The following is a 57,218-nucleotide window of genomic DNA, read 5'->3' as shown; positions in this document are numbered from 1 at the left end:
ATTTATATGTCATTTTGGTTGTAATGATTTTGAATGTGTCACTGTGTGATATCTTGAAGTCCAAAGCATGCAAACATGCAATGTGGCTGTTGTGGAGTATTTAAGCTGTAATGTTGTGTACTTGTATGCCATTGAATTGGCTGGACTGTTGCTCAATTGAGACTGGATCACTGGAGGATTTATGTATTGTACGATGGATGGATGTATTTTGGAGTGGACAGCATGCTTGCTATTAAACTTAATGGGTTATATTATATCACTGTTCCAATTATCACTTGATTTGCTGATTGTGCAATGTGGCTGCATGGTTTGTTTATGTGCTTTTCAATCCTAATTTGTAAAAATCTCTGGCTGCTATGTTGCTGCCCTGCTGTCTGACTGGATGCATTGGTGTGCTCAATTTGATACTCTAATGGGTATGGGTACCCAATGGGTACCCGTCACCCATGCGGGTGTGGGTATGGGGGAATTTTTCACCCGTGAGCGGGTGTGGGTATTGGAGCGGGCGTATTTCATTTCAATGGGTGTGGGTATGGGGTGGGTGAACCCAATGGGTACGCACCCGTTGCCATCCCTACCCTCGACCCGTGCCCTCGCAAACGGCCGTTTGCCTCCCATCCCCTTTTCAGCGTGAGTCGTCTCCCAGGCTAGGAACGTGGCGCCAAGCAGAGGAACGCGGGTCTTTGCAAGGAGCGACCACTTTTCGCAGAGACACAACCCTCGTCCCTGGGAGGAGACCCACTGCAGGCTCCTGTCTCCTCGCCGCTCCCCCCAAATCCCCCTCCTACCCTTGCCTCTCTCCCACGGCGCCGCCCGCTCGTCGATCCGCTCCACCAGCCGCCATCGTGACGGCGAGGAGGAGCTCGGCGGCCTTGAAGAGGAGAAGGGCGAGCCAGACATCGGCGAGGCGACCCGCGAGGCGGCGCTGGGCGGGGGTGCCGAGGGCGGCGGAGTCATCGGCGAGGTGACCTGTGAGGCGGCACGGGGCGGCGGAGTCTGGGGTTGGCGACGGCGACGGCTGGAGGGAGAGAGGGGAGCGGGAGGAGGGCGACCGGGCGCTGACCTCGCCAGCAAGCCACCGCCGTTGCTGCCCGAGGCTAGATCCGGAAAGCCCATGCCGGATCTGGCCACCCCGCCGCCACTCCGATGGCGATGACCCTCGACGGCGACGGCCCCGCGGCAGAGGGAAGGGGATCTGGCAACCGACGTCGTCGGCCACTCCGCGCACCCGTCGTCGTCGGCCACCCTGTAGGATCGAGATGTCGACTAGAGGGGGGGTGAATAGGCGATTTAAAACTAAATGACACCTAATCAAAACTAACCTAAGTTGCTAGGCTTGGTGAGGGTCAACTCTAACTAAGCAACTAAGTTATGTTTTGCAAACCTAGGGTGATTGTGGCTCAACTATATCTCTAGGAAAGTAAATCACACTCCTATGTCAATGTTTAGCAATCCTAGGGTGATATGATCTCTAGTTTGTTTCTAGAAAAGTAAATTTGCACAAATGTAAATGCGACAATCAAATGAGACAAGGAGACAAGAGATTTTTCACCGAGGTTCGGAAACTCGCCGGTTTCCTACTCCTCGTTGAGGCGAGCCCAACTCCACCGCTCAACCACGAAGCCACCGCACGCCCCCTTCATCAAGGGGTGGGCAAGGCGGGAGCCGGCCCACGGAGAGGACTACCCAAGCCTCGATCACTAGGGTAGTTCTTTCTTCACTCCGAAGGTGGTGAACTCCAAACCACTCACAAACCGGCGCCGGGCCTCCTCCACAATTTTCTCGGAGAGGTCACCGGACAACTCCTCCACAAGCCGTCTAGGAGGCGGCAACCTCCAAGAGTAACAAGCAATGACCCGGCGTGGAGATGATCAATCAAGTGCCACACTAGCTCTACAAATGGAAGCAATGCACTTGACTCTTGGCTAATCAACCCTTTAACACACTAGATGGATGAACACAAAGCTCAAGTGGGTGTGAGAGAGGTGCAAGGGATGTATGCAATTGAATTGGGTGCCAAGAGAGTCCCCTTGCTGCTGGTGGGGGAGTATTTATACTCCCACCCGCCAAAACTAGCTGTTGGGGGCGAAATCCCCCAACTTTGTGCTCTGCCTGTTTGACCGGAGGTATGTGGCCGGTCAGACCGTGCTACTCTGCAATGGCTAGAAAACTAGCCGTTGAAGTGCTGTCAGAGGGCCCCATCGGCCTGGCCGGTCAGACCGGAGTTGAGTGGGCAGTCAGACCGGCCTCGGCTCGGTCAGACCGACTACGGCTCCGTCGGCTCTGTTTCGGCCATCCCGAGCAGCATCATCTCGGCCTCCAGGGGGCCGGTCTGATCGGGCAAGTGCCGCCGGTCAGACCGGCCTTATGCGCCGGTCAGACCGCCCGCTTGGGGTCGGTCAGACCGGCCAGGGCACGCCGGTCAGACCGGCCAAGTGGCCCAAGTGGCCGGTCTGACCGCCCCCTGGTCAGGCCGAACCCAGTGAATTTGCAAGTGAATGTGCGTGTGATGAAAAAGAGAGCACAAATGAAAATGCAATGACCTAATGTGGTAATTCAATCATCTCTTTGCTAGGTAATTACCCCTCTTAATAGTACGGCGAAACTAGAAAATAAACTAGCAATTTTGATCGCCCTACACCTCGATCAATTCTAAATTAAAGCACTAGTTTTACCGTCTTCTTTCTCTTTGCTTTGCGCCGTCAATTTTAATCCATCGATAATCATCCATGCGCACATATAACGTGGACCTGACTTAAAATGTATAGCTCAAAGACAACGGTTAGTCCACAATTAGCGCTTGTCATTAATTACCAAAATTAACACCGGGGGCCTAGATGCTTCAATCTCCCCCTTTTTGGTAATTGATGACGAACACCACAAATATATATAATCAAACATAGAGCACATGGACATATATTGCATTGACAAGCAAAAGCTCCCCCTAAACATATGGATAACAAACACAAATAGCAAATATGGAGCCAATGCACATTTCAATTTCACAATTCAACATAGCACAACACATATGCAAATTATAATGTGAACTTCACATATGAATCAACCGAATGCATAAGATGGTCACAAGTATATCAATGTCACACCAACCATCCATCATAGCACAAGTTCACATCAAGACCACATAAAGTGCTCACAAATAAATGTAGGCTATTACAAGACCATGAAGGGTCCAAATGACATAGAGAGTTTAACAAAACGACAAAGAACACACAATATAGAGTAATAGCCCATACCCATACAAAATATAGTCCAAACCTCCTTAACCTATTAAATATGAGGTGACTAACCTCACTACTACTAGTCCCAACCCACAAAACATAAAACACACTTTTCTCCCCCTTTTGGCATCAAGCACCAAAAAGGTCTTCACTCTTGCGGAGGAGAAGGAGGACGCGCCGAAGTGGAAGGATGAGAAGCATCACGGCGACGATGATAGCCAAAAGCTTGGGTACTCTCCAAGGTTTGGACTCAAGAATCCAATACACCCACCCTAGTATGCAATCTTCCCACCGAAGTATTCAAGTTGCCAACATCGGTGCGCAAGCCACGAACATCTTCATGCAATGCTTCATGCCCGGTGGATAAGCGTTGAATGCTTTCACTTAGGGTATTAATAGCCCCAAGGACCGGGTTGAAGAATTCATTGGGTTGCATTCCAAAGTAGGCATATTGTGGATGGAAAAAAGCACTTGGATCAGACCCATGAGGAGGAGGGGGGGCTGCACTTGAGCTTGCACCTTGATCAAATGTTGGTTGGCGCACACGAGGAGCTTTAGGGGAGGAGAGTTGGAGACGAGGCTTGTACTCCTTATGTTCTTTTAAATTGTGACCAATTTGTCCCAACTTGCTTTGAATCAACCTCATTATGTAGGGAGCATAATAGATTCCTTGTCCAATAGTCCCCTTTGAGATGGCAATCTCCTTCATCATAAGGTTGATAACATCAAACCGACGACCATCCAAAATGGCATCAATGACATGCCAAGCAACTCCGCGTATGTCATCATTGTTGCCGCATCTTGGGAGGATGGTGGCCCTTACTATGTGGTTGATCACACTTGGGAGAGCCCTCTAACCCGCCACCTTTCCATATGTGTGCCTTCCCCCGTCTTCATAAATCTGAGAAAAGTGATCAATGGGGAAGGGGTTGTGGGTGTGCTCATCATGAAGGTCATCCCCATTGTTGAAGCGAATGTGCAAGAGCTCCTTGAATTCACGGCGGTTGATAGAGCATTGAAGGGTCCCCGACATCCACTTCATTGCATCACAATCGCCGGACACCCATACGGTGGCATAGAATTGCCGGATGAGATCTTCATCAAAAGATTGCTTCATGGTGACAATTCTATCAATCCCAACGGTCCAGAACATCTCTTGCAAATCTTCAAACTCCGGTGTCTCACCAATGTGCCTCCAAGAAATCCACTTGTGTTCGGCGAAGGCTTTGTTGGCATACACTTGTTCATACACGGACTTTTGGAACTGGGTATGAAATCTTGGATCATTACAATCGTTAGGCCTCCGGAATTGATCATGATGACGGAGGATAGTGTATTGTTGAGCATTCCTCAAATTAAACACAAATTGGATGGTGGAATCGAGAGGACTCCCATCATCACTTGCCTCATCATCTTCACCATTGCCACTCCCATTGTCATCACCATCATCACTTACTTCCATCTCATCACCCTCAACATTTTCCATATTGTCATCATCACTTTGAACATACTCATCTCCGCTTGATTCCTCATTCTCATTGACGGGATTGGGCATGGGCTCACGACGACCATGGCGAGTGCGGGGAGGCATAGCTGAAAAACAAGGAGCAAAGGATGGATAAGCAACAATTTTAGAAGCCACATAGTGAAGAGGAAGGAATGGGGGTGCTGCCTGTCAGGGGCGGTCAGACCGGGGGCCAGGGACTGTCAGACCGCCGGCGTCAAGTCAGTCAAACCGACGGCCCCTAGCCGGTCAGACCGCCTGCCCTAGGCCGGTCAGACCGCCGCTTTGGTGCCGGTCAGACCGCCTGCCGATCAGACCGCCACTGACAGGAGCACAACCAAATCCTTCCAACAATCACACAAATGAGTCTAAAATATTGCTAGAACAATATTGCACAAGTTTGGAACTTGAACATCAAAGGGTATGGCCTATTTCATCAAGATTGGAATAATGGGGGAAACTACCCAAAACCCTAGAGATTGAAATAGACCGATTTGAGATAATGCGCAAGAGGGAGAGTGATTTACCGGTTGAAGGAGTTGAATCACACCAAGAAACTACCCACTATTGGTGCAAATCGAAGAACACCTCGTGCTTCACCTAGGGTTCCATGCCATGGATCAAAAACTTCAACAAAAACACAAACCAATCCATGGAATAGAGAGAGGAAGCGGAGGAGAATCACTTACGGTGTAACCGGAGAGAAATCCACGGTCAGACCGAGGGAATTTGGTAGAGGGAGGTGACTAGGGTTTGGGAAAAGAGAGAGGAGGTGTTTTTTCGAGTTGGGGAAGAAGAAAGCTGAATGGGAGGAGATGGAGTCAGGTAGGGGAAGAAGAGAGAAGAAAAAGAAAGATTCCTGGGCCCACTATCCCTGGCCGGTCAGACCGGCTATTATCGGCCGGTCAGACCTCAAGGGTGCGGCCGGTCAGACCGGGCCCAAGTGGCCGGTCAGACCGCCGCCATCAGGCCGATCAGACCGTGCATATAGCACCGGTCAGACCGCCTGGCCCCCAGCCGACTGTGCATAGCCCTTGCACAGTTCGGCTACCCCCACACAATAAAATTCAATAAAAAAATTGATTTTTGGAGCAATTTTGAAATGTGTGAGTTAAAATATTGCCAACCATTCATAACATTTGAAAATTATGAAGATTTGCAACAAAACTCACTTGAGCGCTAGGAGGTGACCTTTTATGGTCTATAGGGGTTTTTGGGCGAATTTGATTTTCAAATAACTTTTGAATGATTTGGTTTTTGAAATAGGTTTGAACACCAAAAACATTTCAAAACTTCTCCTCTACCAACTTTGTTTTGAAACTTTCCTCAAATTCCTTCTCAATCTCATTTTGGGGATAAATCTCATTTTATCCAAAACTAAGAATCTAGTTTCTTCAAAAGAGGGCCAAAATGGCATTTTCATTCAAAAATCATTTTTCTTGCAATGTGAGGCTTGGAAAACATATAGGGAACCTTTTAAAACATTTTCCAAGAGATAGTTTTCAAAATGCATCGATTTTGCAGAAGTTTTGACTTATGTTGACTTGGTCATTTTGAAAACACTACTAGCACTTTTAGTTGATTTGCTCACATATAAAAGGAAGTGGAACACATGCAAGAGTGCAAGACTCCTCCTTAATGTGACATGCTCCATTTTCGCAATGAAGAACCAAATGACAATAAATCCAAAGCATAAGAACAAATAGGAGCAAATATACAATATGCAAAAGAAGCAACCATGGTGCACCATCTCAAGCCATATTAGAGAAGTCTATGACATTTAACTCATTCCTCAACTTGCAAAAGCGGGTTTCATCAAGAGGCTTGGTAAAAATGTCGGCTAGTTGATCCTCGGTTCTTATGTGGCTAATGACTATGTCACACTTGGCAACATGATCTCTTAAGAAGTGATGGCGTATGTCAATATGCTTGGTTCTAGAATGTTAGACTGGGTTATTGGCTATCTTTATGGCACTATCATTGTCACATAGGAGTGAGGTTTTGGTGAAAGATATGCCATAGTCCAACAAGGTTTGTTTCATCCAAAGCAATTGGGCACAACAACTACCTGCCGAAACATATTCCGCCTCGGCGGTGGAGAGGGCTACGGAGTTTTGTTTCTTGGATGACCATGACACAAGGGATCTACCAAGCATTTGGCAACTACCGGATGTGCTCTTTCTATCCACTTTGCAACCGGCATAATCCGAATCGGAATAGCCAGCAAGCTTAAATTTAGCACCTTTTGGGTACCACAAGCCAATAGTAGAGGAATACTTTAAATATCTTAGAATCCTTTTCACGGCCACTAAGTGACACTCCTTAGGAGCGGCTTGAAACCGTGCACACGTGCAAACACTAAACATGATATCCGGCCTAGATGCGGTAAGGTAAAGCAAGCTACCAATCATAGAACGATAAAGCTTTAAATCTACCGGTTTACCTCCCTCATCAAGGTCGAGATGCCCGTTGGTTGCCATAGGTGTCTTGATGGGCTTCGCATCCTCCAAGCCAAACCTCTTGAGTAGATCCTTGATGTACTTGGTTTGGCTCACGAACGTCCCATCCTTGAGTTGCTTGATTTGAAGTCCAAGGAAGAAGCTCAACTCTCCAATCATGGACATCTCAAATTCCCTCGACATCATATCACCAAATTTCTTGCAAAATACCTCATTAGTAGAACCGAATATGATGTCATCAACATAAATTTGGCACACAAAGAAATCATCATCAATGATTTTTGTAAAAAGGGTGGTGTCAACTTTTCCAATTTTGAAATCCTTTGACAAAAGAAAATATCTCAATCTTTCATACCAAGCCCTAGGAGCTTGTTTTAAACCATAAAGAGCTTTTGAGAGTTTGTAAACATGGTTAGGATATTTAGAATCTTCAAAACCGGGAGGTTGTTCAACAAAGACAAGTTCAGCAATTTCACCATTTAGAAAAGCACTTTTCACATCCATTTGAAATAGTTTTATATCAAAGCATGATGCAAATGCAAGAAGGATGCGAATAGCCTCAAGTCTTGCCACGGGGGCAAAAGTTTCACCAAAGTCCAAACCTTCAACTTTTGTGAAACCTTGTGCCACCAACCTTGCCTTGTTTCTCACCACCAACCCGTTCTCATCTTGTTTGTTCCTAAATACCCACTTTGTCCCTATGACATTGTGGTCTCTAGGTCTTTCAACCAAAGTCCACACCTTGTTTCTTGCAAAGTTGTTGAGCTCTTCATGCATAGCATTCATCCAATCCGGATCACAAAGAGCTTCATCTACATGTTTTGGCTCAAGACAAGAAACAAACGAGTAATGTTCACAAATCGAAGCGACACGAGATCGAGTTTGAACACCCTTACTAATGTCACCCAACACTTGGTCAATTGGGTGATCCTTGGAAAGAGCGGTGTGTATCCTTGGTGGCATAGGTGGATCTTGTACCTTCTCCTCCTCCACTTCAACTTGAGCTTGACTTGGCATAGCGGAAGTAGATGGCTCATCTTGAGTGGAGGTGGATGGCTTGTCTTCCACTTCAATAGGCTTGACATCTCCAATTGACATATTCTTCATGGTTCTCATCAAGCCTTCATCACCTACATCATCCAAATTCTCGTGCCCCTCTTGGGAGCCATTAGTCTCATCAAATTGAACATCGGCGGTTTCTTCCACAATACCTTTGTTCTTGTTGTAGACCCGGTATGCCTTGCTATTTGAGGCATAACCTAGAAGAAACCCTTCATCACACCGACTTTCAAATTTGGTTAGTCTAACACCCTTTCGGTAAATATAACACTTGCAACCAAAAACTTGAAAATAGGCAACATTTGGCTTCCTTCCAACAATTAGCTCATAGAAAGTCTTTTTCAAGAGAATATGCAAATAAAGCCTATTGGTTGCATGGCAAGCGGTGTTTATGGCTTCCGCCCCAAAAGAATCGGAAACACCATATTCATCAAGCATAGTCCTTGCCATCTCAATCAATGTACGATTTTTCCTCTCCACTACACCATTTTGTTGAGGTGAGTAGGTAGCGGAAAGTTCGTGTTTAATGCCAAGATCATCACAATAGTCCTCGATATTGGTATTCTTAAACTCGGAACCATTGTCACTTCTAATTTTCACAAGAGTGCAACTAAATTCATTTTGGGCCCTTTTTGCAAACTTTTTGAAAAGCTCGGCAACAATAGACTTATCATACAAAAAGAACACCCAAGTATAGCGAGAATAATCATCAACAATCACAAGACAATGATTATTACCACCAATGCTCTTATAGGTTGTTGGGCCAAACAAATCCATATGCACGAGCTCCAATGGTCTAGATGTGGACATGATACTCTTAGTAGCAACTTGCTTGCCGACTTGACAAGCACTACAAAGCTTATCTTTCTCAAACTTCACATCTTTCAAGCCCACAACTAGATCACGTTTTGAAAGTTTGCTCAATTGATTCATGCCAACATGGGCTAGCCTTCTATGCCAAAGGCAACCCAAAGAAGTTTTTGCAACTAAACAAGTTTTCAAATTTGCTTCACTAGAATTGAAATCAACCAAATAAAGATTTCCATATCTAAAACCTTTGAACACACAAGACTTGTCAAGAAGGCTAGAAACAATAACTTCTTGCGGGAAGAAAGCACATGACAAGCCAAGATCACAAATTTGAGCAACCGAAAGCAAATTAAAATTTAGAGATTTACAAAGAGAGACATTGTCAATTGACAAATCATTGGAGATAGCAATTTTACCTAACCTAATTACCTTTCCTTTGCTATTGTCTCCAAATGTCACTTTCTCTTGTTCATTCCCTCCTACTTCAAATGTGGTGAACATAGCCCTATCACCAGTCATGTGTTGAGTGCATCCACTATCAAGCACCCAATGGCTCCCACCGGTGTGGTAGTTCACCTACAAAAGAAGATCAAGCTCTTTTAGGTACCCAAACTTGTTTGGGTCCTTGAAGGTTAGAGACCAAAGCTTTGGGCACCCAAATGGCATTCTTTTTACCACCGAGTATAGGGGAACCCACATATCTAGCAACAATGCTACCATCATGAGCCTTCCTAATCATATAATGAGAATCAAACATGCATGTCTTAGGAGGCTTACCACCGGGGCAATCATTCACCAAATGCCCAACCTCACGACACTTGGAGCAATACTTACCATTGCTCTTGACAAAACGAGTGGCACGGTTAGAAGGTTTCTTACCCTTCTTTGGAATGAATCCAAGTCCCTCCTTGTTAAGGATGCACCGTTGCTCACTCAAAATCTTGTCAAGAGTGTTCTTACCCTTGAAGCACCTCTCCAAGCTCTTGTTGAGCTTAGCCACTTGCTCCTTAAGCTCATTGTTCTCAACAACAAGTGAGGCATCACAGATAGAAATACAAGAGCTAGAGCTAGACATATCCACAAGATCATCACAAGAGATAGAAATGCTAGATGATGCAACATGAGCAATATGGCAAGTAGCACTATCATCAAGCAAATCACAAGATATGCCAACATCAATGAGAGCTCCATGTTGAGTAGTGGAAAGGAGGTTGTCATGAGCTTCCTTAAGCTTCTCATGAGAAATGGTGAGTCTCTCATGAGAAGTCTTTAGCTCCTCATACAAGACCTCCAAAGAAGCATGATCCTTCTTTAGGGCCTTGAACTTGACAATCTCCTTCTCACTATAAGCATGGAGCTCCTCAAACATACTCACAAGCTCATCATAGGAAACATCATCACAATCATCATCACTCTCATTATCACTAAGAGATGTTACCTTAGAGGAGCCCTTTGCCATGAGACAAAGTGGAGCGAAGAGTGATAGAGCCTCCTTGATGGCAACAACGGCCATCTTCTTCTTTTTGGAGCTTGCATCATCACCACCTTCTTCCTCGGACCCGGATGAGGCGGAGCTCTCCTCATTTGAGTCCCATTCCCCGATGAAGGCCTCAATCTTCTTGCCTTCCTTCTTGAGCTTCTTCATGAGCTTGTAGCCTCCACTCTTCTTCTTGCATGACTTGTCTCCATCATCATCCTTGGAAGGGCACTTGGAAGCAAAGTGTCCCTTCTCACCACACTCAAAGCACCTCAAGTTGGAGAGAGTCTTGTTGGGTCTTCTATTTCTTCTCCTATTGGAGTTGGAGCCCCTTCCTCTCTCCTTTCTCCTTCCCAAGAGATCATTGAACCTTCTAGCAAGAAGGGCAATCTCTTCCTCCAAGTCCTCATTGGCTTCATTCACCTTGCCCTTGCCCTTATCTTCAACTTCGGCTTGGAGAGCAATGCACTTCTTGGAAGGTGAGGCTTCCTCCATCTCCTTCTTCTTCAACTTGTACATGTCATTGGTGTTGATCTTCCCCAAGAGGCTTGCGGGTGTCATCATTGACATGTCGGAGTTGATGAGCATGGTGACAAGGGTCTCATACTTCTCCGGTAGAGCCCTAAGCATCTTTTGGGCAACCTCAAGATCGGTGTAGTTTGTCCCAAGCCCCTTGAGATCATTCACAATGACATTGAGCCTTCCATACATGTCATTCACACTCTCATGAGGCAACATGGAGAATGTCTCATATTGGATCTTGAGGAAATGAAGCTTGGCATCCTTATACTCACTCGTGCCCTCATGGATCTCCGCCAACTTGTTCCAAATCTCATATGCGGTCTCAAGGTTGCTCACTCTATCAAACTCCTCTTGGCTCAAAGAGTTGAACAAAGCATTCATGGCTTGGGCATTGAGTTGGAGGTTGCGGTGATCAATCTCCGTCAAGGGCTTGCCGGTGATAGCAAAACCTACATCAACAATACTCCAAATATGGAAGCTCATAGCTTTGAGGTGAGTAGACATTTTAATTTTCCAAGTGGAATAGTTTGTGCCATTAAACATGGGAGCCTTCCCTACATGGTTCACCTCGTTCGACATCTTCTCTCTAGGCGGTGAAGCCCAATCAAGAGAGACCAAGCTCTGATACAACTTGTAGGATCGAGATGTCGACTAGAGTGTGGTGAATAGGCGATTTAAAACTAAATGACACCTAATCAAAACTAACCTAAGTCGCTAGGCTTGGTGAGGGTCAACTCTAACTAAGCAACTAAGTTATGTTTTGCAAACCTAGGGTGATTGTGGCTCAACTATATCTCTAAGAAAGTAAATCACACTCCTATGTCAATGTTTAGCAATCCTAGGGTGATATGATATCTAGTTTGTTTCTAGAAAAGTAAATTTGCACAAATGTAAATGCGACGATCAAATGAGACAAGGAGACGAGATTTTTCACCGAGGTTCGGAAACTCGCCGGTTTCCTACTCCCCGTTGAGGCGAGCTCAACTCCACCGCTCAACCACGAAGCCACCGCACACCCCCTTCATCAAGGGGTGGGCAAGGCGGGAGCTGGCCCACGGAGAGGACTACCCAAGCCTCGATCACTAGGGTAGTTCTTCCTTCACTCCGAAGGTGGTGAATTCCAAACCACTCACAAACCGGCGCCGGGCTTCCTCTACAATCTTCTCGGAAAGGTCACAGGGCAACTCCTCCACAAGCCGTATAGGAGGCGGCAACCTCCAAGAGTAACAAGCAATGACCCGGCGTGGAGATGATCAATCAAGTGCCACACTAGCTCTACAAATGGAAGCAATGCACTTGACTCTTGGCTAATCAACCCTCTAACACACTAGATGGATGAACACAAAGCTCAAGTGGGTGTGAGAGAGGTGCAAGGGATGTATGCAATTGAATTGGGTGCCAAGAGAGTCCCCTTGCTGCTGGTGGGGGAGTATTTATACTCCCACCCACCAAAACTAGCCGTTGGGGGCGAAATCTCCCAACTTTGTGCTTTGCTGGTCTGACCGGAGGTATGTGGCCGGTCAGACCGTGCTACTCTGCAACGGCTAGAAAACTAGCCGTTGAAGTGCTGTCAGAGGGCCCCATCGGCCTGGCCGGTCAGACCAGAGTTGAGTGGGCGGTCAGACCGGCCTCGGCTCAGTCAGACCGCCATCGGCTCGGTCTGACCGACTACGGCTCCATCGGCTCTGTATCGGCCATCCCGAGCAGCATCATCTCGGCATCCAGAGGGCCGGTCTGACCGGACAAGTGCCGCCGGTCAGACCGCCTGCTTGGGGCCAGTCAGACCGGCCAGGGCACGCCGGTCAGACCGCCACTATGTGGCCGGTCTGACCGCCCCCTGGTCAGGCCGAACCCAGTGAATTTGCAAGTGAATGTGCGTGTGATGAAAAATAGAGCACAAATGAAAATGCAATGACCTAATGTGGTAATTCAATCATCTCTTTGCTAGGTCATTACCCCTCTTAATAGTACGGCGAAACTAGAAAATAAACTAGCAATTTTGATCGCCCTACACCTCGATCAATTCTAAATTAAAGCACTAGTTTTACCGTCTTCTTTCTCTTTGCTTTGCGCCGTCAATGTTAATCCATTGATAATCATCCATGCGCACATATGACGTGGACCTAACTTAAAATGTATAGCTCAAAGACAACGGTTAGTCCACAATTAGCGCTTGTCATTAATTACCAAAATTAACACCGGGGGTCTAGATGCTTCACACCCCGCACGCCCATCGCCGTCGGCCACCGCACACGCCCGTCGCCGTCTTCCACCTCGCGCGGCGCTCGCCGTTCGCCACCGCCGTTCGCGCCTCGTTCGACCAAGAGAGAGAGAGGGAGAGATCGGAAGAGGAGGAGACGGTGGGCGGAGGAGACGAGAAAATGCTAGAAAGAGGAGAGGAAGAGGTTGCTGGGCTAGTGGGCTGATGAGGGGTATGGGTGAAATTTTTGTACTGGGCTACCTTGGGCCAGGACACCCACTGTGGGATGTAGTACCCTCACCGGGTTGCTTCAGATTTTAAGGAGTTCATCCAGGGGCACCCTCCATTGCGAACCAAGTTTCTCTACGAGTGTCCTCAGTTAGTGAGGACACTCTAGGAGTGTCTCACATTGTGGATGCCCTGACTGATCCCATCTGAAAGTTCTCTTATTTTGTGAAAGGAAAACCAATTCCCATGTACCATGTTCGAGGCATTTCAAACCGTGTAATTTTACGAGGATTTGTGTCAAAAATGAAGGGTTCTAGGAAAACCATTCACATGAGAATATGATACTGTGGTTGCACAAACGAATTTCCTACTTTTTCCTAGCTTTTGACGCAAATATGCTTCAAATCGTTGTCGATATGTCATGCAGTCATTTTTCCTATTGTCAAACCAACACGATTCGTTCAAAAACTTTTTGTCAAATCAACACATACCAGTCCAAACACAAGCTTTGAATTCGCCGTGGCTCTTTGTCGTTCGTGCCGTAACAACCACGGTGAATTTGACATGTTTTAACTTGTAATTTGTGCGAATGTCTACATTGGGAAAATACTATATACCAATACCGAAGATTGAGAGCAAGTATAATCTTTGCATTCCTTTCAGAAAAGTATAATCTTTGCAATTTGTGAAGAAAAAGAAAACAGTACTCTATGACGGTCAATATTTTTCCCCAAAAGCTAGCATGCATCATGAAAGACAGAAAGGGACAATGGAATGATATGGACAAAGGGTTAATTTATGAAGAAAAAGAAAAACGGTACCGTGCAAGTTCTAATATCATGCTGGCCACTATGGGTTCAAAATTCAAACGCAGTAATTTTTTTAAAAAAATCAAATGCAGTTGATTTTTTTTCCATGTCCTGAAAAACAAAACCAAAAAAGTTAGAGCGGTACCCAAATTCTGAAGGAATCCCGATAGTACAATATGGGCTTCATCCCATTATTTGGGCCTAAAATTCTCCGTAACTTCTATCTGTATTGGGCTTCAGTTGAGATTTGAGAATTTCATTCCTTTTTGGGCCGAAACCTTGCAAAATTGCAATTTCGGAAGCGTACGGCGATGTGGAGGAATAAGTTCACTTTAGATCCCTTAACTTGACAGCGAATTCGATTGTCACCCTTTAACCGCAATACCAGATACAACAAATCCCTCAACTGTTAAAACCGGTGCAATATAGATCCCACGATGGTTTGGATGGTGGTTTTAGCTTACGTGGTGTCTACGTGACTAATTTGACTCGGTACATGCACATGACGTGGCATAGACTCGGTCTTCAGAGTTCAGACTATGTCTTGTACTCGCAGGCTTGCCCATTCTGCCGCCGCCACCCAATGTCATCGACCATCCTCTCGTCGACAAGATGGCCCAAGACCCTCACCACCGACCACCTCCACCGCCTGGTCCGCGCAGAGTGTGACCCACGTTGGACCCTGGCGCTCTTCGACGCGGACATCGCCAGGCCCTCGTCTGTGTCCCTGCCCGATGATTCCACGACCACCGTTGCCGCCGCCGCGCTTGTCCTCCAGTCGTGCGACACCTAGGTCTTCAAGAGAGATGAAGAGAAGATGGGGACAGATGAGAGAGAAGAGGAGGGGAGTGAGAATGACATGTGAGATTCACCTAGGTCTCACCATTATTTATTTATTTTTTTTGTGTAGCTGATATGTGGGCTCACGAATTTTATTATTTTCCAAATCAAATTGCCACATAAGCGCCACGTCAATCCCACGTGGGACGAAGACTAGTCAAATTAGCCACGTATGTGCTACGTTAGCCAAAAACCGGGGACAATACTACCGAGGGACCTTGTTTGTACTGCTTTTGTAAGTTGGGAACCTATTGTATTTGGTTTTTCGGTTTAAGGACGAAAATAAGATTTAGTGTCAAATTAACGCCTGGTTTAGTTTCCCCAAATTTTTTTTCTAAAGACATCACATCGAATCTTTAAACACATGTATGGAGCATTAAATATAGATTAAAAAAACTAGTTGCACAGTTGGGGAGAAAATCACGAGACGAGTCTTTTGTACCTAATTAGTCATAAGTGCTACAGTAACCCACTCTGCTAATGACGGATTAATTAGGCACAAAAGATTCGTCTCGCGGTTTCCAGGCGAGTTATAAAATTAAAATTTTCATTCGTGTCTAAAAACCCTTTTCGATATCTTCTCAAACATCTGATGTGACACGCAGAAATTTTCTTTTCACGAACTAAACAATGACCTTATTCCCCACGTGGATCATGGCGTGACAGCGTGAGAGGGTACTTCTCATCTCTACCTCTAATACTCGCCGTTGGATGTAATCCCCGAAACCATCCAACGGATCAGATCCACGTATCCGCCATCAGAACGAAATTCGAGACGATCCGACGGCCCTCATCATCCGAGAGGAGGACGAGAGGCCAACGCGGATGACGTCACCACCATTCCCTTCTCCCTCTTCCGCCGCCGCCTCCTCCTCCTCCGCATCGCCCATGGCGGGGGAAACCCTCTCCTCGTCGCCGCGGAAACCCTAAACCCTAGCTCGATTCCAGCGCCGCCGCCGCCGCCATGGGGACGCGCCGAGACGTGCGCTTCGTCTCCTCCGGTGTGAAGCTCCCCTGCGCCGACGCGGCTCCGGCGCCAGCGCCAGCGCCGACGCTGCTCTCCGCGGCGCTCCCGTTCGCGCGCATCGGCCGCGCCATCGATGGCGTGGTGCGCCACGTGGCCAGGTCGCTGCCCAGGCTACCCGTGGCGAGGGCCGAGACGGGGGCGGGGGCGGCGGCGGCGCCCATCGCGCTGCCGCGGAGGCAGAAGGACGGCGGAGGGGGTGGAGGGGGAGAGGAGCGGGTGCTGATCAGCGAGGTGGCGGTGAGGGGGAAGGACGGGGAGCCCCTGGAGCGGCCCGAGCTGGAGGCGGCCGCGGCGGCGGCGCTCCGGGCGTGCCGCCCCAACGCGGCGCTCACGGTGCGGGAGGTGCAGGAGGACGTGCACCGCGTCGTCGAGAGCGGCCTCTTCCGCTCCTGCATGCCCGTCGCCGTCGACACCCGTGACGGCATTCGTCTCGTCTTTGAGGTCAGGATTATTATTATTATTATTATTATTATTTGCTCGTTCCCCATTTTCTCTTCGTCAGCTAACCTTGGAACTGATTATTGCACATTTTGGGCTTGGTTTAGGTGGAGCCGAACCAGGACTTCCATGGGTTGGTCTGTGAGGGTGCCAACATGCTGCCATCTAAGTTCCTAGAGGACGCATTTCATGATCGCCATGGTAAGAACTTGTCCACCTTCATTCTCGGTAGCCTGCTGTGGTGGATGAAGTGAAATGTGGTATAGATTATCATAATTGAGGATATGTGCCTGTCAGGGTAAAAAGCTACATTTGTTTCATTTACTCATACATCATATCAAAAGCTTAAAGCAATGCAAATCGTTGTTCTCCTATTGTAAAATCTGGGTAAAGAGCCATCAAAGTATAGCGGTGGTCAGTATCCTATATCTTTGACATAGCGTATGCATTTGTCTAGAATGAATTTGGGTATTGAATTCCAGAACTCCACTGGATTAAAATGTGCTGCTTTGCAGCTCTTATTGTTGGTTCATTTTGACCCTATAGACAAAAATGCTTTTCTACATCCTACGAAATCTCATAGTTGTACCATTTCTCTATGGAGAAAGAATGCGCAATTCATTTCCTCTTTGTAATCCTAATGTACCTTTTCTAGCTTGTCGCATTTTCTTTTGAGACCTACTTGAGTTTTCATATTACACTATGCAGGGAAAATAATCAATATAAGACATTTGGATCAAGTGATCAAGTCTGTTAATGGATGGTATCAGGAACGTGGTCTAACTGGCTTGGTAAGTGGCAAATCAGTGAATATAAAACTCATCTTCTACTTTTGTATGCTATTTGGTTCTATATCACATTTTGTTTAAGAGGTTTGAGCATTGCTGTAATCAGGCTTCTGGTGCCCATTTGATTTACAGTACATTCTTTGTAACTACAAACTTTTAGATGCATACAACAACAGCAGTCGATTTGTTGCTATCCAGATTGTCTAACCTGCACTATTTGCATATATATTGCTGATGTCAAATAGGTGGGCATACACCATGGTAATCCTCTGTTATTTGTTAAATTCTTAGTCCTAACAGGATTAGAAATATGATGTGTGGTTAATGCTGAAGTTAGCAACCTATCGATAAGTTGAGCTCTGGCATTCATTATTGTAGGGCAAAACACATCAGACTTTTACAGTTTTAACAAGAAAAACAAGGTATTTTGTTTACTACTGATAAATCAATAAAGCCCCTTGATTTGGTATCAGGTTTCATATGCTGAGATTCTTTCTGGAGGAATTCTGAGGCTACAAGTTTCTGAAGCTGAGGTTAATAATATCAATATTCGCTTTCTGGATAGAAGAACGTGAGAACCATAGCCTGATTTATTGAGATTCGCTTCACTTGTTACTGTTTTATTTCTATGCGATATTCTGATCTTTCTTATCTTCCACCTCTTTCTATTTCTCTCCATCACCAGTGGTGAACCAACTGTTGGGAAGACGCAACCAGAGACAATACTCCGTCACCTTACCACCAAGAAGGGTCAGGTCAGATCATTGAAATCACTTTTCTCCATTTGTGTTTACCTACTTTAGGAACACTATTCCACTACAATGATATTTACAAATTTCACATCAGTTGTGTTCTCAATGTAGAAGTTTTCTTGTGATATGATTTTAAGAACTAGTTCCATTTCATACCTACTTTAAAAGCACTATGTCACTGTTGATGATATTCACAAATATTCATATCAGTTATATCTAGAACATACGAGTTTTCATGAGATATGACTTCAAGAACCATTTCCATTTCATACTGAACTGTGCACTAGGCATTGAAGCATTGCTTTGGTGTGCTTCTGAAATTGCAATGCAAATGCCATAATTACAAAACTTAATTTTTATACCGATGTTAGAGTGTACTCATTAAATTCTTTGAACATTTATGTATAATATTTGCCTATACATATAATTTTGCACAAATTCTGTATTCTGCAAAAAAAAGGAAAGAAAGAAAGAAAGGGGTAGTCATGCAATCTGAAGCAGAAGTATTTTGCTAATGAAAATACAGACTAATTCTCTGATAAGAGTGATACTGTATTATCTGTCTAAACTTGTGATGATGAAAATAGGCTTACAATAGAGCACAAGTGAAAAGGGATGTTGAAACAATCCTTACTATGGGAATCATGGAGGATGTTACTATAATTCCACAGCCAGTTGGAGGTAATGTTAATTTGTTAGTTCAGTCTGTTTCGGAAAGCTGGTATTTGCACTTATTAGCACATGTTTTCTTACTTATGATCTTCTGCAGATTCTAATAAAGTTGATCTTGTCATGAATCTTGTTGAACGACCTTCGGGTGGTTTTTCTGCTGGTGGTGGCATTTCAAGTGGGTGAGTACAAGGCTTGCTGAGCGAACTTAATTGAATGAAATATCAAATCTTTGCTTTCATAAAAATAATTTCCTTATCCATAAGGTTCTGATAATGTTAAACTTACTGTACCTCAAAGACCATATGCAAAATATATGCAAATTTGCATCCAAATGTTGTTTTAACATCTATTTTATCATGATGGCATGCTGTGTTTTCTGCAGGATAACAAATGGACCACTTTCTGGGCTTATTGGCAGGTTGGTAGATTCTTCCACTCTTTTTATTTTTATGCCTTCGGCTATTCTGATTTTGTTTATCGTACTGTTCTTACCACATGCCAATATGATCTTGTTTCTGCTGGAAGACCAGAATATAGCTGTTTTTTCTATGCAACAATGTTGGGATTGTTGTTTGTTAGAAACCAGACTTCTTAAACTTCTAGGAAGCATCCTGGATTATCAGCTGTGAAGAATTAGATATTGCTTCAAATGTATCAGTTAATATCCTTACAGAAGTTGTCCTCAAACTGGAGTTGCACATCTAATTCTTGTCTCGCACTGGAATAAACAGTTTTGCATATTCTCATCGAAATGTTTTTGGGAGGAACAAGAAGCTGAATCTCTCACTGGAGAGGGGGCAAATAGATTCTATATTTCGATTAAACTATACTGATCCTTGGATTGATGGTGACAATAAGAGGACCTCCAGAACTATCATGGTTCAGGTAATTATGATTAAGACAATTCCGTCTTCAACGCTCCATAGTTACTTATGGCTGACAATCATCGTTATGTTCTTATAATTATTTTCTTTGCCAGAACTCTAGGACTCCCGGAACACTTATCCATGGTGGGGACCATCCTGACCATGGGCCCATTACAATTGGACGAGTTACTGCTGGCATTGAATACAGTCGACCATTCAGACCTAAATGGAGTGGCACACTTGGATTAATATTTCAGGTACAACTAGTGAATGAAGTCGCATGTTCGCGCGACTATAACCTTCCTATCTATTAACCGTTATTGTAATTAACAATAATTTTTCCACCATTCAGTTAAATCAATAATTAGATGTTAATTTCTTTTCTATATATTGTTTTGATTGCTGCTGACTGATTTACAGTGTTATATGTAGAATATTTTTTCCCTCTTCTAAAATTATTTAATTGGTCATCTAGTCTAAGGACCGTTTGGGTTGATTTGCCAAGCCAAGCCAGCCCTAGACCTGTTTGGGAGGCCAACATGAGATTACAATGAGAGGCAATGAGTGGCTCAAACTCTTCCTTCTCTGTGTATTTTACCACTTCTAGAAGATTCCTCGTTTCAATGGCTAGGATTTTTCCTTGCTATTTTGTCATTTTGTGAATCCAACGGCCATTTTTTGACAGATGATGTGGCTAATTCTGGTTGCTTTTTGAGTTTTACTTTTCACATAGAATAGATTTGCCATAGTAATCAAGTAGCCCTTTCTCCGTACTTATTGGCCATGAGAGAAGACCCAGACTAGACAATCTTGTGACATTAATACTACCTTAGGTTAAAGGATAAAAAAGGATACTCTACCCCCGTTCTTAAATATAGATGACGTCGTCAAACCTCAATATCTTAAATCATTAATATATGCTAAAATATTATGATTTATTAATTATAAAAATAGCACCAATAGATTTATCATGAAAATTCCTTTCATGCAGTTATGTTTTTAATATTGTTTGTAAATACATAATTAGAAGAAGTAATAATGGTACATGTCCATATCCAAAGCATCAAGCAAAAAAGAAGAGATGTAGTACATGAGCACAGTTTGTACCGCCAGTAATGGTGTAACCGTGTAAGAAGCAAGTGACTAAGTTTGTTGATTTGGTTCCTGCTATAAATCTGTCCCTTTGGGGACCTTCATTCTACTGATTACTGACACTCTATGCAGCATGCTGGTGCTCGTGATGACAAAGGCAATCCTATCATCAGAGATTTCTATAACAGCCAATTAACTGCCAGGTCTTGGATCTCGATGCTTCATTTACCTTAACTTTGCGCCATAAATAATTTTATGTTCAATCTACCATGAATTCAATTGTCAAATCATGTTAACATATGGAATCTGATGTTCTTGTCATGACAATGCAGCGGAAATGCTTATGATGATACACTACTAGCTAAGCTTGAAAGTGTCTACACAGACTCTGGAGATCGTAGCTCAACAATGGTTAGCATTTTTCCTACTCCACTGCTTATTTTCTAATTTTTGTTGTCAAAATCTCTTATCACCTACTGTTCTTACTGCTTCCAGTTCGTTTTCAACATTGAGCAAGGTCTTCCTATTCTTCCTGAGTGGCTCAGTTTTAACAGAGTGACAGCGCGTTTGAGGCAGGGCTATGAAATTGGCCCTGCTCGACTTCTTCTAAGGTATGTTTTAGTGCATATCATATGCCATGTATGGATCTTGGAACATAAATATGAGTTTGCCCTAAAGGTTTCCAGTAGCAAATTGCCCAGGTTGTATTACTCATTCCATAAATCACTCTTTCTATGTGCTGTAGTGCTTCTGGAGGTCATGTAGAGGGAAACTTTTCGCCTCATGAAGCATTTGCAATTGGTGGGACAAATAGTGTAAGAGGATATGAAGAAGGTGCTGTTGGTTCTGGCCGCTCATATGCTGTTGGTAGTGGAGAAGTCTCTTGCCGCATGGTAGGCTTTGTCACTTTTTATGGAATGTTCTGTCTTTAGTAGAAGGGGCTTAACCTGAATCATCAGTACAGTAAAATATATACTTACATACACAACTACTTGTTTTCCCCCATAAATACCTAGTTGATAACATGGATATGCATACATAAAAGAAAACTAAAAATAGTAGTATTTGAGATTAAAATTATTTTGCAACTTAAGATGAAGTTATATTTGTTGGACTGGATGTATTTAAGAATATAGTTAACTTGGTGAGGACACTATGTGATGCACAGAATGGCAAATAGTTGTATCTATACCAAATATTTCATGAGTTGTATCACTCTAATAATATTTTTTTCCTTTGCTTTAGACGGGTATGGTGAAGAGTATATTAATTTCTATACGAAAATTGTTCTGTCATGATGACAAGTGCATATTATGACCTGATGCATGATGGTCAAACTTCTATTCATCATCTTGATTACTTACAGTGCTTTTTCTGTGTGTAGTTTGGGCCATTGGAAGGTGTGGTGTTTGGTGACTATGGTAGTGATCTTAGTTCTGGTCCCAAAGTTCCTGGTAAGCCATGTTCTGCTCGCATTTTACATGTTCGGAAGTTTTGTGGTCCACTTGTGTACCTGTTGGTCCTAAAGCAGCACAGTCCTGTCGACTAGTAGTCAGTAGATGTTCTCTACTTTGTTAAGCCTTGTATAGGTGTGAAAATAAAAACAATCCTTATAATTGGGAAAGTTAATGTCTTTTGCATTTATTAATGAGGTTTAGTGCCCTGAAACAATTTTGACATGGTTCCATATTTACAGTGATAGCATCTCTTTTATGCTAAACCCAAATCTCATTTAGGCCACCTTTGGTTATTGGTTGTTTAGGTGACCCAGCCGGAGCTCGTGGGAAGCCAGGAAGTGGTTACGGTTACGGTGTTGGCGTCCGTGTGGACTCCCCACTGGGACCTTTGCGTCTTGAGTATGCTTTCAATGATAAACAAGCAAGGCGATTTCATTTTGGGGTTGGCTACAGAAATTAACCAGAGTATCATTGTGTTTGTCGGCGTGATCCTTCATTTGATTAGCTGCTGTTAGGAGATAGTACCATTACTTCCATTTCTTTGCGGTATCAATATGTGAAAGCCTTTTGCAAAGCAAATTTTGTCTGTCCCAATTCCCTTATTGTAACATATTTGTACATTTTTTTCAATCCTCCCTCTTCTCATGTAGATGTTCTTGAAACTGAGGAGAAAATGATCCCACCAGGTAATTACTCATGACTTATGGTTGGGTGAAGTTCCCTGGGATAATTTAAACAAGTTTTGTCGTTGTCGTAGGACAAAATTTTGGATTTGTATCAATGTCACCATTTGTATTGTAATGTTAGCTGGAGAAATCTGAGCCTCTGCTATTCAGCTTAAACAAAAGCTATCATAATCTGTCTGATGACATTGCAAGTTCGCTCCAAACAAAAGCTGCCACTTTGAGTCTGTCCAGGACCAAAGCCACGTCCGCACGCATGGGCCTGTATTATGTGTCATGAGAAGTTGCAGCATGCATCGGATTTCCTCAGATCTCAAGATGAATGAAAGCTTCCCAAACCAATAAAAAGCTGGACTGAAGAGCACTCACGGAATCTTCCATCCATGCAATGGGGACATGCTAGCAGGTACGCACAATCAGTGTCTCATCCTGTCATTTTCCAGCTACAAGTTATCCTTTTATCTTAAGATATACTCAATACAATTTCCCGAGCTGAAAATTTCAAGAAAATAATTTTCTCTCTTGCTGTCTTTGGTAATTTTCATTCTTCTTACAGCTACAACTTACAATGTTGATAAAAGTTCAAAAGATTGTTTGCCTTCAAAGAAACATCTGTGCTGTTTTGGGTTCAGGACTTGGTTATTGCTACTCTGCTTCATGCCATCCATGTGCTACTGCAAAATGCTACCAGTGTATTAGCATCTCGATACATGTAATCATGCATATGTCCAGCATATAATGGATTGACAATTCTTCAAGACCTACACCTGCACACCATTCTGTCGGCATTATTTTTTCCATCTCTAGAACTTGCAGTAGCCCAGGCGCCCAGCTGTCCTTCTGCACACTAGTAGATCAGATGACTCACCTGATTAAATTAGTTTGCTACTGAATTTGTTCATTTGGTCCCAGTTTACCCCTACCTTCCTGCCATAGAGTTTGGTTTTTAATCAAACAAGTCATCTTGCAATGCATTGCCTGCATGCTGCAGGTTAGTCATCATTGCACAGGCAACCATCAGCAGGCTGTCCCATGCTGATAATCAAATACCCAGGAGACCAATCTTTCTGGGATTCATGCATGCATGATATGGCCTGCAGATATAAGCTGACAAGCCAGATGCAGCCAACGATTGACAGTGTGTAATCAGTCTATTATGGGAGGAGACCAACCTGAGCTTATCATCTCCAGTTTTTCAGTGGACCGATCAATCGGCGATTTTCGCGTTTGTGATCATGAGGTTTCCTGCAGATTAATCTCCCCTGGATGCATCTGGGGACAACATGGATGGATGCTTCTGCTGCTCAGCTGCTGTCTATTCATGGTATTCTCTCTTGCCTTCTTGCAGCGGTTTTCAGAGGTCACTCCAGTATCCTTCGTTAATTCGTAGGAACTAGGGAAATCAAATCTTAGTACACCGTAATGCTATGTTTCCAACTAAAAGAATTGGATTATTGCACCAAATATGGGAACTAACTAGCTAGGAGTGCCTCATGATTACTGAAAAACCCAAGCCACATTCTTACAGAACACTTTATAATGTCAATAATTACACTTCATTTTGCCTGCCTAGCTAGGTAGCTAGATGGCATCCAAGAAAATCGAATTGAAAGAAAAAAAATAGCAAGATGCCAAAGTTGTACTACTACATGATTAATGCAAAACAAGGTCACAACACCAACTTTTCCATGATTAATTCAAAATCAAGATGATCACAACACCAGCTTTTCCAAGCCACTGTTGCACTTATCTGTCCATCAGGGACAGAAAGCATCACCCTCTCCACATCACCAGTGCACGAACCATGATCTTCCATAGATTGGCATATCAAAAGGCAAAAGCTAGAAGCCAGTAGTAGTGTACCACCACCACCGGTGTGTGTGGGTATCTTGTAGTACTTGGTGTGAGCGTGATATGATGCAGCATTGCAGCTTATCTAGCTCAGCGTAGCCTCCTAGAAAAGGAAACGGGAAAGCAGCCTCTCATCCAGATCGAAGCTCTCGCTATCAATCCTGGGTATCTTTGTGTACTACGCTAGCTGTGGCGTGTGTGTTCATGCATCATGTGATATAACAGTGTAGTACCATTTGTGGTCTACTCCTCCTTCTTACTCTTACTCCCTCTGTCCATATAAAATCAAACCCTCCTCTTTTTTACTCTTACTCCCTCTGTCCCTTATAAAATCAAATCCTAGCATCCCAATGTAACATTAGTGGAGAGTGAAAATGACCAAAATACCTCTTATTATTAAAAAAAATAGTAATGATGATATGTAGGTAAAGAATGTTGAAGGAATAAAACTTCTCATTTTACTTGCTGGGAGTAGGTAGAATGGTAGAAGTTGGTTTTTTTTTGGACAAAATTCAAACTCCAGAAGTTGAGTTTTTTTGGACGGAGAGAGTAAAATATAAGAGATTTTAAATATATGTAATATATCATAGTACTATGATCATGTGTTCAGATTCAAAGTATGTAATATATCATAGTACTATGATCATGTGTTCAGATTCAAAGTACTACAAGTACTGAATGTGTTGTATTCTTCAAAATCCCTTGTATTATGGGAGGGAGGGAATACAATGCATGCACACACATTGTAGTAGTACTGTATGCTAGAATTCTTGTGCATGCGTGCATGTGGTCGATCGAAATGTGTGTGATTCGTTGAGGACTTAGCGAGGGGGAGGATGCGATGGAGACAGTGCTTAGCTAGCTGCTAGCGGCTCATGTACTGCTGGTCCCTGCATTATCATCATCGTGAATTCGCTTGTGTTGCCATCGTACGTTTTCTCTCGGATCGGTCAAGCATGCACAGTTCAGTCACAGCGCCTTTCCAGTGGCGGGAGCTAGAAACACTTGGGGCTGTTTGGTTGTATATATGCTTTAGTTTACCAACTTTTAGAGCTAAGGTGCGGTGTGGTATGTCATAATTTGTTTGGCTGAAAAAAACTCTTAGCCACATATATAGTGGTAGATCAAAAAAGTTTTAGAGCATGGGGAAAAAATATTGTATCAAGTGTTTGCAATGAAAATTTTGCTTCTATAAATTGAAAATTAAAACATTTAAATTTCATTGTGCGGCCACCCGACCAGCCCGGTCATCGGGTGGTGGAGTGGATCCACCCCTGGCCACATGTTAAGCAAACCTGATTGCCAAAGGTTTGGTATGAACCAAACACCTGATAAAAGTTATTTATCGGTATTTTTAAAATGCTTTTTTGCTAAAGCATAGTTGTGCAAATTTTCAAAGTGTCATGTCCCTTCATTCGATCCAAAATCCCTCAAAACTCGAAAGTAAGATTAACATTAGGCATAGTTGGAAGATTTTTGAATTACCCTTACCTAACTCTTGTTTAATTTAAGACGGACTTCATTCCCCCAACACACGTTCTCTCACAATTAGAGAAGGACCCACAGGTGACGGTGTCTTTGTCTCGTTGGAATCCCTCTCCTCTTCGTCCCCGGTGGTTGCCGGTGAAAGGATTGGGGGGAGGGGGGGTCCGGGGGAGTGCTCAAGCTCGTCCCATAGTCGGGTAAATTATGTTACAGATCCTTTGTCCCCCTCCCCCACCTTTCTTGTAAAGATTAAAGGAGATGTCGACTTCTGTCTCCTTTGTCCTGGCGGTGTCATGCCATGGATGGATCTGCTAGACTTGGTCTCGGAAGATGCCGTCTAGCTAGCAACCGTCAGGCTTAGAACCGATGCTTTGGTTATCAACATCTGTAACATGTAGTCCTTCAAATCCACAAGCAATAAAAGGTTACGCCGGCCATTCTTCAATTTTCCAATGAGCAGACCTGCAAGGGTTGGCGCTCTTCCCTGTGGACTTTGGTGGTGGATCTCAAAGCGATGATTGTGGTTTTCTTGTTTGGCCATGAAAGCTTCAACCTCCATCATGGAGGCCTTGATTGGGTTTGCTTCTTGACTATGCCCTTTGCAGTCTGCCATGGTTTCATCACCATCACCGTAGACACTGGATGGAACAATGGAACATCAGCTCGGTGGAAGGAGTTGAAGGACCTGATCACATTTTACTTTTCTTTAGAGGACTTTTTTTACATGTTTCAAAATGTTCTATGAGGGGCCTTGTGTACTCCCAATTGTGTTTTAATAAACTACCCTGAGGTTGTTGCCTCAGTTTATTTTTTAAAAAATCAAGTTCCTATTTAATTAGTATTTAGGGCTTAGAACGTAGAAATTTTTAAGATTTTCATAGAACTAGTTTAATACATGCAAAAGAAAAATTCCAAAGAGGTCTTATAGTAGTTTTTAATTTTGAAGTGAAATGGTTCAATTCCAACATACAATAATTTAGATTTTAGAAGACTTCATGCATTCCAACCTTTATATTTTGCTAAAATCTCGTTTTCGAACCAATAATTGAGTGGATTTGGTCGAACCAATAATTAATTGTAAGACAGGTTTGTATTTTGCATGTGCCAAAATTTGAGGTTTAGTGAATCATGCCTGATGATGCTGCGGTAGACGCGTAGAGATATGAGTACTTTATGTACCACATGTGTATTATTTGGCATTGGAGTAAGATTTTTCACAGTTCATTTGAACATGTGTCGAAGGAGGAAACCTGACGAATATATATATATACATTGGTGTGTGGGACTTTCATGTAATTGAGAAGTTGTTAAGGTTTTATTCGCAATTCCTACATATTAATTTCCTTGATTCAATTCAAAACAAAAGCTAAAAGATGTAACCATGCATCTCTCAATTGGTGACCACGATCTCGATCATCTTGAAACATTCATGATCGGTGACTAGGATCGATGATCATCGATCTGTCCCTCTGCTACCTAGTACGTGCTGTTACTGTATCTAAATTTATGGCTCTCACTATTGATCTATTCCATCCATACCTTGAACCCTAAGTGCTGTCAGTTGGGGGTTGCAAAGCTTGCGACGACCCCTACAGTAATTAATTGGGGAATTAATTAAGCTGGGGAGAAAGCAGCACAGGACAATGAATGCTGCTACTATTTGGCATTTCATTTTCAATTAATCAATCAAGCCGTGTCCAGTTGAACATTGAGCTATACTGCTAGCTATGCAAAAACAGTGGGCCCTGGCTGCAGGTCCATTTTGTTGTGTGGCTTGTATGGTTTGACTGGTGAATATATACAGCTTAGGAATTTACAAAACTGTACTTCTGGCAGATAATTATTTGTCAGAGAAAGTAGATATGTGCATGTGAGCTGTTCAAGATATATAAAAAATGAATTTTCTCACATGTATATATGTAGGTGATGATTGATTAATTAGCTGAAGTTTGAACTGTGGCTTATACCAATTTTGAATTGTTGAACTTAATTTAGGTTTTCTATATATTCATTCTTAACTTTTGGATAGTAAGAAATTAATTCTAAAAGTATTAATTACCCTAAAAAATTACTCCATCCATTCTTAAATAAAGCATTTCTTTATACTCCCTCATTCCATTTATATATGACATTGGTTAGTAAAAATTTAAACTAACCAAAGTTTCATATAAATGGAAGAAGGGAGTATGTTCTTTAACAAAGATTAAGGATAAGGAAAAAAATATTTCATCTCAATCACTTCATTTGCCAAATATTGAATGGCTATGATAATTCCATCGTAAGCATATGATTGTCGCTTAAAATGCTTAGTTTCCTGTGGATTGTAATCGGTGTCATAGAAACACGGAGGGGTTATGTGCTATTTTCTTTATCTATACTCCTTAATTAGTGGTGGTGGTAAATGGTGAATCTACCATTATTTGTACTACCAACTCGATACATTTTTGGGGATAAAGAATAATGTGGGGTCTAGTATAAGGGCTTACACGTCAATCAACCTTATCACCAACTCTTTATTTTTTTCTTTAAGAAGGAAAAAGGATTGTGGGGGCTAGTGGGCCCAGAGAGATCACATTTAAGTAACAAATATATATATATATATAAACTAAAAGATAATATTTATACAAATTAATGGTACTGACGGGTTAATGATATTTTTTTAATAAAATCCTGTTACATATGGTTGTAATTGTACAGGTAATATTATATATATATATATATATATATATATATATATATATATATATATATATATATATATATAAATGGTAGCATATGTAATACCTTCAAAGAATCATGTCTACTATCTTTACATTAAATGTAATTCTTTATATTTTAACTTTATGCTAACCGTACATATTGTCGTCACTACATATATACGCAACCATGCATGCAGGACGTACAAGGAAATGAAGAAGATATATAATAGTCGTACTAGCTGTTTACATACATCTGAAAAATATTACTCTATAATCCATTTCAAAATATTAGGACACAACTATTTTTTTTCTATGTTTTATAATACAAGACGTGCATATATGCATATACATATAGTTAACTAGCTTCCCTCGTTTAAATTGGTTTGTTTAAATCCTCCACCCTTATCTCTAACTTTATTAGGTGTGTACATAATTTATTTATTAGGGTGATCCAAATAAAAAGGTGATAATAATTATTTCTTGGTATCAGTTGCGTCTTTATATTTTAGAACGAACGAAAGTATATATATTCTCACCATTTAGATTATTAAAAGTGACATCGTTCGATTCGTCCTACAAATAATGTCAAGCTCCATTTTCTGGAGGCCGTACGTGAAATTAATCCAACCCACATCTTATAAAAATCAAACGATATCCACAATACCCCTTCGTCATCGTCGTCCCCAGCTAGCTATATCCCCTGCAGCATCACATCATCTGCAAAATTCTTCATGCACCCTAGCTACTACCTTAGCTCGCATTGATCCATCCATCCATCCATCCATGGAGGACTACGCCCAAACCAACCTGATCTCGAGAGGCCATGGCCATCATCATCAACCCGAGCTCATGAAGGAATTCCCTTTCCTCAGCCTCATTTCATCTACCTCTTCTTGCATCAGCAGCAGTGGTCAGCAGCAGCAGCAGCAGCAAGATGATGATGGCCATGGCGGCCATGATCGTCATCAGCTGCTCCGGTACGGTTGCTGCAGCTGCAACAAACAGCAGGAGGAAGAGGAGGAGGAGGTCACGGTTGCCTTGCGCATAGGCCTACCGGCCGTCTCGTCGGCGTCGGCGTCGCCGTCGCCGGCGATGGCGAACCATGGGGCTAGTGCTTCTAGTACAGGAGTTGCTGGAGATGATGGCGGCGGCGGCGCCATGGCCGGCGTGGGTGTGGAGGTGGAGAGCGTGCGGAGGAGCGGCGGCGGTGGCGGCGGCGGGCAGTACTGGATCCCGACGGCGGCGCAGATCCTCGCCGGCGCCACCCAGTTCTCCTGCCCCGTCTGCCGCAAGACCTTCAACAGATACAACAACCTCCAGGTATTTATACGTGCAAAAAACACATATATACTTAAATAATGGAGTATATGACAAGTGTGTTTTAAATTCCTACTCCGATCCCCATTTGATCTATATGGTCATAAAAAGATATACCAATAAATTTCTAGCAATTGAGCATATTTATGAGTTATGATCAGCTATCTTATGAAACTCCCAACAATCGATGAAGTTTATCATTAGTCATTATAATGTGTCTTAGTGAATGTGCATGCTCTTGCTTACGTCGTGGTGTGTTTGTGTAATTAATGCTTGTCATAGTGGAGAGTGAATTTTAAACTCGAGAGACGTCCCCTCGTTGCACTTAAATAGTTATAAAAAAATAAGATGATATATTAACATGTGATATATCACTTCATAAATATGTAACTTAAAATTTAACTTGTACGTGTAAAAAAAAATTAACTGAGAATATATGTTAACTAGCTATAATTTAATTTGATTTTTTGTATGACATGTAGAAATTGAATTTTAAGCTACATTTTTGTAGAGTGATATGTCACACATTAATATATATTCTCAATTCTTGTTAATTTTTATATAACTATTTAAGTGATATACAAACAACGAGAGAATATCTCACATAGTGTGTGTGGTGGTGTGCGTATCTTGCATGTAATTAATCGAAAAATAAAGGTTGATTTCGTGTATCTATTGATCATTCAATTGATGGACGCAACCTATAGAGAAAAAAAAAACAAATGCATGCAATTAAGAGAAGATGAACAATGGGCAGCTGGCTGAAAATTAAGAATGAAAAATTGCGTTGCGTGGTGAGTGCAGATGCACATGTGGGGGCACGGGTCGCAGTACCGGCGAGGCGGGACGGCGGCGCTGCGCGGGGCGCAGCCGACGGCGATGCTCCGGCTGCCGTGCTACTGCTGCGCGGCGGGGTGCCGCAACCACATCGACCACCCGCGGGCGCGGCCGCTCAAGGACTTCCGCACCCTGCAGACGCACTACCGCCGCCGCCACGGCGCCCGCGACTTCGCCTGCCGCCGCTGCGCCAAGCGCTTCGCCGTCCGCGGCGACTGGCGCACCCACGAGAAGAACTGCGGCCGCCTCTGGCGCTGCGCCTGCGGCGCCCACTTCCGACACAAGCGCTCCCTCAACGACCACGCACGGGCCTTCGGCGCCGCCCACGCCCACGCCGGCGCCGGCGCCGGCGCCGAAGACGACGGCCGCGCCGCCGCCGCCGCCGCCGGTGTGCTGCGATGACCTTAATTTATATATATGTGAGTGCGAAATTAATTAGCTGATTATTGGTTAGTTTCAGGTTATTTTTTTAGTAGAAAATTAATTTGTTTGTGATCGATCATATATATATGTGGAGGACTCTCTTAATTGTTTTTTTGTTTGGTTTGATTTGATTTGATGTGTATTGCATGCAATTTGCAGTTTGGGTGTGAGATCTTAATTATATTAATTAAACACTATATATATACAGTGTGCTTATGGTAAATGCATGGGTTTTGAACTGAGGTTAGATTTATTAATTCGAACTATGTTTGACATTGCTATGACTATAGTGATTATTGCATATTGTGAAATAATTCAAACTTAGCTAATTAAAGTTGAGATGCTTTTTTTGAAGTTTTAGATCCACAAGAAATAATAGCATTGCGAAATTTTATTTAGCTTATGGTAGACATCGGTAGCTAGTCGTGCAAACTTTGGAATATTGGTTGTAAGTAAACGCCGGAATTAATCAATGAATTCCATTACCTCGAATTTGCTTCTCTGTAACAATTCGTTCCATTTGTTATGGCTTGTATATATTCAATAGTACTTAATAACTCGCAAGACACTTGTTAAATAAAATAACAACACTAGCTGGTTCTTGGTTTTGCATAATTTCTAGAAAATTACTGAGGAGATGTGAAAAAGGGACTTGTAGAATGTACCGTTATCACGATTCATGTCTAACAAAATAATCCACTAGGCCATAAAACATTTTTTAATCGAACACAACAACCAAGCTTACCAGCGAGGGACGTCAATGGTAGGAACATAAAAATCCAAATTTTTTTAATAAGAAAATATCCTAAAACCCGAAGAAGTTGCTCCGGTCAAACTGCCCGTTGAGCGTCGTTCTGACCACCTGATACTGTTGGTTTGACCGACGGTATGCCACCGGTGACCAGTCTAACCGCCTCCCTATCGTCTGCCTGATCTCCTATTGTTGTTTCCTCTTGACTTGATGCCATTGGTCCAACCACCAAGATGCCTTCGGTCACACCGTCGTGGTCTGACTGTCGTTCCTCTACTGGCCTGACCATCATAATAGAGAGAACATAAATCAGAAAAATTCTTTGAATGTAGATCAACTTTATTGCTTCTAATTGTGTTTATAAAGTGCAACAAAAACGCTCCTCTCTCAACTTTCGACTAAACTCAAATCTAGGTTAAACCCTAACTTTTCTCATGACAATTCTCTATTTATATCCTGAGATGACTGCACAAAAGCCACAAATCCAACATGAGTAAGTAGTCCTAATCCATTCGGAAACTCACCTGTACAAGTATCCAACTCAATATCCTTTACAAATTTAAACTTCAAACTTTTCAAACTTGGACTCCATTCAAAATTAACTATGCTTTCCATATGCATACAACACCTCTTGTATGACATACAAAATCTTCATCACCACATGCATTGTCCTCTAGGATTAGTACCCCACAAGATCTCCTGATCATCTAGACAAAACTTCTCTCAAGTTGACTCCCTATCCATCATCGGCAATACTCTCCTGAGATCTCAAGACACACTTACATATGAATAAATAAGAAACCATATTCAAGCATTAGTTCTTTTCCAACTTGACTCAATATTATCACACAACAGTATATATAACATACGTATAGAAATCATCTGGAAGCCATAAGCAAGAAGCAATCATTGTTAATCAAAAAATCAACTCCAAACCAACTCCAAACAGGAGCTAGTCAATCAAACCGTCTGGTTGGCCGGTTTGACCGCCACCATGCCTACAGTTTGACCGGTGCCTACTGTCTGGTCCCATACAGAGACAAAATCACTTCGCCAATAAATCACCATATATCAAAACCAATACAAATAAAATCTCATGTCAATTGTTCATCACAATAACAATCAAAACATTGATTTTACCGTTTTGGATGTGTAAGGCACACTAGAACTTTTAAAATTTTGAATGTCAATATCTTTTTTAATATTTAGATCGGGTGTATGAAAAACAAACATATCAAATACATATTTTTCTCACAGTATCAAATTTTTGTCGGGTTTTACGGATATACTAAAAATACTCCAAATCGTTAGGCCTGTCCAAAGCAACATATTTTCTTGACTAGAGCATATGCATCTTATAAGAACTAGACGAGAAATGTTATTGTTATATATAGTTTTGTTAGGTCTCAGTTGCTTGAAATTTTCTTATTTTCCAATAATCTTAATTCGCATAGCATATATAAGTTTGCTGGAACTTTAAGCTAGCTTGCTTTATGTTATACTACATTGTTATGGGTTAATCTAGATGTGTTTCTTTAATATATATTCTTCTCTGTTTTTTTCCTTTTTTGATTTCAAGTTAAAAGAGCATCTAATAAACATGTGAATTGTTGGATATTGATGTTGTGGTTGATATATATCATGATAGATAAAAAGTGGTCATTCGACGAGTGGTGAGTTAAAGCAAAAAAAAAAAAACCTAGGATTTAACTCTAACCTGTGCATCTGGTTATCCCTGGGCAATCTAACCCTGGTTAACAAAAAAAAAAGTTAGTACAGTTGGTTTTAAATTCTTACACGACATGATACATGGGTTGCACAGTAATGTGGTTGCTGTTGATGCAGTTGTGTGATTGTTCGTGTCGGCGGTTCAACAGGTCTGAGAAAATTGCTGCTGATCAAGGGAAATCTTTTTGTGTGGCCCTAGAGTGAAAAATGACATTTATTATCTTCGTAATCAATAAGATGCCGCCGAATTTTGTAAATTTATTTTTAGAAAAGTATGGAAATGTAACAGCATGGAGAAATACTTATATTAGTTTAATACTTTCAAACTACTCCCTCTATCCCAAAATATAGCTACTTCTGATAGTACATATTTTAGACTAGTCAAAAGTTAAAACTAAAACAATCAGGATTATGATATATTACCATCAAGGTTTCTGGAACTATATAATTCACTCATGTCTGGCCAAAGGTTCAAACCAAAGACAGTTCTTGACAGTGAAAACGAAGCATTTTTATTTTTATTTTTCTCACAGTGCCTTCAACCAATGTACACTGGTCAAGTTAAAGGACTGATCTGATCAGTCTGCTAGTTCAAGTTGTGTCCTATTCCTCCCCAACAAGCGGAGGTTACATTCTGATTCTGGGTGGTGTTTTGCCACCCATCCCAGACTGTTCATCTTCACTGTAAAATGGTCAAATACAATGACCAGCTGTGATAGCATACACATGGCCAACGCGCGAATCTAAGTCACAAATCCTTGTTTCCGTTTGATAAATGGCGAACCATATATCCCCACATCCCTGCCTGGCAGTGCTCAGAAAGTTAACATCTCTCCTAAGTTCTCCGCTTCAGTTCAGAGGATAGTGTGACAAGCTTGTATGGATAGTCATGTGCTACAAGCTCACTTCCTTTGGCAGGCTGATCTCCAAGAAATACAAGCTGACAATGCAAAAACCAGAGATTAGTTGTGTAAGAATAGCATATGTACCGCTCCAAGGCAATGTGACGGTATGCTGCGGTATAAGATTGACTAGCTGTTCAGTGTCAAGGTCAATAAGTTAATCAGTCTATTCATTTGATATATTTTAATTTTGATGATGAGTTTATGACAATGATGTTTTAGCAATTCAGCACTTGCGAGCATTAAGTTACTTATATTCCAGGGTAGAAGTGCATCAAAAAATATAAAGGAAAATCTTTACTGAATGCAAATCCACATTAGTCACAATGGATGATCTGAAACATATTAGGAGTACTTTATTTGAAACATCAACAAACCTTGCAGACATGAAGGCCATGCCAACAAAGACTGCTTTGACAGCCTGTTTTTGACCAGCATAGTCAAATGCTAGAGGTAACATTTCATGCAAAGTGAGGAAGGCCATAACCCCACCAACTGCAGAAAGGCACATGGGAGGTCAACAAAATGCAGAATACTGATACCAGTTTTTCTTTTTATTAACAGACTGACCTGAACCAAGTAGGCCTTCAAGAACTTCAGGATTTAAGCTGCTCGGAAACAAGTAAGCTGAAGCAATCACATTTGCATCAGCCTTCAGCACTCAATGGATATACACCAGAAGAAAAATATTACAGAGAAGTGCATATGACATAGCATACCAACAATGATCACTCCTAGTGGCTCAGCGAAACCAGAGAGGGTTGCAACTTTAAATGCTTGCCATTTGCTTTGACATGTGAAAAAAGGAACAAGATATAATTACTGTGGTAGAAGAAAGTGTTACAAAATTACAAGAGAACTATCAGAAACATGCTATTATTGCAAATTGAAAAGGTTAAGCATCATTTGCCTTTTCGCTAAAGCAAAACCATTAGAAATTATTAATGCTCTGTAATCCTCCAAGTGCAACAGGTGGAATGTAGTACTAGCAGATAAGAGTGGTTCGCCAATGACTAGTTCTCAAATCTTACACACCTATCCTCAATTCATGACTTCAACTAGTACACTCTTTTTTTACCAGTAACTAGTACACTCTTTTTTTACCAGTAACTAGTACACTCTTTTGTCTATAGAAAATCTCAAAGCCATAACATATATTCTTTAATGAACTCATTTCTGAAGGCTACTGTGAACCATATAACTTAATTCAGTTCCTCTCTACATGGGTAAAATAGGTACCTGTTGGTAGCAAAATAGAGTGGTAGAGCTACAGCAACCCCCTGAGAAGGTGAAAAAAAAAACAACTAATTAGGGCTTCAGATAAATACTACAGTAAATGAACCAAGTTCTGTAGAAGTTAAAAGAAGTTGTCCAAGACTCTATCCTGCCACACTCAACAATGATTCAGATACAGCTACATTGACTTGTTGAGATCTAGAAAATGTCATAAATGTTGCAGCTTAAGGGCATATATAATTAACCAAACTTGAGATTTTTTTTTCCTTGTCATGATTTAGTTTGCCATAACGTTGGCGATTCATATTAAACTGATAAATGAAATACCAGATATTTTCTAAGAGGCAAACTTTAGATGGCATTCAAATCTTTCTGCAAGCACATACAACAAGCTAGGGTATCCTAATTAGCAATATGCAACATCAAACTGTAGTTAAGAATTCTCATGGACCAGAAATGCTGATAAGTTGATTTATCTACCTCTGGTATATTGTGTAAAGCAATAGCAATAGCCAAGTTCAGTCCCACACGAAGGCCCTGCAGTTTTTCATCATAACAAAACACATTCAGGGCAAGCTAACAAATATCCAACATGATATCTATTGGGACACAGAATGATATTAAATACAACTAGCAACTAGGCCAAGCCAACTACTCAAATACAGTAACTATTGGAACACCAAAACTATGTTATATAGTGTTATAGACCAGAGCTAGTAAAGGCTTTGAAAGGTGGTTGGTCCCAAGTAACTTCTATTAGATGAAAAAAATGCAAGTTACAGATCCCTTCAACAGATGAATGATGCCACTATATTGGAATGATGAATATACAAAAGCAATACCTTCATGGATCCCAAAAATACTGCCATCCCCTCCGGAAAGTTATGCAAGCTGATTCCTGCAGGCTCATAATAAGTATCAAATCAGATTGTTGTAGTATCTCAAGGAACAAGGAAGCAAAGCCACACAACATATATCAAGAAACAGTTTGAATAATGGCCTGGTGTAAGTTCAATAGGAATGCATGTCTGGTTGTATGCTTAGTGATACAGAAGTCTTATTTTCTTACCAACAGCAGTAATGATCCCACTGAATAATACTTGCCGACGATGTTTTTTCATCATATCTTTACCCGAACCATCATCGTCAGTCTGCTTTCCTCAAACCAAACATAGAGAACTAAATTCTGTTCAGCCTTGGTATTTGAAAACAGACTAATATGATTGTGAAAACATTATTAAGGCTGCTTATTTCAACCTGCTTCTTGCCTGCATCAGCTGTTGGCACAACAGTTGGCTCTGGAATAAACTTGACAACCAAACCAAAGAAAAGAACTCCAGCAAAAAACTGCAAAATATTATTATTAGTTAACAATGGTTGCTGCTTATTGTATGAGATAGATCGGCATTACATTGGCATGGATACTATAAGTATAGGCAAAGCATGACTGACCCAAAGGTTGCCCTTCAAGAAACCAATAGAATTCAATGCATTGTGTGCCAAATCTAGAAAGGAAATGCTCAACATAAGTCCAGCGGCAAAACCCTGTATTCAGTAACAGCAAGAGATCAATCTACCAAGAACCAATAGCAAAACCAGAACTTGCTTAAAAGATAGTGAAGTTGCTCCATTACTATAGAGAACAAAGCTTATCACCTGTAGAAGCCCAAGCATCTTAAGATTAGGCGTCGGATTCAAAATCACAAACAGCGCACCTGAAAAACAGAAAATTGGAGCTTCTAAAGTGGGAAAATGGCACAAAGAAGCCTTGCTGGAAACCCTCCACATAGTATTAGGGACAGTTTTAAAAGAGAGTACTCATCGCTCAATGTCCTGAGATCATTCACGGTCGCAAATTGTTAACCAAACATAAGGAAGTACAATGTTGAACCCTAGGGGTTAAAAGTTTTTGACCATGCAACGACATTTATTACTTATCCTGTTATACATAGTACACATAAGAGAAAACCACACCCTGCCACTAAACCTGTCCAGTTATGCCACTTATTTACAAATTACAACACCCCATTGCTGACCTTAAAACAAAAAAATCTGATGAATCATTGTGATCAATTAATTTTCATATTCAGAGGCCTAAATAGCAAAACATTCATCACTCACAAGCCAAAATGGTACAAAAGGGAGATACTCACTGGATTCTGAACTCTCTTTCTTAACAAAAATCCTAAACACTAATTTTCGATTTGCTAATAAAGGATGCATCTGAATTCGCATGGAAGTCACCTATACGAGCGGTAGCAAGACAGAATTCGCTATCGACACCTGAAACTCACCAGAAACACAGAAATTCCCAGGAACGCGAGATTGCGAGATGCTCAGCCACTTGGCGATTCCTTCAAGCAGCGAGCCCGCAAGCTACACAAAACGGCCTTAAATCCACCCGCGGAACCCTAGGAAACCGCGCCCGACCGCAGGCAGAGCAGCATCCAAACCCCCGAAACGAAACTGTTGAGAGGGGAAGAGGCGCGAGGGGGCGGGGCCATACCGATGGACGTGCTGAGGCCGCCGACGAGCGAGAGGGCGAGCGCCACCAGCACCTGCGACTCCATTGGCGGCGAGAGAGAGCTAGGGCTTGCAGGGTATCGAGGCGGGGGGAGGCGGGGAGGAGAGGAGAGGAGAGGGAGATGGGGGAAGGGAAGCTTTTGCTGCGGCGGCGTCTCACGGCGTGCGTACGTCAGCAGTTTGATGAGAGAGAGAGTACGGCGTCTTTTGCTAATCACATGCTTATGTGCTTTGGGTTTGGGTTAGTCAATAGATAGGGGAATTTTGTCTTGGTAATTTTTTTTTTCTTCTGTTCTTTTTTTTGTTGTCTTTGTCAGGGCATATTGGCAACTTGTGTTCTTGGAATTTTGTATTTTTTAAAAAAATATATATATCGCGAATTTGATATCGTGGATCGTGCAGATTCGACGGTCGAGATCTAACTGGATGAGCAGATATAGCAGGTCGAATTTAGATTTGGTTGAGATGAAGTTAAGCCACCAAAAACAAAAGAAAAAGTCATTACCATGTGATTGATTAGTTGAGTTTTAATATTCTAAATCAACTTCTATATGTTACGTCCGTCCCATAATATAAGCGATTCTGGAGGAATATATTTTCTAGTATTACGAATCTGAACCGTCTCTTAGTCTAGATTCGTAGTATTATGAAGTGTCACATCTCTTTATGATTTTAGTAATGTGACGCGGATAACATGATGTAGATTTTTTAAGGAGAAACAATGTACTATACTCCATTCGAACTGGTAATACTTATCATTTTGAAGCAGAGTAAAGTCAAACCTTCAAATCTTTGACTATAAATAATTTATAAAATATTTATCTTAGAAATATGAAAACTATATGTATATATTAGTTTTAAAAATGTACTTCAATAAAATTATATATTTGTGATATTTCTATATATATTATAATAGAAAATAGTGGTCAAATATGTTTCTTAGACTATATTTTTAAAACGACAAATATTATCAACTCGGAGGGAGTAGTAATATCAATATTATTTATCAGTTTCATAAAAGCTAACTGAAACAATGTAGTTGGGCTAATACAATAGCCAGCCACATGAATCATGCCATCCACCCACCTACTCCTGCGTCCATTCTATAAGCTTGAGCGGCAGATGGTTCTCCATGCCACAAAACGACTTGTGTTAAAGATGTTTACCGTTTTCGATAAATCTATAACGATCTGAATGTATTTTAAACAAAAAAAACAATTAAAAAGGAACAAATCAATTCATATGCTATATTTAAATTGCCATAAAATAACGGTTACAAGCTTACAAGTGTGGATTTGAGCAGGTACAACGTCAGAAAACAAATTAAGCAACATGATATATATATATATATATATATATATATATATATATATATATATATATATATATATATATATATATATATATATATATATATATATATATATATATATATATTCAACCACAATTCACAAACACGTAGATTTAAAATATAAACCAAAAACAATCAAATTAGCCAACGAATTAGATCATATATTTTTAAAAAAAAACACAAATAAACCAGCCGCGCCGCCTTCTCCCACGTGAGACACCCTCTCTCTCACTCTCTCTCTCCTCGTCATCAATGCAGGCAGTAGGCGAGGAAGGAGAGCACGACGGCGGCGGCGGCGGCGGGCGCGGCCGCGACGGCGGTGGCGCCGCTGGCGGACCCGGGGCCCGGCGCGGACGCCGGGGACTCGGAGGCCTCGACCGCGGAGGCGGACGCCGCCACGGCGAGCAGCACGGCGCAGGCGATCTTCTTCATCTCCATCCCGGGCGGCGGCGGCGAAGTGCTGGGCTCTGCGGGGTGGGGGAGGAGACGGGTGATGTTGTCGATCGACGGCTTCTCGGGCTGCAGGCGCGCGGTGGTGGCGTTGAGCTGCGAGGCGAGGCGAGGCGCGCGGGGGATTTTAATGGCGGGGCGAGCGGCCATGAGCGAAGCTCGGGGTGGAGCTTCGCCAAAAATGGGGGTGGTGATTAGTGGGTTTGCCAAGATAGGGGTGGTGGTGATTAGTGGAGGTGATTGCTCGATGAAGTTCTAATCTAATGGCGTTTGCCAAATTTCAATCGAATTTTGCTGTTTAAACCCTAAAATTTTCAAATACCATTCGAACCCCCCCCCCCCCCCTTCTCAAAAATATGATTTCTAGCCTATCTCGAAATCACAGAAAATTTCGCAAAAACCAACCAGTTTTTATCAAGATTGTTCATGCGAATTTTATTCGAGCTTCCCAAACCATTCAGTTTTATGAATAGTTCCGTTTGAAATTTCATCAGAATTTAGTGAAAATAGTGCTGTGCCTCACAATTCAACCCCAAAACGAGATTGCAAACCCGCCTCTCGTCCCTGTTGATGATGCATTCTTGTTTATATCGTTTACAGGCGTAAAAACTCAAGACAGCTACTGGATTAACTTATACAGAAACTAGATCACAAGTTCACATCCAGGAAACATTTAAGATTTTGATTATACACATATGCAGTGATGCTAAAGATCGGCCCCAGTTTCAGCAAAAGAGCAGGAAGTTCAGATTCCAGCCTGAACTTGCACCACAACAGAAGCAGCCAATCTCACATAGATACTAGGGATCAGAATATCAGACAATCTGATCTGTCAAAGATAGGCCTGGTTAACAAACTCGATGAAACAGAATTGCACAAGCCACAAGGGAGGCTGCAAGGCGAATCATTTGCGGTTCTTGGAACGCTTTTTCTCGAGCCTCTGACGAGCTTGCTCAAACTCCTCTTCCGTGGGCTCCGAGCTGCTGCTCCCCTTTGGGTCACATTTGGACATGATGGATGAGAGCACCGAGTCGAACCGGTCCTTCCGCTGCGCCCTGCGCTGTGAGATCGCGAGGATCAGATCGTTCTCCTCGCTCTTCTTCTTGTTCTTCCTGTGACGAGGTTTGAGGCAAATGCAGTAGTGAGCAACTGATGGTAGACAACATCTCGGAAGGCGGATTACTTGGGAGATAAGAGAATGAGAGCTTACTTCACTCTTCTCTCTAATGGGTTTGTGGGAGGTTCAATCTCGGAGATCTTCTTGGCCCATTTATCATATGCTTTTGTTGACTTCAGCTCACCTACAAAAGGGAAGGAAATGGAAAGGAGTTTAACCATTAGAGAAGTTTCAGGGAATAGATTGAGTTAGCATGATAAGCTAAACACTTTGCCAGCGCTTCATTGTAGAAAAGGAATAGAAAAAGGTATTCAATATTATATGATAAAATTATATGGCAACAGCATATAATCATTTACCTTCAGCAATTGCCTCATCAATTATATCTTTAAAGCGATGGGAATCAAGCTTTGGATCTGAGCAAATCATTGAACAAAAAAGCCTGCATACAAGGGCACCAAATTAAAATAGAAATGGAACCCAATTATTCACTTGCAATTCATTGCCTTCTGTATAGAAAATTAATCAACACTAAATTTTGTAAGCCACCTGTTCATGTTGCCTTTAAATTTTGTATATAGATCCTTCAAGTCCTTTTTTTCAGAATCTGACCCTCTGTACTTAGCTTCAAATTCTTCAATATCAGCCTCAGTAACCTGCAGAAGTGTAGGTCATCACCGATCATTGTATAGGTGAACAGATAGCACAAGTTTTTTTGTTGATATGGACCAAAAAGATACCTTTTTGTAAACAGCTCTGAAGTACTCTTGAAGATTGTCTGCAGCTTCTCCAACCAGTGCCTACAGGAAAAGACAAAACTTCAGAAAATCTACTGGGAGTGAAAGGTTGGAAATCACACTACTTGGAATCAGGTGCTCACATCATCATCAGCAATTCCAGTCTCATCATATAATGCCCTTTTCTCCTCATCCCCAAGAATAGATATCACCTTCTGAAGCTGCTGAAATTTCTCCTTGGCTTCCTGACATCACATAACAGCTCAATTGAGACAAATGGCACTTAATCCATGGAAAAAATTTGGAAACAAGATCCTACCTCATCTCCAGGATTCTTGTCTGGATGAAGACGTAAGGCCAACTTGTGATAAGCCTTCTTTATTTCCTGCTGTGAAGCTGTCCTCTCAACCCCTAAGATCTTCAGAATGAAGAAAGGAAACATCAAATGAGTTACTTGTGTTATAAAGAAAGACAAAACTGAAGCATAACAATTGTTTCTGATTGCATATGTACTTTAGGTTCCTTTCTACAGCTTCGCTTAAAAATAAATAATTTAGGCCGATTCCACTGAGCTAGCTGCACCTGCACCACAGACAACTGCTGCAGGAAGCCAGCAATGCCCTTTGCTAGGGGTCACTGCTAGGGAGGTAGCAGCACAATAAGTCTCATTGGTTGCCCATATTCTCTAATAAGCCATATAAAAATTAATTTATAGGTAAAACTTTTATATATTTGTTCATAGCAACTTAAAATCCAACACTAAAAGAAACTACATTGAAAATATCTTAAAATCAAGTTCGAAAATTCAAATTTTGGCTTTTGCTTTGGCTTATTAGGCCAACCGATGGGGCTCTTAAGTTGCAGGCTTGCAGCTAGCTCAGCCTATAGGAGCCACTGTTTCTGGTTGCAATCTTATGATTTGTGGCCTTTTTAAAGTCAATTACATGAATTTCCATGAACTCTTTCAGCTCTTCTTTGGCACTTCATTAAGCTTAGGTTTCAGCAACATTTCCTTCAGTCTAGAATTTTTTTAAAACGCGCTAAACAGTCTAGTAGTGTGCGCCAATTAATTACAATTTTTCAGCACAGATCAAGACAAAAAAAAAATACTGATGTCTGAACAGCTGGGACATATATAAGGTTTATTGAATTAAGTTATGCAAGTAAGGTAATGCTATTGTACTTGCTTTTAAAACTAATAGTGGTATAGCTTGAGATCAACCGCCAATCACAACCTCTTGTACCTCTTGGCTCTTGCACACTTTACCCAGTCATTGGTGTTTTCTGATTGATCAGATGATATGAGAAACCCTTTTTATTTGACAATATAAATTTTTAACGAGACAAGCTAGCAAGGATTGAACTATGTCCTCAATGTATGTGCATAGTAGAGAGTTAGAGGCCCTATCACACCCAGCCACGTAACTGTTTGATTGTTTGACATTTACTCCAGATTCCAGAACATGATAAAAATTAGATTTAAACATCAGTTGACCTTCATAAATTCTGTGGCAGTAATACTTAAGAGGAACAGGTATAGCTCAAAGGCAAGAATGCCATACCATCAAAGAGCAATTGGCAGGAAGGCCAGCAAGATTTAAAGAAGATTAAGTCACTATAAAATCCTTGGAGAGGTACTACTACTGCGAAGCCCAAAACTAGAGCTGAAAGTTAAGGCCAAACCAATAAGCACTCTCCCATATCAGTCATAAGGCTTCACAAGTGAAATGTGAGCCTTCAAGCAACTGCCTCCATGTTTGGGATACAAAATGTTTTTCCTATTGCATAAGTACGCACTTCGTACTTTGGGTTCATCAGTAGCATAATCTTGCCCAATTGTTTTTGCACATTGAAATGGTACACACAGTTGCTTCAATTCGAGGTAATCTGGTATGCAAATATGGGTTATACTTGTACACTAGTACTAACACACGATCAATCCGCGCAGCGAACCACGAAATTCCCCAACGGGCGGAACCTGACGCGACACCGGATAAACAAGAAAACGAAAGCTATCCCGCTATCGCATCGAACAATCAGATGCGCTCCTCACCCTCGAATCCCGGAAAAAAAAGAAAAAGAACAAAAAAACATCGATCCAGGCATCCAGCACACGATTCGATCAGACCAACACCACCCCGCCGCAAAATCAACCGCTACCCGTACGGGTAACACCTCGTAAGCCATAGACCTAGGGTTTGGAGTTGGGGATTTACCTCGTAGAGGCTCTTGCTCTCTGCGGCGACCGGCGCGGGCTCCTCCTCCTCCTCGCCGTCGCCGTCGCGGGAAACCCTAGCCCTCCTCTTGCGGCCCATCTGGTGGAAGCGGCGGGGTGAAGAGGACTAGTAGTGTAGAGGAGAAGGCGGCTGCGGCGGCGAGATCTTTATAGGTGGAGATGGCGCGGGTGCGGGGAAATTTTTCCCGCGCTTTTTGGTTCGCGCCGGGATTTGGCGTTGGCGGCGTCTCGTCGAATGAACCACCCGCCATGGGGATGGAGGGTTCGATGGAAAATGCTTGTACACCGGAGGTGAGAGATCACTTCACGGTGCAGTTGTAAAGAGCGTGTGGTTTCCATTTTAAAATCTCGTGTTTAATTTTTGACATGTTTATCAATTCATTTTACAAAAAAAAGTTTAGAGGGGTATCTCTCCCTTCAAATCTCGTTTTTATACAATGGATGTGTAGTAGAGAGGAGAGATCAGCCACACGAGCATACATAATTTTGCAAAATTCCTTTAGCATGTGTGCTGGGTAGAATCGGTACAATTTGGGTAGATAGAATTTGTCTTTAAAACTAGGGCTCGAATAAATGTCTAAGTTTATTTAGGGCACATACATAGTTAAAAGAAATATATGCGATGTGGCATAAGATTGGCTAGAGATCTCCAACACCATCATATATGTTACAAGAAAGCTTGGTACGGTTCGACCGGGTAGTATATCAAATGTTACATACTAAACCGAGTTTTGTCCTAAAGAAAATGATAATTATAACGGATGAGTAATGAGTTAGAGCTCCTCCACAGTAGACGAAGATGGGAAATAACATGAGGAATTTGGTTAAGACAGTACTCCCTCCATCCCATAATATAAGGGATTTTGATATTTTGTGTGCACTGTTCAACCACTCGTCTTATTTAAAAAAAATTGTGCAAATATAAAAACGAAAAGTTATACTTAAAATACTTTGGATAATAAAGTAAGTCACAAATAAAATAAATAATAATTCTAAATTTTTTTAAATAAGACGAATGGTCAAACAGTACAGGCAAAAAGTTAAAATCCTTATATTAGGGACGGAGGGAGTACAATGTTGTAGGAATCTTCTTTTTCTCTACGTATTAAAGCTTGTTAGTTAGGTTTTATCAACAACTCAAACAATACCTTATAAATAGTTTACTTATGAAATTTAGACCTAAGAGATCAATATCATCTGCTCAATTGAGATCCCCTGCAGAGCATGTGCGGTACTTCAGGCTGACATGTGGGCCCGAGGGCTGTGGGCCCACATGTCAGCCTGCAGTACTGCAGACGACTTGTGTCCATCATCTGCTCTATACTCTATGCTATTTAAACAAAATATGTAGAGCTAGGTAACAATTATCTGCGCACTGGGGCGGAAAACAAACATGGAGCAACTAGGGTTGAAACCCTATACCTAGCTCCGTAATCCTTATTATATTTTTAAAAAAATGCTATATAATTTGTGAAAAAAATAGCTCTTATTTGTTTAGGCTGAAATCGCTCCGTAATTCTTATTATATTTTTTAAAAAAATGCTATATTATTCGTGAAAAAATAGCTCTTCATTAGTTTAGCCCTATGCGTGAAAATTTTCGAGCTCTGATACCGTTTACACATTCTTCTTTGCAAAATAGAATGGAATAAATGGTGCATATTTCAGGTTCTATATATGCAAGGATCATAAAATTTATCAGATACTCTCATACATGTAATTGTCCATTTGCTGCTTCTCACAGGAGTATGCTGAAATGACTCATACCAACATATATTAGTTCACCCGGGTATCTAACGTTTTGATGAATACTACTCTCTCCGTCCCATAATATAAGGGATTTTGAGTTTTTGCTTGTAGTGTTTGACCACTCGTCTTATTCAAATAATTTATGCAAATATAAAAAACGAAAAGTTATGTGTAAAGTATTTTGGATAATAAAGTAAGTCACAAAAAAGTAAATAATGATTCCAATTTTTTTTAATAAGACGAGTGGTCAAACCGTATAAGTAAAAACTCAAAATCACTTATATTATGGGACGGAGGGAGTACAATACAAGATCTTACAAGCGTTGGTTAAGAAAAAGACAAGGAGAAAGTACATATGCTGACATGTGAGTCTCTTTCCATGTGTCAGTGGCTCAATTACACAACAGTTAAGTCAGATGATCCCTTTTCATTGGAGAAAATTGACATTTAGCCATCGTCAGGATGGGGTTTCGCCAGAATGCCACTCCGGATTGTGGCTTCGTTATAATGCCATTTTCGAACGACGCCACATTGCTACTTTGCCATTTCGACCAAATTAGCTGATTTGCAAATGATTTCCACCGTGGTGTGACAAAATTGCCCCTGTGACCATTTAGTTGACTTGCGTGGAGGAGATGGATCCCTGCCCTGGCACCGGCGCGGCTGGGGACGGATCGACGCCTCCCTCCTCGCCGACAACCCAAACTCCAAGCTCACTGTCACCTACTTCTCCCCGCTCGCCTCCGTCTCCCTCGCCCCGTCCTCCCCCATCGCTTCTCCCCGCTCGCCTCCGTCTCCCTCGCCCCGTCCTCCCCCATCGCCGTCGCCACGCTCCCGCCCTTCGCGCAGCCGCCGCGGAACATCACCACGCTCGCCTTCCGCCTCGAGGTGGATGGCGCATACGTGGGTCCCGACGACGCCGCGCCGCTCAAGGGCGGGGGCGTTGGTACCATGGAGGTCCAGGTCAGGCTCGCCGCCGTCGCCGTCTTCGATCGCGGTGGCTGGCGCACGCGCCGGAGGTTGGGGGCAGCCTTCCCCACCCACGCCGGCGTCGTCCCCTTCCCCGTCCCCGTCCCCAGCTTAGCTGGCGTCGTCCCCGTCCACAGCCACGCCATCGAGCCGTGCTGTGTATATGCAACGGAGAGGAAGAAGAGAGAGATGAGATAGGATAAAGGGTATTTTAGTCATCTCAGCAAGAAAAAACACTACAAAAATCATTAAATTGAGAAGAAATGGATAAAATGGCATTACAACATGTTGCCCCTGTTTGAGGATGGCATTTTAACGAAACCACTTTTGGGAGTGGCATTCTGGCGAAACCCCATCCTGACGATGGCTAAATGTCAATTTTCTCTTTTCATTGAGCACCTATATTACTAAGTGCATGTATGCTATGCCAAATGTTTATACCTAGCATACCTAATTAGCTGGTACGAAATCAACGACTTAATCCAAACCCTTATGATTGAACTAAATCCTAAAAATGTATTCTTACCCCTATATCAATACTACCAATCATCCATAGTTAAAAGCAAGTTGGTCTGACCATATTCTTTATTTTTATTGTTTTGTACATGATAAGGTATATACATGACGCAATAAGGTAGAGTGCTATGTCACAATAGGTCGTCTCTTGCTTACCATGAGAATAGGTTTATGGTCCTCTAGTTTTTCATCTACTCCACATGTGGCTCTCTTCTTCTTTTTATTTGGCTCCGCTTATAAATTTTATTGTTCTTAATACATAGGTGCGCAACTCTTTTGTGTATTAAAAAAAATAATTTTCATGAACACAAGAGTGTCAAGCAGGCAAAAATTGTTTTATATCTAGGACAACCTATATGTTTCATTTATAAGGCAATATGATTTTATAGGGAATGGTTATGAACATGTTGTTCTTTTCATCTACAAAAGTTAGCAACAATTTATACGATTATCATATGAACACGTTATCTTTTTATTTTATACCGGTTCATATTATTTCACAGTATTACTGCAATAGAAAAAAACTAAATTCCAGCACTATAATAAGAAAGGATTTAATAATTAAACACAAGTATCACACCAACAATAAAGAGAAGGAAAAGGGACACGCTCTCCCTCTCCTCCATCTTCTTCCCCAGCAAGAAAGAAAAAGCCCCTACTTTTTATAACCCCACATCTCCCAGGGACCCAACCGCAAAACCCCACACCCTCCCTCCGATTCCCATCCGTCCAACCACGATCCAACGGCCCACAACCCCACCACGTGGCGTAAATACACGTCGAGGCGAGGGGCAAACCGGTAATTTCCCCGTCGCCATCGGGGGCTTTCTTTTTTATCAGTGTCTCTCTCTCCCCCCACCCCCACCTTCCCCTGAAGAGAGAGAGTGAGAGAGAGAGAGAGAGAGAGAGAGGAGACGCCACCACGCGCACCGAGCTCGCGATTCCAATCCCCGCACGCCTCCTCCGCCACCGCCGCCTCGGCCTCCGCCGCCGCCGCGACCAGGGTTAGGGTTTGCCCTCTTGCTCCCCCTGCCTGATTCCACCCCCCCCCTTGAGTTTGTGGGTGACCCGTTTGATCTGTGGGCTTCTTTTTCTTTTTTTTGTTTTTTTCTTGGGGTCGATTCGATTCGATCGATCGATCCGCGTGGTGCTGGTGTTGGGGAGGGGGGATCGGTTTTGGGTTGGTGCGGGGATCTGATGTGGGGGGTCGTTGTTTGATTTGGTATTTGATGTGGTTGGTTATTGGTTATTGGGCTCGAGGGGAAAGCGTTTATGTTTGATTTTTTTTTTCGGTTGTGTATTAGGCTATGTGATCTTTCAGGTTGAAATGATTAGATTCGCGTGAGTTTCCTGATCTTTTTTTGGGGTTGATTTGTTGTAGAACCGTGGGCGATTAATCATTACTCGGGGTAAATGTGAGTGGGTAAAACGTGTTACAGCAGATTTACGGTGTTTGAATTTGATTTCGTCGAAATGGATAGGCGCGTTTGGTTGATAAGATGAGGAATCCACTTTTGTGATGGCGATTTCGTTGCGCCTCATAGAAATTAGGATCTTGTTTCATAAAGTGTAAGCTCGCCGCAGTGGGTTATAGGTTATTTTAAAAGTCACAATTATATGGAAATTTCGATAGGAAAATTGTAGCAACTAGGTGCTTCTTGGATTATCTTACCGCCCGATTTAATTGGACACTAGTTGATTTATCCGTATGTTAAATTTTAAATTTGTTTCTTATACGCATTTCGGTATTGAGTTTTGCATTGTTTGTTTGATGAACAGATCACAGTTGCGATGGAACACAAGGAGGCTGGCTGCCAGCAGCCCGAGGGCCCAATCCTTTGCATCAATAACTGCGGCTTCTTTGGCAGCGCGGCGACCATGAACATGTGCTCCAAGTGCCACAAGGAGATGATCATGAAGGAGGAGCAGGCCAAGCTTGCTGCCTCCTCCATCGATAGCATTGTCAATGGTTGTGACGGTGGGAAGGAGCATATTGTTGCTGCCAGTGGTAGCACGGCGGTGGCGGTGGCTCAGGTCGAGGCGAAGACGCTCGTTGTGCAGCCTACCGATGTCGCGGGCACCAGCGAGGAGGTTGCTGTAGTCCCCAAGGTCAAGGAAGGGCCGAACCGGTGCGCTACCTGTAGGAAGAGGGTTGGGCTGACGGGATTCAACTGCCGGTGCGGTAACATGTACTGTGCGTTGCACCGCTACTCCGACAAGCATGAATGCCAGTTCGACTACCGGACTGCGGCTAGGGATGCCATCGCCAAGGCCAACCCAGTGGTGAAGGCTGAGAAGCTCGACAAGATCTAAGGCGGCTAGGGGCGTGGAATGGATTGCAACCTACAAGATTTCAACATCCACCTTTGCTGCTCTATCCTCACACTTCTTCTTGTCGGCTGCTACATTTCTTAAATTGTTCAACTTTGTGATGCACACTGCATCCTGGCAGCCGAAAGAATTCATCCTCTCAGTCAAGTCAAGTGGTTTGCGTGTTGGGTATGTTGTGTAATCTTTATTCTTGGTGGTTTTCGGTCAGTATTGTGGTGTCTCATTTAGCTAGCTCTGTGATGTACTATGTCCCATGCTTGCTACATTTCAATCAGTAATAGTTATCAGCAATGGTCCATCATATTGCCAACATGTCCATTATTCATTTTTCCTTAAAGATTATTTATGTATGCACCTTTATCTGGTGCGCATTCAAATTCATGTATGTTCAAAGAAGTTTGCCGGATTGTGCTTGGTTGGCTGGGTCTACTCTAGATTGAAAATCGGATCTGAGAGGAAATTGTGACAAATGACAAGTTAGTTCTCAGGTTATTACTCTATCCCCAAATGGTCATTCTTTAATGCTACTGAGAATAGTTGGGATTAGATCTGCAACATGTAACACTGAAAGTTCAGCATGTGAAGCTGTTCTGTTTCAGTAATCTGGGATGTAGTTAATAATCTGCCTTAAAGTTCAAACATCTATTAACTTGTGATCTGAACCAGCATACATATTGTTGTCACGAAGATAACCATTTTGTTCGATTAATTTCCTGGTGCAAGGCAGCTGCAGTTCTGATTCGATTGATAATTTCACAGATTCTGACATCTGCTACCAAATTCTGCCCCCCTTATATTATCCAATTGAAATCCTTAGGTGGATAATTTCACAGATGCTTACATTTTGTTATATCACTTGATTGGCATGACTATGGATTGGCATGACTATGGATTGCAGAATAAACCAAGTTGTGCCAAAAAATTCTTTGCAGAGGATGACTTCTTTTCCCCCTTGATTTGTGCCATTGTGGTTGGGTGGGTTTCTTTAGGCATGATGGGTACATTGATCAACTCCTTTGCCGGGTGTTAAGCCGAAATGCATTAAACAATGCAGGCACTAATGGTGAGCTCTGATCAGCTGAGATTCCTCAGTAGTTTATTGAATTGGATAGAATCTCCAGTTTGTCGTCCTCTCAGTCGCTGGAGATGTATTTTATGAGACTTAAACTGCTGTTACCTGCTCTGATCTTATATTGTTATACTAATGCCATTATAGTGTATATCACGCAATCCTGATAAGAACAGATGATTTTTTTCCCTCTTGTGTTTACCGGACAAAAGCCAGAACAATGGAGATAAATGATACTTCCTCTGTTTTATATTATAAATTTATCCTAAGTTAAACCTTTTCAAGTTTGATCAAATTTATAAAAAAAATATAGCAATATTTTCAACACAAAATTAAAAATATACTATAAAAACATATTCAATAATAAATTTAGTGGAACTAATTTAGTGTTGTAATTTTTTCTATAAACTCGGTTAAACTTAGAAATGTTTGAGTTAGGACAAATCTAAAATGACTTAGAATATGAAACAGAGGAAGTAGCATCTACTGCATCATATATGTTGCAGAATGGCTGTATTTCAGGCTTTCAGCAGCATTTTCAATTACCAAGATACGAAAATGCCACAGAAAAAAAACTCATAATTGCACAACATTGCACTGAACTCAGTAAAAATTATCCTACAATTTCAGAAGAAACAAAACGTTTCCTCTTTGGCTGCATATTCTAAATTACAGTATAGTAAGGACAACCATTATTCTGAATTCTTGATTCTTTCTACTAATGAGTAACCTCTTTCAAGGTTCAAGCCCCAAGGTTGAAGTAAACCGTGTAGAATTCGTCTCTCAGGCTGTACAATGGTTCAAGCAGGAAGTTCCTCTTCACCCCCTTTGCAATGAAGCTGATAGGATGGTACTGCCTCAATGGAGCAGCCTGCACAAAGCTCGCGGCCTGCTCGAAAATCCCGTTGATGCTTGGAAGAGAACTCTTGCAACTGACCTGAATCTTTGTACCCACGGAGTAATCCACGCCTATCACCAGGAAGCATCCCGGTTTGGTCCCGAGCTCGAGGGAGACCGAGTTTGGGTTTCCATCTAGCCCAGGTACAATGTTGAAGAGGGAATCTGAACTCTTTTGCGCGGATTGGGTAAGGTTGTTGGTGATCACCGTTCCTGGGAGGTCAAATGGTTCTATCTGCACAGAGGTCCCCTTCAAGGTTGCACCCTGGGTGTCAAGCTGCCCTGCTGAGTCCTGAGGGTGTACTCTGAATGTTGCGTGGATGGCGGTATCAGTGCCATCGACCGTCGGCCGTTCTTGCATTGTGAGAGAGCCATTCGCGCTCGAGAGGACGAAGGTCTTCCCACTGGATTCTTGTGTGAAGGTCACCAGCTGTGAGTTGTAGGATGAAGGGACTGGAGATATCCAGTCTGAAATTGCGCTGGTGTTGCCGGCTTCTGCATTCCAATCACCAGTTGACAGGCCAGCTAGAACAAATGGCCCGAATAGGATTGCTTGAAGAGATGCATATTCTGGCCGATCATCTGATGTCACAGCATAGCAGTTAACATTGAGATGAATATTCTGACTAAAATAAATCACAATAGTTGGTGTATGTCACATCGTCACAGTTTCATATTCACTATTAGCTTATGATTTTTTATGTTAATTGATAATTTTCGGTTGAAATGTCAAACAATTGTATGTGAACTAAGCAAAACACATTGATGCATACTTGAAAATAGAAGAAATTTCCTAAAAGTTGAGTTTTGACCTTTTATTGCTTCAGTCCTTAGTGTAATAGGGAACTGTAGTGATAAATGATCATCTGAACACATTGATGCATACTTGAAAACAGAAGAAATTTCCTAAAAGTTGAGTTTTGACCTTTTATTGCTTCAGTCCTTAGTGTAATAGGGAACTGTAGTGATAAATGATCATCTGAGTTCCACTGTTTGGAGATTGAAAGGAAAGACCCTGCCCACAAAACAATAAAGTAAGAACTTGTCTAAAACATGATCAAGGACGATTGAAATGGATATATTTTTTTGTTCATGCACTCAAAAGATTGTACCTGGAGACATTAATCCTAAATCGTTGTCATTTAGAGTTGCTTTTGCGCCATTGGCAGATGTCCATGATGGTATTCTCACATTCAATGTGGCAGACTGACCATTTGTCTGCATAAGTAGAATAGAGGAAGCTAACTGCTGCTTCTTTCATCTGATTTTCATGTAACATACATTAAAAGAAATTACCTTTGCAGAAGTGGAGAGTGAAACTTGAAGAAACATGTCCAAAGAGCTGATTGGCTTTAGTTGTTGATTAACAGTAAGCCCAGCTGCTTTCCAGTTATAAGCACTTGGTATGTACTGAATGATGTTTAGCACCGGTCTATCTCCTTTCTCCTCGAAGTAAATGGAATCGCCAAGTTTCGAAAAGGATTCTATCCCTGTAAATGAAATAGAAGATCCATAAAGAAACAGGCCACCTGATAAATTGCCTTTCAATTCAAATTTTCACAACTTCGAATGAAAACACAAGCAAAGTAATACTAAAATCACGGTATTAATTTGACAAACTGTTACCGCAATATTTTCATGTAAAAGCAGCAGTGTTAAATAAGCAGAACTCAGAAGCATTTTATTTACCTGTCCCATAACAACACCAGAAGGAGTCATACTTTGTTCCCCAACCATGATAGGAAACCGCTTTAGACCGTCCAGGGGCCTGAGGTAGCATGTAAATCATCACCCCGGGATCAGTCCCTCTTTGGATGCTTAAAACACCATTTATCAGTGCCCTTTCATAATAGTCTGCATATGATAATTCCTTTGTCCATCTGAATAGGTTGCGAGAAACCTGCAGTAGATTGCATTGAACCCATTGAGAGAGAGAGAGAGAGAGAGATTGAATGTTCAGGAGAGTGGTTTGATATTGTGAACCTTGAGCATGTTGTAGGTTGTGCAAGATTCCTCATTCTCAGTACTCAGAGTATCAGCTAAACGCTTTGGATTGGTCCTGAATAATTATATAGAAGTAGATAGTCATACATCAAAGAGAAATATACTATTGACTATGAATTCAGAATCTAGAGTAAAATTACCAAAATTCACCAGCAGATGTGCCCCCAGTAGCATAGCTATGAGAAGAATTGATGGTATCCATGAAAAACGTTGCAATTTGCTGTTTCATGAGAATTATGATTACAATCAGCTTTTCTCTCAAATGATGTTAGTGAAAAGAATTAGAAAGAAAAACAGATAGTATAACTCCAGTAAAAAACAGCATAAAAAAACTCCAGTAAAAAACCAACACATGGCTTTGACATACAGCTGACAAAAAAAGGGACTGCATATGGATAACTACAGAGCTAATAGGTAATGAAAGGTATAATACTGCCCAAAAACTATAGTTTACCTAGAGAAAGCATGGGTTAGCAAGAAATATACTATTTTCCCCGGATTATGCTATCACACTTCCAGGCCCATATCTGGAAATTTACCAATATCAGCAGGAAATATGCATAATCTGTAAGCAGAATAAAGCTATCCTTTTCCTTTCAGCCAAGCAGCCAATATGACCACTAAAAAAAAGTAACCAATATGATAATCTAAACTATTAGCATTGTACATTCATATCCATATCCCTGGACAGATAATTCATCTTCATGTATGCATATGGAGTAAATATCCAGAAAGAAAGGTTTGTGTTCTTTTACCTTGTAAAGAAGATCACCAGTAACTTCATATCTCATCTGTGCACCAATAACAACTGGAATGTGTGTATTGGAATGGAAGCCTGAAATACTGTCGGCCTGAATTGAAGCACACTCAAGATTTATCAGTCAGAGACATTACTGCAATAGGAATACTACTATTCTTGTATCCTCTGGAATCAGACACCCAAGCCAAAAGTTCTAAACTTCATTTTAGGTAGTGTCTTTGCTATAGTGGGAAAAATATAATGACAAAATGAACAGTAGAATTGAAATAATAGATCCATTTGGCACGCAAACATGTAGTTATATTGATTTTCAAACTGCCAAGTGCCAACTCAAAACTGGATATTAGGTAATCCATAATTTTTGACAGTTAGTAAAACAGGTAAATTGCTATATGACAAACAAGGTTGAAGTTGAATGTAAGTTGGTCTGAGTCATTCACCATAAATTGACACATGTTCATAGATGATACAGAATATAAGAACAAAAGCAGGTAAGAAAATAAATCAGCAGACCTGAACTGCAAGCAACCCAAGAAAACATGGCTTATCAAAAAGATGGGCCAGAGTCAGATGCTTCTGATCATTCTGCACATGCAAGAAAACTAGAAAAGTTAGCAACTCCACTAGAGAAAATTGCATTAATCAAGGCAGTATTCCTATCTCATAACAAACCGACAATCACCGTTATCGTGTAGAGCTGATAGAGCACATCATTCATCCCACCACTCTCCTCATTGAGTGAAGCCCAATGCCTCTCAATACTGTATTTCTGTATGACATTCTTCACACGGTCACTGAAGTAATTGGCCATCCCGACCACCAAATCAAGGGCCTTAGAATTCCCGGCCACCGTATACTGATCAAGAAGACCTTGCATAATCTGCAAACCAAGAATTGCACTCATGTAGCAAGACAATGATATAATATAGTGATCAAGCAACACTAGGAACTGAAATTCCCCCATATACCTTGTGAATTGTATAGTAAGGAGCCCAAACAGCCTTGATGGACTCAACCCTGTCGAAGAACTCCGAGGGGAAGGCCGACAAGTACCCCGATCCCATCTTCTTCTGGCAATCATGGAGCGCGTCGACGACCGATGACATCTTCGCCAGGAGAGTGTCATTGTGTGTGCTCGCCCACATCTTGGCAGTAGCACTCAGGTAGTGTCCTGCAAAGAACAGGCAGCAAAGCAAAGCCACCGCAAATTCAGACCAATTGCGCGATTTCGCTGTGCAAGTGATGCCGAGAAATGGCGGTGGCGCACCGACGAAGTGTCCCCGGAGCTCGACGCCGGGGCCCTCCCACCCGCCGTAGGGCGCCCCGGACGCCGGAAGGCCGGCCTGCGTGCGGAAGCTCCACACGAGGCGGTCGACGTCGAGGAGGAGCAGGTACTCCAGGTTGGTCTGCTGGGCCTGCCAGTACACGGTGCCCGGCTGCAGCCGCACGTCGTGCAGCGACGCCTCCGCCAGGAGCGCGCCGCCGCTCGCGGCGATGGCGCCGGCGCCGGAGCCGGAGCCCCGGAGGTTGCGGTAGAGCATGAGCCAGTCGAACGCGTCGCGCCGCGGGGAAGAGACGGGGCTCGCGAGGAGCCTCCGCGGCATGAGAGACATCCAGGTGGACTCGTCGGTGGGGGTGAGGTGGCGGTCGCCGTCGTGGTCGTCGCCGTGGCCGTGGCCGTGGGGGAGGAGGAGATCGAGCACCCGCGCCGCCTCGACCTCGCCGTCCGGCCGCTGCTCCGCCGCCGCGGCCGCGCGCTCCGTGTGCGACGCCGTCAGCCCCGGGAACCCGTTCGTGCAGTCCTTCCCCGCGACGCCATCGACGGCGGCGGCCAAGAACACCACCACCACCACCACGACCCCAACCGCCGCCGCCGCCATTCCCGCCAAGAACCACTCCCTCCTCACTAATCAAGACTCAAGAACACCACCACACTACCAGACGCATCAAATCAATGGAATCCTCCAAGAATTCCACCTCCATTTATGCCCCCAATGATTGGGCGATCTCAACCAAGAATTGCACGGAAAGCAAGCCGCAACAACTGAATTTCAAGAACACGAAGCCCTCCTTATCCCCTCGGACAGATCACTCCCTCCGAGTCCGATGACTAGTCACCACTAACCACTGAGCCAGTGATTCTTGGGGAGAAGAGGAGTAGAAATCGGCGCCCTTTTCGTGGGCGGATAAGCGGAAAGGGGGCAAGAAATACGCATCAATCATCGGGTAGGATGAGAGCGACGGCTTGTGGGATTTCTTGCACCCAAAGAGCAGCAACGACAAGGAGCGACATGAAAGCCAAGCCACCATTGATGCATCCATCCATCCATTCGAGATCCAACAAATCCATTTCCGGCCA

General features: G+C 42.4%; 5 protein-coding genes across 6 annotated transcripts; 3 read left to right on the top strand and 2 right to left on the bottom strand.

The window, feature by feature from the left end:
* The first annotated feature begins 15,983 nt into the window (after positions 1 to 15,983).
* LOC4328615 (outer envelope protein 80, chloroplastic-like) lies at positions 15,984 to 23,086 on the top strand. Its single transcript, NM_001409388.1, has 16 exons — positions 15,984 to 16,615; positions 16,720 to 16,813; positions 17,321 to 17,403; positions 17,874 to 17,971; positions 18,086 to 18,155; positions 18,740 to 18,833; positions 18,922 to 19,003; positions 19,207 to 19,242; positions 19,556 to 19,709; positions 19,804 to 19,947; positions 20,915 to 20,985; positions 21,115 to 21,193; positions 21,278 to 21,393; positions 21,528 to 21,675; positions 22,167 to 22,236; positions 22,545 to 23,086. Exons 1-16 carry the CDS (start codon positions 16,112 to 16,114, stop codon positions 22,697 to 22,699), a joined length of 1,998 nt encoding a protein of 665 aa, NP_001396317.1. The 5' UTR covers positions 15,984 to 16,111; the 3' UTR covers positions 22,700 to 23,086.
* A 6,494-nt stretch (positions 23,087 to 29,580) lies between these two features.
* Positions 29,581 to 31,757, top strand: LOC4328614 (zinc finger protein WIP2). Its single transcript, XM_015769501.3, has 2 exons — positions 29,581 to 30,277; positions 31,079 to 31,757. Exons 1-2 carry the CDS (start codon positions 29,741 to 29,743, stop codon positions 31,511 to 31,513), a joined length of 972 nt encoding a protein of 323 aa, XP_015624987.3. The 5' UTR covers positions 29,581 to 29,740; the 3' UTR covers positions 31,514 to 31,757.
* Positions 31,758 to 34,502: 2,745 nt separating this feature from the next.
* On the bottom strand, positions 34,503 to 44,681 carry LOC4328613 (uncharacterized). Its single transcript, XM_026023266.2, is given in 20 exon segments — positions 34,503 to 34,953; positions 35,293 to 35,410; positions 35,486 to 35,542; positions 35,635 to 35,702; positions 36,155 to 36,195; positions 36,632 to 36,688; positions 36,994 to 37,049; positions 37,221 to 37,302; positions 37,409 to 37,498; positions 37,604 to 37,696; positions 37,808 to 37,890; positions 38,402 to 38,465; positions 41,383 to 41,587; positions 41,686 to 41,776; positions 41,952 to 42,034; positions 42,142 to 42,248; positions 42,333 to 42,392; positions 42,473 to 42,574; positions 42,649 to 42,747; positions 44,546 to 44,681. Coding segments are annotated over 20 exon segments (1,701 nt in total). The 5' UTR covers positions 44,645 to 44,681; the 3' UTR covers positions 34,503 to 34,907.
* A 3,980-nt stretch (positions 44,682 to 48,661) lies between these two features.
* Positions 48,662 to 50,558, top strand: LOC4328609 (zinc finger A20 and AN1 domain-containing stress-associated protein 4-like). 2 transcript variants are annotated; one of them, NM_001409385.1, is made up of 2 exons: positions 48,662 to 48,802; positions 49,578 to 50,558. In NM_001409385.1, exon 2 carries the CDS (start codon positions 49,590 to 49,592, stop codon positions 50,109 to 50,111), a length of 522 nt encoding a protein of 173 aa, NP_001396314.1. In that variant the 5' UTR covers positions 48,662 to 48,802; positions 49,578 to 49,589; the 3' UTR covers positions 50,112 to 50,558. The 2 variants fall into 2 exon arrangements, with proteins under 2 accessions (NP_001396314.1, NP_001396315.1); NM_001409386.1 differs by having other exon boundaries at positions 48,662 to 48,808.
* A 1,199-nt stretch (positions 50,559 to 51,757) lies between these two features.
* Positions 51,758 to 56,993, bottom strand: LOC4328608 (uncharacterized). The gene is made up of 12 exons (XM_015770122.3): positions 56,127 to 56,993; positions 55,828 to 56,030; positions 55,542 to 55,739; positions 55,373 to 55,444; positions 54,855 to 54,950; positions 54,240 to 54,319; positions 54,079 to 54,154; positions 53,785 to 53,995; positions 53,392 to 53,585; positions 53,208 to 53,313; positions 53,021 to 53,110; positions 51,758 to 52,677 (listed from the first exon to the last, which is right to left on the bottom strand). The coding sequence occupies exons 1-12, from the start codon at positions 56,737 to 56,739 to the stop codon at positions 51,941 to 51,943; spliced, it is 2,676 nt and encodes an 891-aa protein (XP_015625608.1). The 5' UTR covers positions 56,740 to 56,993; the 3' UTR covers positions 51,758 to 51,940.
* Between the last annotated feature and the right edge of the window lie 225 nt (positions 56,994 to 57,218).

The sequence above is a fragment of the Oryza sativa genome, chromosome 2 (genome assembly GCF_034140825.1).
Source record: "Oryza sativa Japonica Group chromosome 2, ASM3414082v1".
Classification (NCBI taxonomy): Eukaryota; Viridiplantae; Streptophyta; class Magnoliopsida; order Poales; family Poaceae; genus Oryza; species Oryza sativa.
This window is presented reverse-complemented; position numbering and strand designations above follow the sequence as displayed.

Bases quoted from the DNA above. Each gene is read 5' to 3' on its own strand.
- LOC4328615 (NM_001409388.1), top strand. From the start codon at position 16,112: ATGGGGACGCGCCGAGACGTGCGCTTCGTCTCCTCCGGTGTGAAGCTC. The intron at 16,814-17,320 runs GTAAGAACTTGT...TACACTATGCAG, and splicing joins CGCATTTCATGATCGCCATG to GGAAAATAATCAATATAAGA. The intron at 21,394-21,527 runs GTATGTTTTAGT...TATGTGCTGTAG, and splicing joins CCTGCTCGACTTCTTCTAAG to TGCTTCTGGAGGTCATGTAG.
- LOC4328614 (XM_015769501.3), top strand. From the start codon at position 29,741: ATGGAGGACTACGCCCAAACCAACCTGATCTCGAGAGGCCATGGCCAT. The intron at 30,278-31,078 runs GTATTTATACGT...TGGTGAGTGCAG, and splicing joins ACAGATACAACAACCTCCAG to ATGCACATGTGGGGGCACGG.
- LOC4328609 (NM_001409385.1), top strand. From the start codon at position 49,590: ATGGAACACAAGGAGGCTGGCTGCCAGCAGCCCGAGGGCCCAATCCTT.
- LOC4328608 (XM_015770122.3), bottom strand. From the start codon at position 56,739: ATGGCGGCGGCGGCGGTTGGGGTCGTGGTGGTGGTGGTGGTGTTCTTG. The intron at 55,445-55,541 runs GTGATTGTCGGT...TTGCATGTGCAG, and splicing joins ATCAGCTCTACACGATAACG to AATGATCAGAAGCATCTGAC. The intron at 53,314-53,391 runs GTAATTTCTTTT...CTACTTATGCAG, and splicing joins CACTCTCCACTTCTGCAAAG to ACAAATGGTCAGTCTGCCAC.